The following is a 72,089-nucleotide window of genomic DNA, read 5'->3' as shown; positions in this document are numbered from 1 at the left end:
TAGCTTTGCCATACACCAAGTATGCACTCTATGTTTGTCTATGATCCTTACTTTGTGAAATAAACCAATTGAACATAATTTCAATGATTCTAATTTCACACTCCCAAATCCTTATCGAAAAATGTGAGAATTTCAAATTCCTATCATTTATCGAAATCTGTTTAGATTTTAAACTTATATGCACTGACCCTCCTGTAATGAATATGTACAAAGTCACAAAGACTTGTCAACAGTCATTATAAGGTATTCCAATGGAGATCAACTCCATGGAAACTATGTCTCATATTCAAAGTACATTGCTTTGGACATGCTTCTTGCATTAAGTTTTCTAATCTTACACATATAACTTCCACCTATGGAGACAACTCCATATTCTCATTTTGACTATCACTTCTGAATAAGAGATGCCTCTTTTCAGAATATGTCAATATGGTCCTTCCAAAATTAGCACTATACTTCCAACTGTCCCTGAGCAACCAATCTTTGGTAAACCTCAGATTGTCCTCGACAATTGCTTAATCATTTTAGTCATATCCAATTCTAGACCTTTTCCCTTCTTAATGCCTCTGGGCATTTGGAAAAATTTAGAAATGACAAATATTATAGCACATGCAATCGATCCTGTACCCAAAGCAAATGGTACACGATTCATGATGTCTCATATAAAGATATGATTCTAGACCAGTCTTTTGCTACAATATTTTTATTTGCCATGTTTTCAAAATTTGACTATGAAGAGGGATGCCGTAATCATAATCGAATTTTGAGAACGCAATATATAGAATTTCCTTAAGTTGAACCAATCCAACATGAAATTCATATATAGATTCTTGACTAAAGATGATTAAGGTCTCAATCTAAGCCTTTAGAATTGAAATGAAGTATATCCTCTCCCTTAATTATAGCAAAACAACTTTTTCAATCCCTGCAGCCTCACGAATTGAAACTTTTGTTTTCTATAATTAACATTGCTAACTTGCAACACTAACAATAATTATCATGCTCCCACTTACATGATGATTATTAGCATAACACTTATGCTCCCACTAGCTTTGACATGTACTCAGAAATCAGCTGGACTTCTAGAAATCAATACTTTATTGACTTTCTTAACAAAGTTCAGATTTCTGATACGAGATGCTTTGATAAAACTTTAACAAAATCATACACCTTTCCTTAGATAGCATGCATGTGTGTCTAAACAATTTCAAAACTATGAAAAGGGATGCCGTAATCATAGTCTCAATTGTTTAGACCTTTTGCCATCTGCTTCAAATCTACTTGGTGGAAGTGTTTCCTCACCATCATTTTCATGAATCGGAGAGAAACCTTATGACCCTTAGATTTTATGGTGTATGTGTTCTTATCCATGTGAATCGTCAAAACCATAGTCATAAGACAAGGATAATGACAAATCCAAACTCATATGGACTGAACTTATGCAATCTTAACTTCTTGCCACCTGGCAGTACAGGGCCTGCCATTGCTTCCAAGTTGTTATGCAACCAATTGAGAACTTTCAGAACTCCAATGCAAAGCCAACTTTAACTGGAATGGGCACAGAATATGTCAACACGATAGGTTATAAACCTCAAGTCGTGTGCTAGTGAAGAACCTCAGGTTTTATTCTTGATTAGTTCTTGAAATTCTTTTTAGGATCTTTAAGACTCCCACTATCCTCTTGACATATAAGACTATCTTGCCAAATATTCAAGAGATAGTGCAGATTCTTTATCAAGACAAACACTTCACACAATTGGCCTTAGTTGGTCTTTGTTTTATCCAAAACATCACAACTTACCAATTTCAAATGTACAAGAGTAGGACACTTTTACTCTTACATTTGACAAGTGTTTTAAACCTTTCTTTAAGATATGTCACTCAAGTTACAATCTTGGAGTATGACTCTAAGAATTGTTTTGGAACGATGTATGACTCATCTTCCTGATCTAACCATTTCAACAATTCATGACTCCTCTTCTTAGTCATAAGAATGCACTAAGAAGACCTTTAGAGGACTAATTGTGATATGATTTCTAAATCATTAAGATGCTCACAAACATGATACTAAAGTACTCTCCCATCTTTTCAGATTTGAGAAACTTTTATCTTTCTGCCTAATTTGATTCTTCCCATTCGTTATGCCATACATTGAGACTTTTCCAATGTTTCAGAATTATACTTAAACTTGTAAGTATAACCATATTTACTAAACTTTAGTAAATCAAATAGTCTTAACGAGCTTTGTGGTGGACATGACCAGTGCACAAGAATGTGTACTCGATCCCTTTAGTCCTTCACTTGACTCACACATCCATGTGAACAAGTAATTAGTCTTGATTTTCCAATGCTTGAAAGTTCTCATTCATCATACTATTCAACTTGCATGATTCCAAGTTTCGGTCCAATTGAAACTTGGGTGATGAGGAACTTTCCTGATTTGGTAAATTTAGACACTACCACAAATGAAAGAATCAAATCCATTTTCCAATATTGCTGTCAGTGGAATCATATAAGCAACAATTTTCCACAAATGCCATTGTAAGGATACTTCAAATAAATAAAATTAAACAATTTTCTTTTATTTTAAAACTTTGCGGAAAAACTTATCCTTACAATCCACATGGAAAATTGTTGTTATCTATTCCTTAGCAATAGATCATAACTTCTTAAGCAACTGCTCAAAATTCTGATGCGATCGAAATCCACCTTCGCGATCAGAATCAGCATATACTTCCTTTAAGATTTCTCTCTATTCTTTGATTCTTAAAACATCAACATGTGACCCAGTCACATCATGTAATGAGGATCTCAGAATAGAACTTAACAGAGTTAGATAATGGGCTCTACCTGATGTAGAGTCAAACTTATTGACTTTAATATCCTTAGGTAAATTTGGCAGCTTTGCAATCAACGCCCCTTCCTTTGGCAAAATAAACATATGGACCCTTTGGTAATGGGACTATCTCAGACTTAGCCTTTCTCTTTTCCATTTGGTCAAACGGGTTGACTATGGCCAATCCCTTTCCATTAGGAAGAGAATGTTTTTTTCTGGATTTCCAGTGTCACCATTGTCACTATCCATAAAGTTTTTGGGAAGTTGATCTTCTAATCAAATTTGCTTTACTATCGTTCCAAATCATTGCTGATTCAGCAGCACCAAGCAAATAGATATGATTATTAAGGTTCATGTCATAGTCTGTTTCATAATAGTCCGAAAGGAACTCACTATGTGACTTAGAAAGTGATTAAACATCCAACTTTCTCAAGACTTTGACACCCAACTCTCCCGGCTTGTCAATATGTGACTTCATCTCTAAGATGTGATCACACATAGACCTTTCTTGCCATTAGGGCTTGAGTGACCTTGAACTTGTGGGTTAGGGAGAATAATTGGAGGAGGTGGAGGAAGAGAAGTATGACTTCCATGAGCCAAACTCGGGAAGTCATATTCATTAGGAAAGCTTGGTTTGGGAAGATCATTGTTGTCTAAACCAGACATCAACAATGGGAGAAATTCACGTAAAGTTGATTTAAGTCCTTAATATAACACCCAATATGATATATTAAGGCTAGGACCCAACAAACTATTTTATAACTTGGAAGAGGGATGCCGTAATCCAAGCTATAAAATATTTGAAGGTAGGTGAATGACGATTCACCAATTTCCACCAAGATAAACGAAATGTATTATTAGGTTTTAATTGGTTTTGAAACTCCTAGATTCTTTTGAGATTCATTGATCTTTTCAATGGCATGTTTCAATCTCGAGTGTGCCCTTCAGGTTTTGTGACTGTGATGCCGAGGATCACAAAACAAGGTGTGAAGTAACCATGCAAATATACTTGGTACCCTTAATATTTACCCCTCAATCGATGTGCCGGTTAACCACACACGCTCCAACGATACTATGATAAACATTAAGTTACCCTTTGCCTACCTTGTTAAGTCCAGGTTAGTGTGCCGGTTAACCACACACGCTCCACTAACAGCTTAAACAAAGTACAAAGTGTAATTTCATGGATTAGCACCTTATTCACATTTTCCTAAGTAACTAAGATTGGGAATTTATAAGTGTTTAGTTACTTAGTATTTATCATTATACTTATAATGAAGGGAGAATTATAGTCCTTGTCCTACCTGTTCGGCTAACGACCCTCCACCAGTCAAGGAAGCGGTGGGTGAGAGTGGACACCCATTAAACTGCCATTTTATAGGCAGTAACCTTATACCCCCCTTATAGACCGGCTTCGTGAATGAGGCCTACTAATGGTAAGACGACTTGCTCTTATACATATAATATATTAAACTTTTAATATTATAATAGTATAAGGGTGTATTTTAGACATTTAAAATACTTGGTGGTTTAATCTATTAATTAAACTATACTCTTAATTTAATTAAATTTAAACCATGTCATTATGGAATTATTAATTCTCTTTTAATTAAACACTTTAATTATCTATTAATAAAGTCCATAAGAGTTAATTGAATTATTCAATAAAAACATCATAATTCCAATTATTAAAAAGATGTAGATCGATCACCCTAGATAGACAACTACATAGAGGGTCTCTACAAGTCAGTCTATATATTCTTTGATTTCGTTCCCCCCGTAAGATCAATATCACAACCAATGAGGTCCGCAAGTTTCACATCTAAGTAATACTCGATCCGATAGTTTACGATATAGATAGATATATATTTAACAACAACATTCTAAGAAAAGATATTAATAGATATCGGTAGTTGTCCGGTCGTACCCAAACAATAAGATTCCTGAGGAAAATGCACCTAAGATCAAATATTTCGAGCCGGCTTCCGTGGAAAATTCAGACTTTCTTTTTGATGCTGCGATCACATAAAAACATAAACTTTGAGGCTCAATAGCTAAATACATGGCAATTGAATCATAAGCCGAGATCATAAAGAGCATACTGCGAGTAGGAAGTGGAATTAATACAATGGATTCAGAAGCATCAAACCTCTCTTGTTCGGAAGAATCGAAACACATCGAAATGGTACCAGCCGTACTTAATAATAGAAGGATTTGGCAGAAATATGTAAAATTGTCCCTCCTAAAAAGATTATTCCAGAATAAATGGGCAATAGTTAGGAGAGGTGCGCCAGCGGCGAGCAGAAGCAAGGTTATTAGATACCTCAGGAAAGCCCGGCCAGAACCACACGTGCAAGTTTCCCTGCATGTGGCTTTGTTCTTCGACTTCACTTTGTCTTCGTTTAGTCCAGTTCAAAGTTTAGTGCAGCCATAGGACAATGGCATTTTCTTAGCTAAAGGTAGATCAGAAAATGAAAACTTTTACAAAAGCCCGTATTTCGCGACTGTAACAAATGCTTATCCGGTGCAAATCATTTATCCTACGCACGACGTCAACAAAACGAGGCATGAGAACCAAAGCGCAGGCAGGGAGAGCCGGGCCAACTACTAATTATTAACCGTCCTTTCAGTTGGGACTTTCAAGCAAGCCTTGCGAAGGCAGCCTTCTCGCGCATCAAAGACTTCATTTCCCGCAAGTGACCAACCGAAGCCATGCAATTTCTTATATTATAAAAGGAGTGCTAGAATAAATTCAAAATTAAAACCATTTAATTAATTGTTTAAGTTATGAACCCAAGAGTTTTAGAATTCAATTCTTTTTTTTTTATCATAAAAAAAACTTTTTCCAAATTCCAAAACTTGAGGGCAAGTTTTGTAACTCTTGAAAACTTTTGGATTCCATAACTTATGGAGTTAAATACTTGTTTTATGATGAAACTTTTCATGTTCCATAACTTAAGAACAAGTTATGGAATTCTTTAAAACATTAAGACTAAGTTTTGTAACTCCATAAAAAACTTTGAATCAATTTTTTTTAAAAACCTTTTCATATCCATAACTTATGGAGGTTTCAAAAAACTCTTTAGATCAAACTTTTAAAACTAATAAAATAATCATATCATTTTATCTTTTACTAAATTTGACCTAATTCAACTCATATAGCAAATGATTCAAATTTTACAAATAATTAGTTTTTCACAAAAACAAGTAATTATCTTAAAATTTGACAAACGTCTTGTTTTTTTCCCTTTTTTTTCAACTTGAAAATAAAACATTTGCATCAATATAATAGAAAACAACCCATGGCTCTGATACCACTGTTGGGTTTTGAGCATTCTAACACTCCTATGGTGTACATGCAACCCTATAAACCTTGGATCTATGTTTTCTCTATTATAAATGCAAATATTAACTATTCGAAGGTTTCATCCTAACTAGCATATTATGAAGCACATATACTACAAAGTTCTAGTTTGATGACATACCTTTTGATGTAGCTTGATGTCTTCAAGCTTTAAGAGCTTAGCCCCAATAGTGTGGAAGCCTCAAATGGAATCACAAATCACCAAAACACCTTGGAAGAACTTGAGAGAATATGTATGCACACTAAAATCGGCCCACTCTTATTTTCACACACTTGTCCAATTTTGTGAGCCAAGGACCCCTTTATATATTATGGAGGATTAGGGTTACATCCATGTAAACCCTAATACCCATGACCTTTCATTTACATAGGATCCATGGGTTAAAAGCTCCATGGACCATCCATGAAAGCTTAGCCCAACCTAAATGAACTTGGCCCATTCCATATATATAAGAGTCCATATTTAATTACTTCTTTTTGATCACTTAATTAATTCTAAATTAATTCTTGATCAATACTAATTAAATAATATGATTCCATATTAATATATTAGAACTTATAATATATTAATATAAATCATAAATATACTATTCTCAAAAGACTATCCATATAAATTGTGTCGGTGAAGTGCAACCCAAATGGACCATGCCGGGTCGGGTCAAGTACATACCAAATATAGTTATGGACTTAGACATTAATCCAACAGGATTCACCATCCTTCATCTTGGTTGTTATCATGGAAGAGATGATTTCATACCTCTCTTGACGAGCACTCTGATGGTATCTTTCCATCAGGTCCTGATGCATCTCAAAAGGGTAGAAGTCCTCATAGGACTTTTGGAGTTCAGCTGTCATGGTGGCCAACATGATACAAGACACCTTGGTGGCATCCTTCTCATGAGTCCTAAACTCATCGATCTCCTTAGGAGTAGCAGAAGACTCATCGGTTTCCTTAAGCTCCTTGTCTAGGACATATTCCTTGTCCTCATAGCGACTGACCATCCTGATGTTCCTGATCCAATCATTAAAGTTGGAACCATCAAAGATGACTCTCCCACAAAGTTTCATGGGAGAGAAGGAGCCAGTAGGGTTTGATCCAGAAGCAGGGTTGGAAGACATCTGAAAGGAAGGAAAGACAAAGTTTAGATTAGATAAATAGTCCTTAATATAACACCCAAATGAAATATTAAGGCTAGGACCCAACACAATATTTTACAAATTGGAAGAGGGATGCCGTAATCCAACTTGCAAAATATTTGTAGGTAGGTAAATGACGATTTACCAATTTCCACCATGAAAAACGAAATTGTTATTAAGTTTTAATTGGATTGAAACTCCTAGATAATTTGAGATTCATTGAACAATTCAACGGCATGTTTAAATCTCGATTATGCCCTTCAGGTTTGTGACTGGAATACCGAGGATCACAAACAAGGTGTGAATAACCATGCAAAATATGCTTGTTACTCTCGACTTTATCACTCAATCAATGTGCCGGTTAACCACACACGCTCCATTGATCTTATGATAAACATCGAGCCACCCTTTACCACCCTTACTAGTATAAGTTAATGTGCCGGTTAACCACACATGCTCCATCAACGACTTGGTAAGGTGCAAAGTTCAATTTTCATGGATTAGCATCAATTTCACATTTTCCTAAAGTAACTAAGATTGGAAATTTAATAAAACATTTAGTTACTTTATTATCATTATACTTAATGAGAATTATAGTCCTATCCTACCCGTTCGGCTAACGACCCTCCACCAGTCAAGGAAGCGGTGGGTGACAGTGGACACCCATTAAACTGCCATTTTATAGGCAGTAACCTTATACCCCCCTTATAGACCAACTTCATGAATGAGGCCTACTAACAGTAAGACTGACTTAATCTTATACATATATATATATATATATATATATATATATATATATATATATTATTAACTTATAATAATTGAATTTTTTACTTTTAAAATTCTACGGTTTGGAATTAAAGTATTCTAAAGTGACTTTACAAATTCCAAAACTTGAGGGAAAGTTTTGAAACTATTCAAAACCTTTCATTTCTATAACTTATGAGTTTTAATGACTTTTAAAGAAAAGACTTTTGGAATTCCATAACTTGAGGACAAGTTATGGAGTCCATTAAAAGACATTTAGATCAACAATTAAACTAACAGGAAATGTCAAATAATATGATCTAGTAACAACTCATAAGCAAAGATAATTCACATCAACAATTTTCAAAAAATCATATAAACTAATATAAAACTTGAAACTTTGACAATTATATTCTAATTGGACAAGCATGATCATTACCATATCAAAAAACAGGTTTCATAGTTCCAAAAACAGTTTATAGTAATGATCCTAATCCAATTGTTAGCCAAAACTCGAAATTCTGCAACCAGGTGCATCACCACGTCGTGGTAATAGCTGCCATGTCGTGGTGAGCAGTCAGATGCGAAAATGGCAGAATTTCAACTTTGGAAAAACAAGTAGCATCAAGTATAATGGAAAGCAAACCTAGGCTTTGATACCACTGAAGGGTTTTTGAGCATTCTAACACTCCTAAGGTGTGCATGCAACCCTAGAAAGCTTGGATCTATGTTTTCTCTATTATACATGCAAACTTTCATTTTTCCAAGGTTTCATCCTAACTAGCATACTATAAAGTATATGTAATACAAAAAACTAGTAGAATGACATACCTTTCTTGTTGCTTGATTCCTTAAGCCTTTAAGAGCCTAACACCCCAAGTGTGATGCCTAAAATGCTTCACACAACACCACCAACAATTGGAAGAACTTGAGAGAAGTATACTTTGCACAAAAAATCGGCTAGCCCTCTTTCCTTTCATTTAAGTGTCGATTTCGGTAGCTATAGGGTCCTTTATATAGTGTGACACAACTAGGGTTACACCATGTAAACCCTAATGTGCATGATTTTCCACATTCCTCATGCTCCATGGGTTTTAACCTCCATGGAGCACCCATGGGTCACCACATGGGTTTAGCCCAACATAAAGGATTATGGATCATAAGCCCACTATATAAGAATGAATGATTTACACAATCAATCCCCATTTATTTAATTAGTCTCTTTTGATCACAAAATTAATTCCAAACTAATTCTTGATCAATACTAATTAAATAATATGATTTCATATTAATATATTAGAACTTATAATATATTAATAAATCATAAATATCCTCTTCTCAAAAGTCCATCCTTCAGATTGTTCCGGTGCTATGCAACCCAAATGGACCATGCTACTCTCGGGTCAAGTACATACCAATTATAGTTATGAGCTTAGACACTAAATCCAACAGAAACATGATAATATGTTGTGGGGGTGCGGGGGGAGTAATCTGCAAATTTTCTATTAGGTACGAACTATTTTTATATAGTTTTTTAAACACATTGGTAGTGTTTGTAAAAAAATGCACATGGACATTTGTTTTGTAAATTAATGTATACAATGTTTATAACTTAATTTCTAAACATAGTCAAACCTACCAACTAACGAAAATCTTAAACATATGGACTATTTCCATAAAAAAAAGCCTCTTAGAGACCTTTTATGTAAACTAAAAAGTTATAAGGATTAAATGTATCAATATCCAAAAGATTTATGAAAAAAAAATTATAATCGAAAGTCAGAAGTCAAAATTGTATTGTTCATAAGCTAGTTCTAAATAAAATATAGTATAATGTTGTCAATGTTGGATTAAGGTGTCTAAGATCATAACTAAATTGGTATATTCTTGTAATTAAAATCAAAATCCTTTTTAGGTTGCCCTCATAGCTAGAAATGGTGTAGAATGTCATTTAGAGAAAGAGGAAATAATTTATTAATTTTTTATGTGAATAATAAATTAATTAGAAATTATAATAATTAATTAAGAGTTAATTAGGAAATAATTTTGGGTTAATTGGAATTGATTAAAGGCACAAGCACTGAGTTGTAATTGTTTAATGATTGAACAAAAGGAAGGATTCCAGAAGCTTGCAGGGTTGGATGGTTTTGGGGATCCATAAGAGGGTTTCCATGCAGCTATGTAAATGGTTTTAAACGTTGTATTTTCAACCATATCTTTCTCTTGTGAAGCCTTAGCAAAAATTTCTATCTTATCTCATTTCTCCTCAATTGTCTTCTAGTTTCTAGGGTTTGGGTGTGAGCCATTAGAGACATCATACTTTTGGTGCTAAGCTTTTTGAAGTTCTACAAGGAAAATCAAGGAACTTTTAATTTTTGATTATAGCATAGGGTTGTTGCAGTTTCATACTATGTTGGTATTAGTTGTAAAGACATAGATCCTTTAGGTTGTATGTACCTTAAGTGTTTAAGTGAATTTTTCCGCATGTACACTGAATTTGTAGCCTATAAATTCCATCAGTGGTATTAGTGTCATGTCTTGCAATTAAGAGTTCATAATAGATGAAACCTAAAAAAATTCTGAAGGTCGCGTCGCGTTCTGAAAAATACTGTTTTTTGGTGTTTGGGTTGCCTAATTCGATTATAGGGTTTAATTTGGTCATTATTTAATATTTTAATTATTAAAATCCAATTTCAATAATGTTTGGTAAAATTAAAACCCTAATCCTAGTTTTAAGGCATTTAAATAAGGAAACCTAATTTTAATTATAAGATAATTGAATACAATTATCCGTTATGGATTTTAATATTAAATTAGTTAATAGTTAATCAAAAGATAAATATTAAATCCATAATTGGATTATATTATTTAATTAATTTAATTAACTTGTTAATTAAAAGATAAAGATAAATCATATAAGAAGTTAAAAGATTAATTAACTAATAGTTAATTTAGATAATTAAAATGTAAACTTGAAATTTTAAAATGTTTAAAATACACCATATACATATATTTAAGATTTTATTACTATATTTATCATTAAAAGTCAGTCAAATATCTAGTACATCTTATTCACAAAGCATGCTATAAGAGAGGTATAAGGAAACGACCTATAAAATAACCGTTGAATCAGTGTCATTTTCACCCACCGCTTCATTGTGTGGTGGAGGGTCGTTAGTCGAATGAATTTGATAGGACATAAAAAAGATTGAAAGCATAATATATAAAGTAATAGAACCTTTTAAAAAATCTCACTCTGGTTACTTTAGAAGAATTGAGAAATGTATGCTAATCATTGAAAACGCACATCATTTATGTGTTATTCGTTAATGGAGCATGTGTGGTTAACGGACACACTAATTTGGGACTATAAAGATGAAATGATGGAGTACTCAAATTTACGATTGTTAGTGGAGCGTGTGTGGGTAACCAACACACTAACTTGGGACTATAAAGATGAAATGATGAAGTACTCGAATTTACGATTGTTAGTGGAGTGTGTGTGGTTAATCAGCACATCAATGTGAGATCATAAACGACCTCGAGTATGTCATGCGGGTTTGAATGGTTATTTACATCTTGTTTGTGATCCTCGGTATCCCAGTCGCAAATAGAAGAGCATAATCGAAGATTAAACATGCCATTGATAAGATTTAATGAATCTCAAAAGATCTAGGAATTTCATATTAGATTGAAATTGGTAATATGTCTTACCTACGTTAATAAATTCATACACGACATCCCTCTTCTCATTTCAAATTGTATTTAGGATCCTAGCCTTAAATATTAATTTGGGTTAAATATTAAGGATTAATCAACTAAGTAAAATGTTTCTCTTACTATAGATGACTGGAAATGGTGATGCTCCTGCTACTCAAAACTCTACTCCAAATTCAAACTTAACTCTCCTATCAATTATATCAAAGGAAAGCTCTCTGGTCCAAACTATATGGACTGGATGTGTAACATGAAAATAAATCTATGTTATAAGAATAACGAACATGTTTTCGATAACACTATTCCTGAGATTGTGAATTGATCACTGCTCCTGAAGAACTTGCTCTTCATAAACAACTTGTTGACGATGCCAAAAAGTTAGCTTGCATTATGATTGAAACTATGGTACCCGACCTACAAAAGTCCTATGACGACTACTGGCCGTACGAGACGAACTTCACTCTTGTTGAATTGTTTCATAAAAAGGGAAGACAATAACGATATGAGATCGTCAAGTCCCTAATGGCATGTAAGCTTGAGGAAGGAGAATCCATGTGTTCTCACGTATAAATGATATAGAGACATGTGGAAATACTAGAGAAGTTTGATGTGAAATTTGATAAGGAATTGGCCATTGACATGGTATTAAACTCTTTGCTGGCCGGTTACGATCCGTTCATCTTGACATATCACCTGAACAACACTGAAATGAAATTGACTCAACTCCACAACTTGTTGCAAACTAATGAAGTATGAAGGAAAAAGTCTCATGTCCCTAGTGCAAAAACTACTCTTATCTTAGACGTCAATCATGGCAAAGGAAAGGAAAAGAAGGCAAACGACTAACCCAATTGGAAAGGGAAGCCCACGCTGGAACGTCTAATAGCGAGTCAAAGGAAAAAGCCAAATTTGATGTTCTAGTTGTCCGTGATCCTAAAGAGGCCAGTTGCTTTCACTGTGGCGAAAAGGGGCATTAGAAAAGAAGTTGCCCGAAATACCTACAAGAGTTGAAAGGAAGGAAAAAATCAAGCCATTTGGTTCTTCATCATGTATATACACTATTCAAATCAATAGCACACAACTTGATAATTCTTGGGTCCTTGATACGGGATGTGGTTTTCACATTTGCAGTGACATGAAGGGTTTAAGGAGTGAGGATGTTGATCATGGAAGATTGAACCTGATCATGGGGAATATGTTGAGACAATAAATAATAGATCGACAGATTCTAAATAGTAATATGAATCAAAACAACAAAAGCAACGATCGAAGTTGTGCTGAATGATTATAAATCAATGCCTTAGAAGAGCTCGAGGAGAACTTCTCTGTAAAGGCAATGTAGGGAAAATACAACCGATAACCCTAATATGGTGTATGCATGCACTATTAATAGTCTAACCCTAGAATCATAAATAACCGGGTGGACAGGCCCAACCCATTACAAAATGGACTATTATAGCATACAAAACAATTGACACAACATAAAATATCCCAACAATCTCCCCCTTTGTGTCAATTAAGGAAGGAAATTCTTCAGTTCTGTTGGTGCTTCTGAACCTTGAATAGTTTCGGCATTAGACCAAGCAAGGTGTTGTGAACCTGAATATACCATTTGATCATGTCTGCGACGCATTTCTTGGCGGCAACATCGTTCGCTTTGCACTGTTCAGTTATTCCCAATACATAGTTCAGACAGGATGTGGAATAAAGATGCTTGTCTGGTAAGTAGAATAAACACCTCTGAATGTTCGTACCATCTATAGAACTTTGTTGAAACGCCACACTCCAATTATCTTTCTCAAATTTTCCCAGCCTCATCTTGCTGATATCATTCAGAGCTTCTTTTGGTAGCACAGTGGGGTTCTTTCGGAGCACAGCCGCGATCTCTGCATCCATTTTCCCAACTTCTTGAATGTAAGAGACCAACATCCTTTTCAGATGTGCCACGATGGGTTCAAATTTTTATTTATCCTTTAACAATAGATGGAAAAAGGAAATCCAATCATATGGGTTAAAGCACGGCAAGTCTGCTAGAGTGAATTCAAAAACTAAACTATTTGCTCCACGGATAACTTTGAATCGAGCATTAATAAAGCTTTTTGTTTCAATCGACCCGATGACTTTCACAACTGTAATTTTCATTGAACTCCAAGTTTGATACCGAGGCTTCCCGTGATTGAGGTAGAAAGAGAAAAGCGAATGGTTGACATTGTAGTCTGTAATGGGAGCTTTCTCAATCTTGTCAAAGCTGCAAAACAGGAAAGCCTTCGGAGTAATTGGAAAGTCAAGTTGCGAATCCAAAGAATTGTTCAAATCAAATGATACAACAAGCTCCAACCAATAAACACTTGGATTGTCAACAGCTTCATGTAGAATCCGCTCCAAGTTCCAAGGAGGGAAAATGGCTTTCTGAGTCTCGAGAGTAACCTATCCTTCACCAGCCTCCTTTTCAGCTGCTTCAACTTCTTTTGCAATTTGCAGATTCTCATCAAGCTCTTGGTCATGTTTCTTTCTTTTAAGCTTCAACTCTTCATCCTCTTCTTCATCATCATCATCATCATCCACCAATTTTCCTTTTTCTTTCGATCCAGAAGCTTCATTACCCTTCTGATCGTATTTTGCTTTCGGCTGTGATTTTTGTTCATGTGCACTTGAATCACCAGCAGCTGTTTTCTTGACTTCTCCCTTTGTTTCGGAAGAGAGCCAGACTCTGAAACACCCTCTATCCGATTTAGCATTCAAAAGACGGGTTTGAGTTTGTCGGCCAGATGTTGTCGTACTGATACCATGAGCAAAGAATCACGAGTTTCAACAAGATTTAGAAAATATTGATTAACCTCGCCAACACAACTTTTTAACACGACCTTTTTAGACTTAAGCTCATCAATCTGCTATTTCGCATGCGACAGTTGCACGGAAAGATCTTTAGTTTTCTCTGTTTTGACAGTCAGCTGATCCATAATCTTGTTTTCGATGGCTAAGTCCTCCTGGAGCTTCTTACTTTTGGAAGAGATGGATGATTGCAACTCAACATTATCAGCCCGAATCTCAGTGCGAACCTTTGAAAGAGCTACTTTCTTGGTTTGAAGAGTGTCGCCAAGACTCGTAATCACCTTATTTGCATTGATTGTGTTTTGCTCCGAAGAGGTTCGGAGTTCTACCATAAATTGTCTTACATCCGAAAATAGTTTATCGACTTTTTCAGTCGTTTCACGAACAGTTTTATCGGAGTTTTCAATGGATTTTTTGGAAGCATCGAGGCTTTTGGCATGCTTCTTGGTGAAAGTCTCGATTAATGTGACAACCCGAACCTTTTTCAGTCAACGAAAGTCAAATCCTGTTAAATAATAAAATTCGAATTTTATTTATTTTGTCAGTTTTGTCAAGCTCGTAAGGGTTGAGAACAACTTAGATTGTATAAATTAAATTTATATAAGTGTCAGGACTAAAATCGTGCGAAAAATCAAGTTTTTCATCGAAAATCAGCCAAGTCTCTTGTATTCCGGTGTTTACGGCTGTAAACCGTTCACGGCCTGAGGACCCCACCTCCGACCGTGAACCCAGTCTATATATATATATATATATATATATATATATATATATATATATATATATATATATATATATATATATATATATATATTTGACTCTCATTTCTTCAAGTCTGGCCGGAAACACTACTTTCTCTCTCTAAACCCACCAACCGAAAACTCAATCTATCCTCCGAAAATCATCTAATCCATATTTAGATGTTGTTGTGAAGTCTCAAAAGTTCACCTTTTCATCAATCAAAAAACCTTCGTTGAAGGGTTTACGGCCGTGAACCCTTCAAATCTTCATATTTCACCAAGAACACCAAGAACAGGCCACAAACCATTCGAAGGGCGCAAACCATTCAAGGGACGAACTCAGTTCAAGGCTGAGAACAGTTCACGAACGAAAACCTTTCACGGCCGCAATCAGCCCCAATTGAAATCTTGGATGTAAACCCACTTTTTCCTCTTCAATCGAGTCTCGGTAACATTCCCTAACCAAAAGCAAGTGTTTTCTAACACTTTAACTAATGGATTCGCTAATTTAAATACAAATATGTGTTTAATTATTATTAGGATTCCGTTAATTGCCGCGTACATCAACTCGAGGGTCCTCATTTCTAGTCTCGTTGTCCGACACATACACGCAATCAACTGTGAGTTCATACCCCTACATTTTTACTACTTTTAATGTTTTCAAGGGGAGAATACAAGTAAAATACTAGAATTTTGTGCTTTTATACAAAATGATTTCAAACGAATTTAAAAACCTTTGCAATCGATACAAACCGAGAAATCACTACATTTTATAAAAATATTTAGATATTTAAATCCCTTATGTAGCATGTTGAGCATGAGGGTAGTTTATAATATACAAATTGCAAGGTTTACAGTACCATACATGTTATACATCACTGAACTTTTACTGAATTTAAGACATACGAGTAAACATATATACAAAACTATAATAGGTATAGTTTGGAGTTCAATACACTGTTTTACAAATTCAAGAACCGTACATCATAACAAACATATAAACTATGGTGAAACTAGTTTATGGTATACAATACTATTTTTCGAACACAAGAGTACTTTACAAAATAATTATTTAATTATAATTATTTTTACTCTACAAGACATACGTATAGATTCAAGTACAAGAGAACATTACATTACACGTAAACTAGTCAATACATGGTTGTGAGACATCACTTCAATTGTACCCTTCGGGGTGCGGGCTAAATCCTATCATAGTATAATCAGAGTCTCCTGGAGGGAGAGCTTGAGATTTATGAATAGATATATTCGGGACTGACTATCCCACACCTGAACTGCTAGCTACAGTTAGGCAGGCATGCCTGGGGTGACAAATGTCATAACGTCTGACGCCTGAAGAACGTTGTAGAGGTCACTAGGTCATATCAAGTATGGTTATACGAACTCACAACAGTATAAACTAACTTTTTGGTTACGGGATTTCATTCTTCAATAGTTTTATTTTAAGTAATAAAACTACTATACATACTCGTGTTAGTCAGGGTTTTTATACAGAACATACTATACATACTGGTGTTAGCCAGGGTTTTCATACGATTCATTACTTACATTACTGGTGGTAGCCAGGGATTTCATACAATTACTTTCATACACAAAAACAGAATTCAATAACGAGCTTACAATTGGTCTTAGGGTTTAAGACTACCTTTTTACTAGAGAAAATATAGGATTTTCTTGGAAACATACAAACATTTTTCACAAATTCATCAACAGGTTTTCATTACAAAAACATGCTTATGAACTCACCAACTTTAATGCTGATATTCTTTTCAAAACCACTTGTATTCTCAGGGGATCAGTAGACAAGTACTTCCGCAGGTTTTTGAGAAGACGGAGCGTATAGAGTCACGTCTTTTATATTTTGCTATAATTTTGATGTATACAAATTATGTATCAAACTGATGTAAATATCTTATATATATATATATATATATATATATATATATATATATATATATATATTCAATGTAATGGTTGTGTTTACCTTGATTACTATGATGCAATTGTTTTGATATTATACATGACGTCCTCTACCCCTGAACGTTTCTGCCGTTTCGGTTTGGGGTGTGACAATTAAGGCTTTGACAGACTCATAGGAGTATTCGTTGCTTGACGATGTTTTGGAAGACTCAAGTAGAGTGTCCAACTTTTCATTAAGGGCCTTGAACTTCCCTTTCGTCATCAGTGCATTATTATGAATTTCCTCGTGAAAAGTGAATGGGCTGTAGTGGAAGTCTTGGAAATCATCCCGATCATCACCAAAAACCGTATCAGGATCATCATTGCATAAAGGTGAGATTGGGGTAGGGCTAGGACCGATCATAACACTAGAAGCACATGCCCCCGTATCAAATAGGTTGACAGTTACTGGTGGTGAACTCGTGGTTGTGGTGGTTGTTGCGGTGGATTCGGTGTAAAGGGGAGTTGTTTGAGCAACTAAAATTTGTGGTTGCGAAACACCAACAAATACATTAGGACAAGGAGTGATTGTGATTGGTGTGGAAATAGGCACAAAAGTAGCAGTAAGAGATGGTGGAGGAGAAGGAACAAAAGTAGGAATCGGAGATGATACCATCGGAATAGAGTGAGTAGAAGAGGGTTCCGAGACCATTGGTTACGAAGTCACAGTTGTATGTTCAGTTTCGTGCTAGACTTGCTCAGTCCTCCGAACTTCGGAAATAGTGTGAGACTCTGAATCCTCCTCGACAACTAAAGAAGGTGATCTCAGCTTGCGAGCGGCCTTCTTAACTTTCTTCATCGGAGTTTGAGCTGGTTCGGAAGGACTGGCGTTCGCCTTTCGCTTACCTCCCCTTTTAGGCTTGTTCGCTTCCTCCAAATCCTTTCGCATCGCAAGTGTTAAAGGGCGAGGACCTGATGTAGGTTTCTTCCAATACTCGTTGATTACCTCGTTGTCTGTTGGAACATAGTTAAGCATAGCCTCCAGAATAGATCCAATAAAGGCAAACTTCGTAGGATCAGATACGATGAAGTTTGAAGTAAGAAAGATTGGGATAGCTGCTATTATACATCCCTCAGTCACCAGAATGTTGAATCGAGTGATGGCTCTCTGGACGATGACGAACCAGAACCGAGCACACGAAATTTTTGGGTGTCGTGTTGTGGAAAGAGTACTCTGAACCAGTTGTGCCCAAAGAATGGAAGCATAATCCAGGTTGATTCCATGGTATAATCCATAGATAATAGTGCAGAAAAGCCTACTTGCACTGTCTGAGCCCGTGGCCTACTCTAAGAAGATTTTGAAAAGAAGAGTGAAGAGACCATTCCACATAGGAGGAAGGTTGGGCTTCTTGAACTTGGAGAGAATGGTAAGGTTGTCCAAATACCCCATCTGGAAAAACATCTCCAGAATTGCAGAGGAAGATATTGTATCCAGATCAACAAGACCCCTGGTGTAACACCGGATTCCTGGTACGATTTTATTTAAGTATTTTCTTAAATTTTTGCCATGAACTCGGCGAGTCTGCGTCCCGACTCGCCGAGTAGCAGCGAGGTGGACACGGGATTTAAGCTGGGAACTCGGCGAGTCGACATATGGACTCAGCGAGTCCACCTGTCTGGATGAAACTCTATTTTCAGACATTGCACCCTATTTTACCCATTCTAAAACACCCATTTCGTCCCATTTTCCTCCCAGAGAGCAGTAGAGAACAACCCTAGCTCCTTTAATGTTCTTGAGTGATTTTGATCTTCCAAAGAAGGTTTTGGAGCTTAGAAGAAGAAGGATGAAGTTGGAGTGTTCCAGAAGTGAAGGTAGATCCGAAATCTACTCTGGGGAAGGCATCAAATCAGGTAATAAAACCCTCACTTTGCTCATTAGCTCTTAGGTTCCTTTTTGTCCCCAATGGTTGATCTTCAAGCCTTAAAACCCCCAGATTTCGTGTGTATATGTGATAACCAGACCCTAGGAACTGAGACCCATGAGTTGGATCAGTTGCATGTCTCAGATTTGGCCAGATTGGGTGAAGAGTCGAAGGGAACTCGGCGAGTGCCAAAGTGCACTCGGCGAGTTCCATGAAGATGGCCTTAGACTCGACGAGTTGGATGAACAACTCGGCGAGTCCTATGAAGATTGCCTGGTACTCGGCGAGTCGTTCTTCAAACTCGGCGAGTCCCTTGAATATAGCCTTGAACTCGGCGAGTTGTTCTTCAAACTCGGCGAGTCATATGAACTGTCACTAGGATAAGAAGGGTTTAAGTATAGGAGGTCCAACCCTTCGTAGTCACACGTGGAATTAGCAATTTAACGTGTAGCTATAGTCCCAGAATCTCCAAATCTCCAAGGTTGATGTTCTGATGGAAGATTGGAGCGAATTGTGAGATCTGTTCGTCGGACTCGGCGAGTCCGCCCTTGGACTCGGCGAGTCCAGTCGCGGGTTTGTTAGTTGTCCCCGTTTAGCGAGTCAGGCTGACTCAGTGAGTGGGAACAGGGACCCGATGAGTCAGAGTCGGGCTAGACGTAGAAGGACTCGGCGAGTCGCTATATGGACTCGGCGAGTCCAGTCAATCAGAGAGTTGACTTTGACCAAGAAGTTGACTTTGACCAGTCATTTGACCTAAGGGGTATTTATGAGTACCTAATCCATGATTACAGATTTATAGCCGGAGGGTTACCGGTGCGGCAGCCAGGCGTAGGTTGAGCGGGTTTTCAGCAGCTACCCTCGAGGTGAGTTACCTTCCAGTAAAAGTGGGTCTAAGGCCACAATGCCGGCCCACTAGTAGGAGTCGTATGATAGATGACTGTCTGTGTGATAATCACCTAGGTTTGTTACTACCTGATATGCTTTATGTGCTAGCAGATTATGATGTATGGGTTATGTGATATGTTATTATGTGGTAGTAGTAGTAGGGGGTGAAACAGTCCCCGATCCGGTCGACAGGACCGAAGGGGTAGGCCAGCACCCAGATATGCTAGGCAGTATCCGGTCGACAGGACCGAAGGGGAAGGTCGGGCACCCAGAAATGCCCGGCAGACATGTATGCTATGTGATTGTATGGTATGAGGTTCGTTGGGGGAACTCACTAAGCTTCGTGCTTACGTTTTATAGTTTTGTTTTCAGGTACCTCTTCAGCTAGGGGAAAGGAGCCGGCGCGGTAGCGGCATATCACACACACACTCTTGTTTCCGCACTATGGATTTTCTGGGATGTACTCTGAATATTTTACTATGATGTTACTGGTTTTCAGACATGAATTAATATTATGAATGTTTTGTAACGATGTTTTTATGTATTAACCTAATTTAAAAATGAAATTTTTAGCTGGTATTTTTGGGATGTTACACCTGGCTTGAGAAAAACCTAGCAATCGGCTGAACCGGGACTTGGTGATGAAGGTTTTGTGGGAATCGCTTTCAAAATTAAGCACAGACTCACCTTCCTGATAACTTGCAGTGGAGTATGACTTGGAGAGATGAACCAAGGGGACATTCTCTGCCATGGTAAGGGTCGGAGCCAAAGGAGAGTGACGAAGGCACTCAATCATCGGCGGGAGAGAGACAACGTATTTTGATGAGTCGAGATCCAAGATGAGGTTTTGGTTGGCTTTGATGTTCATTAGCGTCGATGAAACAGTCTATTCAGCCACAGATGGAGTTTCAGAAGAATCGGTCATGGAGGCAGATGGAGAAGATGAACAGTGTTTGAGAGAAGAGGGTTTTTCTTGCCGGAGAATTTGAAAGATTTGAAAGTGGTAAATGATAATCAAGCTTTAATTTCCCTTTTACACGGTGTGACTGGTGAGATAAATCCGGTATTTGGCGCTTCCAAATCCCGTAAAAGTAGCCTGAAAAGACATGACAACTAGGGTGTGTCAGACGGCGTAACTGACAGACGTGATGTCAGGAACAGTTTGAAAATTTCACACGCCCAAATCAGATTCTTATCCCTTGAAAACTGCCGTTTCAATTCTGCACATTCGTAATAGCTTGCCAATACCTGTTCTCCGAAGCTGAAAGTAACTATTCAGAATAATTGAAACCGGACTTTTAGAAAATCACAAGGATTTTCGTGCAAGAGTATGCCAAAGATAAAGAAATAAAACAAATATATATAGGGTTCTATGATGTCAATATAAAATTAACATAAAAGCAGATGGATCCCGGGCAACGTTCTCTTCCTTCGGAATCAAAAGAGACTCGAAAGTGCTTGAATGGCTGCCCGTTGAATTACGATCATCTGTTTGTTGAGAAAAAGTGAAAGGTTTCTTTTCGTTTAGGCTTAAGGGTGGTTTCATCATCAACCAAATTCCGAAACTCAAAATAAGTCCGAAAGAATGGAAGAAGTACTTGTCTGACCAGTGTAGCCATAATAACAAGTATGCTTGGGATTCATTTAGGTGGCTAGACAAAATCGAAATCTCAAAAAAATAAAAACTAGATCTATTGGGAAGGAATGTCTAAGGTCGACAGCATTCCATTAAGATCTCGCACAAATATAAATAATGAGATTTCAAGGTACAAACCACGAGGTTTGAATGTCGTCAATTCCATAGTGAAAAATCTAGAACTTATTAAATGTTCACCGTCAATACATAAATAGTATTCAGATTATGGGTTTCGCTCAAATCGTGGTGAAAACAATTTGAAGATCATTAACACAGAATTTGTGTAACCATAAACCTCAATGGTAATTGCTGAGAGTCTTAAGCGTTACAAATGTGAAAGTGAAGGTGATGGAGAAAAGATTAGGTGGTTCTGAAGATAAAAATGTACCTCTGCTATATTGTGAATGACTAAGCAGTCAACTCTTAACTCAATATGAGAAGAGTAAGGTAGCTCAACGACTTATGTAAATATTAGCCTGATTGGGAAGAAACATTCGGAGTGAAAGTTTCATTAAGGCTTCAACATAGAGTCTCTAAGGCTTCAACATAGAGTCTCAGAGGCTTTAGTCAACATGTACCAGCATGCTTCTAGGGACACTTAGCTAGCACATAGAATCGGAGTTATATACCAGCCCCATTATTTTGAATTATGGTGACGGATAGTACCTAAGATAAAACGAATTTTGAAAATAACACAAAAATATTTTTGGAGTTTTTGATTTTCTGAAAAGATAAAATATAAACAAGAAAGAAAATATTTTTGGATTTTTGATTTTCTTGAAAAAGAAATAAAAACAGAAAAGAAAAATATTTTTTATTTTGAAATTTTTTTGAAAAAGAAATAAAAACAGAAAAGAAAATATTTTTGTATTTTGAAATTTTTCAGAAAAAGAAATAAAAATAGAAAATAAAATACCGAAAATACATAATATACAGAGGATACATGATGTTCCAAGTCCTAGATGAACAGTAGACTCTGAGGCGTTGTGAGATCAGACCCGTTCGGAGTGTGAACAGTGAGTTACGAGTACCTCCGAGGGTTCGGACCGGTTCAGAACTTAAGAGATGCATTCGGATTACGAAGATGGTTTTGGAACATATTCTGCTTCTATCATTCCTAAGCCTTGTAGAAATCTATTGAAAGTTGTTTCAGGTAAGGCTTTTGTGAAGATATCAGCAAGTTGATCAGAGGATCTTACGAAATATACTTCAACGTTCCCATCTTCTACGTGATCCTTTATAAAATGATACCTCAGTGCTATATGTTTCATCTTGGAATGTTGCATTGGGTTGTGACAAATCCGAATAGCACTTTCTGAATCACAATAGAGTGGAATCCTCTTCATGTTTATGCTATAGTATCGAAGTTGGTTTTTTATCCAGACGACTTGCGAAGTGCATGATGTAGCTGCGATGTATTCAGCTTCTACAGTTGATATGAATACACAAGTTTGTTTCTTTGATGGCCTACTGACTAGTTTGCCATCTAGAAACTGACATCCCCCAGAAGTAATTTTACGATCGAGACCACATCCACCTAGATCAACATCCGAAAATGCTTGCACAAAGAATCCGGAGTTTGAAGGATACCATATTCCGAGAGAAGATGATATTTTAAGATACCTCAGAATATTCTTCACAACAGTCATGTGTGGCTCACGGGGATTCGCCTGAAACCTAGCACAATAACAAACAAAAAACATTATGTCTGGTCGACTGGATGTTCAATACATTAAAGATCCAATCATTTGCCGATAGAGAGTAATATCCGCTGCAGGCTGGTCCAAGTACGGTGTTAGCCTCGTTCTGAATGCCATTGGTACATTGACTCGTGAATCTCCTACCATTCCGAATTTCGCAAGTAATGACTTGGTGTAGGCTTCCTGGTTGATAAAAATCCCCTCTGAATTCTGTCTAATATTTAGACCAAGGAAAAAATTAATAGGACCCATTGAGCTCATCTCAAATTTAGTCTCCATCAACTTTCAGAATTCAGCAGTCAATCTAGGATTGGTTGATCCGAAAATGATATCATCAACATAGATTTGGACAATTATCAGATGGTCACCATCTTTCTTACGAAATAAGGTTGGGTCGACCAAGCCTTGTTTAAACTTTGATTGTTTTAAGAATCGAGTAAGGGTTTCATACCATGCTCGAGGATTTTGTTTTAAACTGTACACAGCCTTATCCAAAATGTAGCAATGGTTTGGATATTTCTCGTTCAGGAAACCTGGTGGTTGATCTACGTAGACCATTTCTTCTAACTCACCATTCAGAAAAGCACATTTTACATCCATCTGATAGACTTCAAAATTTTTGTGAGATACATAAGCGAGGAAAATGCAAACAGATTCAAGCCTTGCAACCAGTGCGAATGTCTCTTCGTATTCTATGCCTTCTTCCTGGCTGTATCCTTTCACAACTAACCTAGCTTTGTTCCGGATAACATTCCTTTCCTTGTCAAGCTTGTTCTGAAACACCCATTTTAAACCGACCACAGAAGCATCCTTTGGAGTTGGAATCAATCTCCATACCTTGTTACGTTCGAATTCATTAAGCTCTTCCTGCATAGCTTGCACCCAATCTGAGTGATCAAGAGCAACCTTTACAATCTTGGGCTCAATTTTGGAGATAAACGAATTAAACATGCAAAATTCCATTTTTTGAAAATAATGTAGTTTGATTCGCCTTTTGCTGAGCTCTTGGGAGAACTCCTGAAGACGCCGCCCTGATTACTTGAGTTTTGGATGATCCTTGCTCCATTTAGCTAGTGGAGGGTAGTCCAGATCATAGGATGGATCCAGTTCTGCATTTACATATTCGAATTCCGACTGAGCATCTGAATCATTATTTTCGTTCTCATTCTCCCCCTGGAATGGTGCATGAGGCTCTTCATTCGGAATTGGATTCTACCCCTGGATCAGACTTTCGTGGTTGACTTGAGGAGTTGAATACTCTCCCTGAATAGGTGTACTAGATGTGGAGGTAGATGTGGAACACTCCCCCTGAACTGTAGCAATCATATCTAGTGGTGGAGATGGAATGTCAGAGGCCTTCGAACTGGGTGGCTTGTTTCCAAGATCTTTCGCAGTGTCATCAATAATCTTCTTTAGTTCAACTTCCTTATTATCTGCTGCTTTTGATTCTGAAGAGATCGCCTTTTCTGACTCGTCAAACAGGTTCGTGAATTCCTCGTAGAGATTTGATAGAGGAATCATCATTGGATTTGTCACAGGAAAGATCTACTCAGATTGATGATCTGACGTCTGATACTTCTTTAGATAATTATCATCGAACGTGACATAATAGGTTTCTCCAATCCTTTTAGATTTCTTGTTGAGAACCCTATATGCCTTGGAAGTCAGAGAATAGTCTAGAAAAATTCCCTCGTTAGCGTTTACATTAAATTTGTTCCGTTGTTCTTTAGAATTGTGCATGAAACACCTGGAACCAAAGACATGAAAGAACTTGACATTAGGTTTTCGTTTATTCAGAATCTCATAGGGAGTTATTGAAAATCGTTTATTGATGAGAGATCGATTCTGAGTGAAACATGCAGTTTCGATGGCTTCTGCCCAGAAGTAGAGTGGCAAGTTCGTAAAAGATAACATGGTCCTTGCAGCTTCACACAAAGACTGGTTTCGTCTTTCAACGACTCCGTTCTGCTGAGGAGTGTAAGGGGCAGAGAAGTTATGAGCAACTCCCTTTTCAGTCAGGAATTCTTCAAACACTTGGTTATTGAACTCCGAACCATTATCACTGCGAACGTTCCGAACTAGCTTTAGCAGTTGAAGCTCAATTTGCTTGATAAAGTGCTTAATCTTGGAAGAGGCTTCTGATTTCTGTTTAAGAAAATAAACCCAGGTAAATCTGGAAAAGTCATCAACAATAACTAGAATATATTTGTTACCGCCAATACTCTCGATGGTTGATGGACCACAAAGATCTATATGTAATAGTTCAAGTGGCTCAATCACTTTGGTGTTGATGATTGTCGAATGACTCTTCCTACTCTGCTTCCCCAGCTCGCAAGCAGCACAGAGATGTTCCTTCTCAAACTTCAGAAGAGGCAGTCCTCGCACATGATCGCCAAGTACGAGTTTGTTGATATCCTTGAATTTGAGATGCGAGAGCCTTCTATGCCAAAGCCAACTATCATCCGAAGATGCTTTCGTAAGAAGGCAAATACTTGGCTTCCCTTTATAGGATTCAGATTCAACGGATACATCTCGCCTTTTCTCTTGGACTTCAGAAGCACTTCCTTTGTTTTCTTATCTACGATTCTAGATCCCCCGTCATCGAATGAAACTTTCAGACCAGTACCTATAACCAATTGAGATACACTAATTAGGTTATGTTGCAGTCGTTCCACAAAGGCTACCTTCCGAATGGAGAATTCCCCATTCGTAATCATGCCATATCCTTTGATTTCCCTGATTGAATTATTTCCGAACTTGACTCGTCCTCCATCCTTTAGCGATTTGAATTCCCTCAATTCTTCTCTCCTTCCAGTCATGTGACGCAAACAGCCACTGTCAATATACCATACGGAGTTGAACTGTTCGTCATGAATCACCTACAAAATTCAGAGAGATTTAGGAACCCAAAGTTGCTTGGGTCTACGTGAGGCTTTCTTAGAAACAGGAAAAGTTATAGCTTCATCAATCAAATAAGATCGCTTAATCAAAGTAGAATTATCTCCTTTTGTGATTTTGAAAACAACAATCCTATTATCTTTAGGGTTCTTTTCTTTACAAGAGATTTTTCTTTGCTTAGCTTCAATCTGTTGCTTAGTGACCTTTTTCATAAACTTCTTTTCCTCCTTCTTTAAATTCGCTTTAGAATTCTTGATGGAAATTTTAGGTTCCGAAATCACTTTTCCTTTGCCTATAACATCTTTCGATGTATTGACAGATTTTGAAATAGTTTTTTTTTGAGGAAAAATTAGGTGTAGTCTTTTCCAAAAGGTTTCTTTTGTTTTGAAAAGGATTGTTTCGGAAAAACTTTTGGTTTTGAAACTTGTGGAGATGAAGATTGTGGTTTTGAAAACCTTTTAGAATTCGGATTTGAAGAGACTTTCACAATCTGATTTGCAGATCTTTCTTGATTAACAAAATTAGAATTTTTGGACTTCCAGAAATGCTTTCTTTCTTTTAAGTTTTTCTGATATCTAGCATTTTGTTGATGTTTCTTAGCAATGAAGTCCTCAGTTGACTTATGAATGTTAGTCCTGGGTTTTGTTTTTCTAACAGGAGTGTCAGTTGGTTCGGATGACGTTTCAGTTGGAACATTTTTAGTTAAACTCGGACAACCGTTTTCGTAACTAGAGTTAACCTTATTTAAAGGTTCAGCTACGTATCTCCCCTTTGTTCTCCAAGAGGTCATCTCAGAGAGACCTTTGGTTTCATCTGCATTATCAATGGGAGTGGACCAAAAGTATTCATCACACCCGTCTGCATTAGCTTCATCTACAATGGACGTTAGTTCTGGCGTTTGATTTTTGTTTAGTCCTGTTGTTGCGAAAACCTGATTCGGAACAATTCTTACTTTCTGAAAAACTATTGCTTTTTCTTTTAAAACTTTTGAGCCTTTATTTTCAGAAATGCGAACATATTCAATGGAATTTTCGGAAATGAGATTTTTCTTAGTTACAGGCTCATTTTGCACAAAAGCGGAGCAATCTATCTCATGCTCCACAGAAATTTCACTCATATCGTTCTCATCAAATTCGGAAACATTTTTAGTATCAAATGTATTTTTCGAACTCAATTTCGTGCATAATGAGTCAAATTTTTGCACAATGTCATATTTAATCTGCTCTTTATCTTTCTCATCCAACATTTGTTTTAGCATGTCCTTATGAGCTTTTGACTGAATGTATGCTTCAATTTTGTCAAGTCCTACTTTGTAAGATTCAGAAACATCATCCGAGGACACTATGGATTCACATTTGTAGTAGTCTGCATCGATTTCATCCACTTTTAATTCGAGAAAGGGCAAAATCATTTTTTGTATATTCTTGCCTATTTCACAGTCAAGATGTAGTTGAGTGATATTAAAATAAAGACGCTTAGCAATTAAACAGAAAATATTTCTTTGTTTTAAAAGCCCTAAATTGTCTCGTTGCAAATAAATAACATCATCCATAGACCTAGTAAGCTCTAACCCCAACTTCGCTATCCATATTCGTCTCTTTTCACTCTTGTTCGTAACCCTGTTGATTTGATCATTTAGGTTATAATTACTTAAACGAGTTCTTTTTAAGCTATCACTGAAATTAGAGACAATAAATTTGAAGTCATCTAATTCAGATTCATAACGAGTGACTGGAATATTAAGAGACTGGAGAATAGATTGTACCTTACTGACGACTCTCTCGCATTCACTGACCTGTTCCAAAACAAGTCTTGCAGCAAAACAGTTGTCGGAGGTTTGACCGCCATCAGTAGCGTATCCTCGCTGCTCAGAGACATCACCACGAACCATCAAGCATCTTCCCTCGTACTCAGGGACTTCAGGCTTCACAATGAAACATTCACCATGAGTGGGTTTCCGAACTTCTTCATCCTCCGAATCGGTCGACCAGACTTCAACTCTTCCAAACTCATCATCATCTTCCTGCACAATTAAGGTGGGCTTAGCACCCTCAACACTCTTTTATTAGTTTATTATGTGAATAATAAATTAATTAGAAATTGTAGTAATTAATTAAGAATTAATCATAATTAATTTGGAATTAGTTTTAGGTTAATTTGAATTAATTAAATGTATAAGAACTGAACTGTAATTGTTTAATAGTTTAACAAAATGAAGGATTCCAGAACTTTCCAGGGTTGGACGGTTTTGGGGATTCCTAAGAGGGAATCTAGAAGCCTCCAATTGATATAAGGAAACTGAATATTCACTGATTTGAAATTATATTATTTTATGTTCAGGGTTTCTAGAGTTTCCATGTGGCTATATAAAGGGTTCTAACTCTTGTATTTTCGTCCATATCTCTCACTCTTGTGAAGCCTTAGCCGAAATTTCTACCATCTCTCCTCTTTCCTCAATTGTCTTCTAGTTTCTAGGGTTTGGATATGAGTCATTAAAGGCATCATACTTTTGGTGCTAAGCTTTCTAAAGTTCTACAAGGAAATTAAGGGTATTGTTTTCTATAACAATATCAAATGTATGTAACCCTTACTTGTAATTTTCGATTATAGCATAGGATTTTCGTGGTTTCATAGTATGTTGCTATTCGTTGTAAAGACATACCTTTTAGGCTGCATGTACCTTTAAGATTTTAAGTGAATTTTTCTGCATGTACATATCCATCGGTTAATACGTGTGTGATGCAACTCCTAATTTAAATATGACAATAACATCGATCCATTCCATTTTATATAAGACTTTGTCAGTTTATTTAATTGAATAGATTTTAGATAAATATGTGACCCCCTACTAATAAACTAATTGGGTTCCAATTGCCATTTTTATTAAAATTAAGCAAAAATAATATACGAATATAAACATTTATAGTTTTTAGTTAAGTATATAATAAAAAAAGTAATACAAAAGTTTTGACTAAATCAATAAATGGAATCATGATCGGGAAAACGAACATATGGTATTCCATCGATATCTTGTTTTGTAGACTTAATTAAATTGTGTGTTTAATATTCAACCATATTAGGTGCAAGTCTCATCATGGACATAAACTTTCTTATAAAAAGTGTAATATTTTCTCTTAACCATAAATTCTATCGATTTAAGTTTATTATAATTTTTTTTATCAAATTAATATATTCAAATACTATATATAAAAGTGTGTAATATCAGTATTTAATTTGTCCAAAAAAGAAGGTTGCGAATGTTATAATTACCAAGTTGGGCCCGTTTTTCACTACTTGATATCAACTCTTTGGATCCCTCAAATCTGTGGGATTCATGCAGATTGCAAAATATATGTTTCATATGTATGTGATAAACTTTCTTTGACATTAAAATATTCGATTTTTTTTTTTGACAAATTCTATCATATTCTATTTTATATTTTAATTTTTTATAATATCTGTTCTTTCCAAAAACAAAAACATTATGTGAAACAAGTTCTCCTTAAATACTTACTAGATATAGATAAGTAACACGTGTCCACTTGTCCAAACAATGACATATCTCTTCGCTATATAAACACACTATAACCCCATCAAATTGAACATCTCCTCTCCAAAATTCAGTGACAAGGGAAACATGGTGTCATTGAAAGAGCAAAACCCCATTTACGATATCAAAATCTCTAGCGTCGTTCCTGGGATTATATCTGGGAACAATGAGTTTCAGGAGCTAACTCCCATGGACCTAACCATGAAGCTGCACTACCTTCGATTCGTCTACTATTTCACAGCTCCTGCGTTTGATGGCATGACAACTAGGAACATTAAGGAAACAATGTTCATTTGGTTAAGCTATGCCTATATCCCATGTGGTCGATTTAGAAGGACAAACTCAGGTCGTCTATTCATAAAATGCAATGATAGCGGGTTGCGAATCATCGAAGCCAGGTGTCATCTAAACCTCGATGAATGGCTCAAATCTAAAGATGATTCAAGAGACAAACTTCTTGTTCCTAACAACGTTATTGGCCCCGATCTAGAGTTTTCTCCATTGGTTATGATACAGGTTTGCTTGCTAATCTTGCTTTTGGTTTTTGATATATAATGTTTTTTTATTTTGTTTTTGTTTCTACAAGAAAATAGTGTATATCTTTTTATTTATTTTTTTCAAGTTAAAGATTTTATAACGTCAGACTTTTTACTTATATTTTTTCACGTTTAAACGAACAATTTTTTACAATACAAACGACAAGTGAAAAAGTTAAAAACATTCATAAGTTATAAAAAGCTATACAAAAAAATTTCTAAGTTGTAAAAAAAAGTTACAGATTCGGATTATCGTGTTTTTTAAAAGCAGTTTCATATAAAAAAACAAAATATTAAAAAGTTATGATTAAATAATATAAAATTTGCATTAAATAATGTAACCGGAAAAAGTTAGGATTACACCAAGTCAAATTTATTCCAACTAAAGAATAATGACTGTTTTAATAAAAAGTAGGAAACATAATAAAAATAATAAAAAAATCCTATTAAAGAATTATTTGTAAAAATCTTTAAAAAAAGAAAAAAGAAAATTTTGAAAAATAAAAGATTTAATTAGAAAAATAATCTAAGCAATAATCTTTTTTAATAATAAGATATATTTAAATAAAAACAATCTAAATATGTAATTTAATAAACAAATAATAAAAATTAATAGTTAAAAAATGATTATATCTAAATAGTAATCTTTTTTAATAATAAGTTATATTTAAATAAAAATAATCTAAATAATTAATTTAATAAACGAATAATAAAAAATAATAATCAAAAGATGATTAAAGTTTGTCAGGAAATTGTTTTTTTCTTTTGAAAAGTTGACGTCTTTTTTCAAGAACCATTATATATATATATATATATATATATATATATATATATATATATATATATATATATATATATATATATATATATATATATATATATATATATATATATATATATATATATATATATATATATATATATATATAGGCTTAGGTTATTTTGTTTCTAGTAACTATTGTGTGCCAGAATGTACAGATATGAACCATCGGATGGAATAGAATCAAAGGTCATGATCTGAGGGTCTATGATAGTACAATAGGGTAACATGTATCATATAATCACACAAATTTCAGTATAATGGCATTTTAGTTAATTGAGACAAAATTAAAAAAAGGAAAAATCGAGATTTATGGGATGATTAATGATTTTGATTTAAAAAATTTGATTTTTTTTCAAATTAATTCAATTTCAAACGTAATTTGTAAACATAAACTGATTTTATTCTATCAGAATGTTATTTTGTTAGAATGATATTCTGTAATTCTGTCAGAATGGTATACAACTATGAACATAATATTATAAACACATATTATCAGGACCAATAATTTTTAATGAATACAACTTTTATATAAGACAAATTTTAATAGTTTAAAATAAGTAATTACATTCATTCTTAAAAGAATACAACTATGAACATAAACTACATTCATTCTTGAAATCTCTTGCAAAAAAAATATCGGCATTCTTGAAAGAATCCTCATTCACTTTCTTGTTTCGTTTCTAGATGTCTTGTGTATGTTAAACCTCTAAGCCACTTCAAAAATATGTTAGCATTCTAGGAGATTGACATTTTGTGAGATTGACATTCTGTCAGAATTGTATTGCATGAGAATGATTTTATACAAGGAGTCTTTCCCATCAGGTCTTCAAGCCATTCTTCAAGTCATTTCTATCACAAATTCGTTTCCAAATATTTTGTAGTGATACACTTGTAACAACTGCACATTAAACATATATCTAATTAACTACAATTTTATCAAAATACAACAATAATATTCTTACAGAGTAAACCATTCTTGTATAATGGTTTTGAATATTCTTAAAGAATTTGAACTTAATAGCAGCTTACAGATTCTTTCATTCTTTCATTTTCCTGTCAAGAAGAAGTAGCCTCATCACATTTCGTTTTCCCTTGTTCATTTCCTGTCAAAAATCATACCCAAAACCCACCAAAACTCCATTGATTTCAGTAAAAAAAAAGTAAACAGAAGCAACAGGGAGGCTGCCGGAGCAGCCCCCATTCCACTTACCTATTTGCCACCTTGAACACCTCATCCACCGTAGCCGGTCGCTGCTATTTTTGTCCCTTCGTTTTCCCACCGCCAACAACGAGAAAGAAACTCAAGATGGTTCACAGGAGATAGGCTGCTCCATTTACCCTGTCAAACACCAAAGCCCAAACAACCACTTAGGTATATCGATTCTGTCAAGAATCACAAAAAAATGAAGGAAGAAGGTTACCTGTTGCTGATCCCGTTCATATTTTATGTGGAAGAGGAGCCACCCAAACGACTGCCATGGTCGATGACTGTCCTGCTGCCTTCGTTCTTTCTACTTTGGCTCAGATGTTTTCCCTCTTCAATCAATCAAGAACCCGGGATAACCATCCTTTCTCCCATTCGATCGAGCAACGAAAACGCCCCATGTGAGTTGCTACTGCCGTCAGTTCCTCCCACCGAACCACCACTTTCCTACTCCCTGTTTGCAGTGGGCATCCATCATCGATCCAACCCTATTATTTCATTTCGTTCGTTTTCCCTTATATTGATCGAGTTCTTTTTCGTTTTCTTTTCTTCCAGTCGAACTCAATAAACAAAACACTAACCTGAAGTCGCTAATCTCCTCCGATTTGCACCTCACGGCTGGAGTAGAAGAGGAACAGATTTCGCATATCCCTTCCGAGGAAGACGAAGCGTAGAGCTGCCTGAGTAGCCTTGTTGCCTTCGTTCATCTTCTCCTTCTTGATCAGACGATGATCGAAGTCCTTTTCCCCCAATTCACATCGTCGACAACGTCAATAAGAAAATGAGAGGAGACAGAAATAGAATACGTATATATGAGAGGCTAGGGTTAAATAATTGGTTAAACAGATTTTTATGGTAATTTCCATTAATTAAGAGATTTATTTATTTCCGAATGCAATTTATTTATTTCCGAATGCAATTTTCATTATAAACCGACGAATTTATATTAAGTTCACAATTATCAGACTTTATAATGGACTGACAACGGATTTATGACGAATTTTCACTAAATTTATATTTGATTGGAAAATTTAAAGGGTAACTCATACTACTCAGTGCTACATACCAAACCCATCTATGTGGTTGACATGCATTTTTCAGTAGAGAAATAAACACATTTTGTCTATTATAGAATAAATTAAAAATAATAATCAGAAAAATTAAACAAAAAAAAAAACAAAAAAAACTATAACCCTATCCCACCCAGATGTCTCTATTATAGAAAAAAAAACGCCCCATGTGGTACTTAGGGCTGCGAATGCGATTTAGCTTATCTTCGGTGATTTACTCATGTGGCAACAAAATTAGCCCGTACTAGTTAAAATCTAAAAGGACAAAATTGCAAATTTGGTTGATGTGGTTTGTCTCTCAAACAATAGATTTTATTTAGTGTAACTTTGGTACGATTTGTTTTAAGCTTTTTCAAAATGACCAGTTTGTCCTTCTAAATGTCTTTTTCTGTTTCTCTTATATTTTCATAACTTTTATGATTTAAAATTAAGCAAATGCAGTCCAACTCCTAATAACCCTATCCCACCCAGATGTCTCTAGTAACACACACATACATCATCTTTCTTTCTCACTCTCTATTCAATGTTGTCGGAGCACCACCGTCGTCGGACTAACACCTTTCGTTGGAGAAGACGACGACACCGTAGATATTCAACGTCCAGCCGCATCTGCAAAATTTGTCGACGACGACATAGATCTGAACGACAAAGTTGGAGTCCCTGTGTCGATCTGAACTCCGTCGCCTCTGTAAATGTGTTTGCTGAACTCCACCGGAATAATATGAACAACCACCAGCGCCTACCAAAATGTCGATCTTAAAACCCTAGCTCCACCATAGATAACTACTGATAACACCACTCTTTTCGTTCGTATGATCAGCTGGTCCACCCTCCTTCGGATCTGCAAACCTTGGCTATAACGACATAGATCTACAAAAATACATATGCAAACCTTTTCATTCGACCACCCTCCGTCTGTCTCTATTTCTTCTCAGATTCTAGCGCCGTCGCTCCTAACCTTACACCAACATGGTTTTTATAACCGTTTAAAGAGGGGTAATAAGGTTTTAATTGTGTCCACATTAGGTCCCTGTTTTTAATATTTTTATCATTTCATCTAACTCTTTTACAATTTATATTAGTATCTAATTAGATAGCTTCATTATTTCATCTTCTCATTTTAGTCGCATATTCACCACAACTACAGTTTCAATTGAAAGGTTACATAACAATTTTTTTGTCATTTTTACAAAAAAAATAAAATAATAATAATAATAATAATAATAATAATAATAATAATAATAATAGTAATAATCAAACTCTTAGTGGTTAAGGCTATGTTTGGTGTGCCACAACTAGCTGATAAGCTAGTTTATTTTCCGATCTTTTTAAAGTTGTCATGTTTGGCAAACCAAAAAATAGCTTATAAGATAGCGTTTTAAAAAACTACTTAGAATAGTTTTTTAAAAGATTTTTTTTTAATTTTCAAATATACCCCTTAATTAAGCTACTTTTAGCTTGTCAAACATGACAACTTAAAAAAGATTGAAAAATAAACTAGCTTACAAGTTGTGGCGCACCAAATATAACCTTAATCACTAAGACTTCGATTATTATTAGTTTTTTTTTTTTTTTTTTTTTTTTTTTTTTTTTTTTTAAATAACAAAAAATTGTTATGTAACCTTTCAATTGAAACCATGGTTGTGGTGAATGTACGACTAAAATGAGAAGATGAAATAATGAAGCCATCTAACTAAATACTAATATAAATTGTAAAAGAGTTAGATGAAATGATAAAAATATTAAAAATAAGGACCTAAAATGGACAAAATTAAAACCTTATTGTCTCTCTTTAAACGGTTATAAAAACCATGTTGGTGTAATATGTACAAAAAAGACCTTATGAACCTAATGTGTACAAAATTAAAACGTTATTACATTTTTTAAACGGTTATATACAATCATATTGATGGAATATGTGCAAATAAAACCTTAAAGATTTATGTGAACAAAGTTAAAACCTTATTATCCACCTAGTCCATTAACCCTACAATCACATGTAAACCACACCCATATAAGAATAGAGTCTTGATTTTTTGACTTCCTACCATAACAAATTTTATTAAGCAATTTTTGAATTTTGGTTTTCTTTAAAATTGGTGATACTTTTTTTTTTGGTAAAACAAACATAATTAGGGCTGTAAATGAACCGAACGAACATGAACGGAACTTGTTCATGTTCGTTTGTTTAAGTTAACCGAACAAATGAACGAACACGAACGGTTAAACGAACGAGTTTTCTTATTCATGTTCGTTCGTTTAACAAATTACATTGTTCATGTTCGTTCGTTTATGTTCGTAAACATGTTAAACTAACATAAACAAACGAACATAAACGAACAAAGATAAACAAACATATATGAACATAAATGAATATATAATATAGTAATGTAATCAAACACAATTAAACATATATGAAGATAAAAGGAACTTATATGAACGAAAATAAGCAAACGTAAACGAACAATATAAACGAACGTTCACGAACATAATTGAACGAACGAGACTATTGTTCATGTTCGTTCGTTTAACTAAACGAACGAGAATTTGTGTTCATGCTCGTTCATTTATTAAATAAACGAACATAAACGAACTTTCCGCCGAACGGTTCACGAACAGTTCGTTGAACGTTCAGTTCGTTTACAGCCCTAAACATAATCATCTAAAGGAGAAGTTTTTAATGAATATAATGTTTTGAATGTATAGAAAGTGTTCGATCAAATATTTCTTTAACACACCATTGACACTTTAGTTTCCAAATACATAAGTTGTAGACTTATAGTCCTTACGAATATAAAAGTGTGTAGTTTGGAATACATTAATGCATTATTATACATTTTTCCTATCAGTGTTATAATAATTTCAACAAGGACCATCTATCACAACTAATTAAAATATATATATATATATATATATATATATATATATATATATATATATATATATATATATATATATATATGGTTAGGTTCATGTGAGACGGTCTAATTTTATAAGACCGTGAGACGTAATCCTAACCACTTATTTAGTAGATAAAAAAAATATTTTTAAAATGCAAAATAATTAAAAATTTACGAAATTTTTTTTTTCAAATATTATTTTCGGAATTTATATTTTCCAAAAAAAAAATAAAAAAAATACCATAAATAAATAAAAAATAAATAAATAAAAAATATATTTTTTTACATATTCTAGTAGAATATTAGAATATTTTACATATCTGACAAATCTATTGCAATATTCTAACATTCTAAAAATCAAATTAGAATATTTACAGTGTAATATTCTATTACATTATTTCACGTATTTTTTTCAAAAAAAAAAAACGGTAACTTTTTTTTTATTTTTGTTAGGTAATTAAAGTTCCGAAAATAATAATTAAAAAAAGAATTTTTGAATTTTTCCTTTTATTTTGTATTTTAAAATTATTTTTAGATTTGGTCTTACGGTCTCACAAAATTAGCATTGTCTCAAATGAACCTGAACCTATATATATATATGGAAAATAAAAAACCCTAAAAATCATAAAAATACATAAAAAAATACTTAGAGATCACAAATTTTTTTTTTTGAGTTTTTTTATAAATAATCGCAGCTTTTTCTTAAAATTCGCTGAAAAAAAAATCAACTTTTTTTTTATAAAAAAAAAATTCAAAATTTTTTTAGCGAATTTATATAGAAAGCTGCGACTTTTTCAAAAAAAAAAATTCAAAAAAAAGTTTTGTGATCTCAAAGAAGTTTTTTTATGCATTTTTATGATTTTTAGGGTTTTTTCGTTTTCCAAATAAACCTTCCCTATATATATATATATATATATATATATATATATATATATATATATATATATATATATATATATATATATATATATATATATATATATATAGGCAAAAGTTCAACAAAGAACCATTTTAAACCTTAGAACCAAAAACCATTATTTTTTCAAGTTTTAGATCTTATTATTTATTAAAAAAAATTCTAAAAATATAGAAATTCATAACTTTTTATCTTTTTCCATTGATATCAAATTTGATAAAAAAATATTTTTTTTATCTGTTTTGAGAATGTGAACTATAAATCATTAATTTTATATGAATTTACTATATGAATTTGCACAAATTCATAGTGTGAATCTGCACAGAATCATAGTGTGAATTTACACAAATTTCATAGGGTGAATCTGTACAGATTCACAGTGTGAATCTGAACATATCATTTTTTAATAAAATTTGATATCAATGGATGGAGGATAAAAAGTTATAAATATCTATATTATTAGTTTTTTTTTATCAAAATTTTGCTCTAAAAGTTGTGAAAAAGATTGGTTCCTCGGTTCTAAGGTTTAAAATGGTTACTTGTTGAACCTAACCCTATATATATATATATATATATATATATATATATATATATATATATATATATATATATATATATATATACATTGGGTTCAACAATGAACCATTTTAAACCTTAGAACCAATGAACTAATTTTTTCTCAACTTTTATAGCAAGTTTTTCATAAAAAAAAAAACTAAAAATATAGATATCCATAACTTTTTATCTTCCATCCATTCATATAAAAAAATTATCTGTTCAGATTTATACTGTAAATTTGTTCAGATTCACATTGTGAATCTGTAATATTCACCCTGTGTAATCTGTGCAGATTCACACTGTGAATTTGTGCAGATTCATACAATGAATTTATACAAAGTTAATGAGTTATAGTGCAGATTCACAATGTGCACTATAACTCTTCTAAGGAGTCATAATTCTTCTAAGGAGTAATACTTTGTGTATATCCTCTTATTAACCATTTTTTTGTTTTAATATCATATGATCATCTAAAAAAATTTAAATAACTAGCATTTAGCTTCTTTCTTTCTATACAGTTAACTAAGTTTAAATGTGGGGCCATATCAGTTGGGATGAGTTGGTCCCATGTACTTGGTGATGTTTTTTCCGCTGTGACATTCATGAGACTATGGGCTGAAGCCATTGCACATCATTACCCTACCCAACCACTTACCATGGCTCAACAACAAACACAAGCATATAATATCCAAGGCCTAAACTCGAGCAAAGATCTATTTTCTATAAAACAAATTGGCCCAGTTGGAGATCATTGGTCTACTTTAAGTAATACTAAAATGGAAACCTTTTCCTTTCATATTTCAATGTCTGAATTGATTCGATTGCAAGCGAAGATATGTCAAGAGAAATCTGATCCACAAGTTCCATTATTCGAATGTATTTCCGTTGTAATTTGGAATTGCTTGGGAAAAATTAGACAAGGGTTAGGAGCACAAGCCGTAACTATATGCAAAAGTGACTTCGCATACCGTACCAAAGGAATTATTACAAATAAAAGTCAAACAATTGGTGTTGTCAAAGCAGATATTCCAATAGATGAATGTAACCTTATGCAACTAGCGTTGTTGATGATGAATCATGTAGTCGATGAGCGAATGAAAATTGAAGAAGTAATGAAGATGGATGACAAGCTTCCCGATCTTCTCATTTATGGAGTGAATTTGACTTTTGTTGATCTAAGTGACATCTCGTTTTATGAATTTGAAGTGAAAGGACAAAAACCCTTTTATGTAAACTGTTTTATTGATAACATTGATGATAAAGGTGTTGTTTTGGTCCTTCCAACGCGAAAAGGATGCTCTGATGGAAGGATAGTGAGCATAACCTTGCCGGAGAATAAGGTGGTCGAGCTTAAAACGGTACTTAAGGAAGATTGGCAAATTGAATAAACATCTAATGCTAGATATATTTTTATGAATTTGGTTTTTAATATTTATTTATCTTGTACCACATATAGCAAAATTTATCTATTTTAATAAGTAAATCTTTCAATATGTGATATCATCCGTTGTCCAATAAAATATTTGGAGTTCATAAAGAAAGTTGAAACAATATTATTGATGCAAGTAATCACAAGTACTTTTAACTTGTCATTTCTATCTATTTTGATGATTGACAAATGTGTTTTGTTATCAAACAAAATATTTTGTAATTAGTAAGCAAATATTTTAATAAATGAAGTTGAAAGCATCATTATTTCCAACAATTAGTGGGCGTGAGCATTGTTAAATATTTTATTCTTTTTGTTGTTTATACACCTTTGTATAGTATGGAGGGCCTTTTATGTAACTTGTATCTTTTATATATATATATATATATATATATATATATATATATATATATATATATATATATATATATATATATATTGATATACACATAGCCCTAATTAACGGGCTTTCATATTAATCAACATGGTACAATGCTTAGATACCGGTTGCACAAACTAAGCATCAGACACGATTTTTTCTCGGCGTTGCTTCCTGTCGTTGCTCTCATCCGCCACCGATCTCAGCCACTGCGTCGTTGTCTACCCTTGCCCGTGATCATCTACTTCTACCTTCGATCACAACAGCCCTACCATGTTGTGGTGATCGTTGCCGTATACTTGGTTTAAGGTCTGATCATTGTTGCCTCCTTGTGTCTTACCCTCTTGTTCATTGAGTTAAGCTTTTGGTACAATTAATTCTCTCTACCTATGGTTAAGCTTTCTGTTTACTATTTTCTACCTTTGTTAAATTTATTGTTTCGATTTCATCCGACCTCCATGTCCACATTTCCATTATCGAGCTCCACCACCTTTCCATTGCAAGTCAACTCGTCTTTGCACTTACAAATGTCTACAACCAATTTAGCTTCAAATTATATGTTGATGGTTCTAAATACAAGTTGTGGAAATGTATTTTCTTAGATATGTAAAAAGGGGCTAAGGTTCATAGTCACATTAATGGAAAATCCCTCGCTCAAGGAAATAATGATGAGGATTGGGAAGTCATTGACTCTCGAATCAAGTCATGGTTTTATACTACTTGTGATGCTAATCTTTTACATATTATCTCTAGTGACAATTGTACAAATAAAGACCTTTGGAGAAAACTAGTTGAATTATTCCTCAACAAAAAGATGTCCCGGATGCTCTAACTTCAAGAGCAATTTCACAAAACCAAAAAGGTCTTCCTTTATCACTAAATTTTGTCACACAATAAAGAGCTTGGTTGAAGCACTCGCAGACCGTGATTCCAACATTCATGAAATTTAGCTAGTAATACAGATTCTTCGCCAACTCCCACCATATTATCATAGCATCGTTGACGTAATTAATAATACCAAGCCTTTCCCTCTCATTTCTTGAGGCCAAGAACATGCTCCTACTTCATGATTCTCATGAAGAATCGATTGATCCAAATGGTGATTCCATATTTACATCTTCCGCTGCTCTGTACGCATCCGCACCGACCAATGGAAAATTGAAAAATAAGTTTAATAGGGGTAAAAATAATGGGTGTTTAGCTTCTAGAGGTAATTATAATGTTTTCACTAGCTCTAAATCTTTTTCCGGTACACAAGAAGTGTAAGGTCAAAATCAAACTTATGTTTGTACTCAAACACATACCAGAGCTCATTCCTTTCAGCTGTCGAGCCTTCTTGGAGCTCCCCCAGCAACCCTCGGTTCGGCCCCACTATGACAACCCCTATTATCGCTTAACAACAACATTCTACTGCCTTTGCTTCCAATGCTACTCGCTACGGTGCTGTATTTTACGATCCTCCTCAATTGTTGCCATATGGCCCTCTTGACTTCCCTTAATAGCCCCCACAACAAAAATTTTCCGAACATCAACCACAACTTCACTCGGGCCAGTTTTCACATGCATATAGTTCACATCAACAACAACAATTTCCGTCTGTAATAGTAGTTCCAGGTATATATGTATTTCTTTTGTGTTATGACAATTAAAGACTTCAAATGAGGATTTTGTGGTGACTACGACGTGGTGGAGGAAACACCACGATGTGGTGTTGGCTGAGATGGAACACACATCTTTTTGGACGCCACGATGTGGTGTTGGATGATATGGAACACACATCTTTTTGGACGCCACGACTTGGTGGCGACCAACATGAAAACCCTAATTTTTCGGGTTTTAAGCCATATCTAAGGGATGTGATGGCTAGGGTTTTCTCACCCTCAACCTTCATCACATTCCTTTCGACCTAAAGGAACCCTAGCCTCTATTGCTGTAATCTTGAAGCTTTTTGGTGGTTTTTGGTAGTATTTGTAATGCCTGCAAAATCGGGCAAGACATTTAAGATATAGTATAAGTTTCTTATTAAGAAAAATAGGAAAAAACAACTGAATCGTCCGGAAATTGTAAAAGTAAGTGCGCCACAACATATATATATATATATATATATATATATATATATATATATATATATATAATGATATATTTTGAAAGTATACGTCGACACGCTCCCGAAAATATAAATTTCGTAGAAATCCGAGTTCATATAAACGAGATATGAATTTTATAAAATATAAAAATCAACCGTATAATTAAAAATTATTAACATCAAAAGGTACGAAGAGCATGGTTGACTTTTGGGTAAAGTCACCAAAATGAAAGTCGTAGTACTCCTTATGATAATAATTTTGGTAAAAGAACACCAAAATCGGAGTCCGTACACGAGAGTTATGATTATTGCAATATCATTAAATCATATAAAAATAAGGGTTAAAAATATAGTTAGAATTAGCCGATGGATGCTAAAGTAAAGTTGCAGTACTCGTTGAGAGTTACACGTTGAAAAAACAAAACGTCGAAAACGGAGTCCGTATGAAGAAGTTATGGAATTTACAAAATCTGCGTTTTGCGTTGCGCGTGCGCGCTAGATGCGAGGTGTGCATCAGGTGTGCTTCTAGAAGGTGAAAACATGGACCACGGATGGCCTGACACATGGGATAAAGTGGTTGGGGAGACGTCACCTTAAAATGCACGACGTGCGCCCCAAATTAGGCTATAAATACCTCATTTGTGCTCCTCCCATTCCCCACATGTCCCCTACAACTCTCTCGATTTCCTTCGGTTCTAGCCCATTTTCTCTTAGTTTTAGCCTTCGGCGAAGCCCTGTGATCCATGAAGTAGTAATAGCTACCATGTAGAAGCTCTGCTAGTGCAATATCCAGACTTTTGTCCAAGAAATCTCTGTAAGTTAAGCTACACTCTCATTCTTTTTGTGTAGCTTATATTTATTGTCATAATCATTATTATAAACCTATAAATAAGATTTATCAGTAATTCCATGTCATTATACTGATTGATCTACTTACAGAAGAGGTTTCTAGAATGGTCACGTTTGCCTGGTTGTTGGATTTTAGAAAAGCTATTATGCCGAAATGATCCTGCCTCCCAACTGTCATGACCGATCCTTACTTGATAGATCTTGAAGTAAACATTTGGATTAGTGAGAAATCTAGACTATAACTATTATAGTCGCCGGGATTATGAATCTAGACTAAGACTTATTCTTATAAATTTAGGTCATTGAAAGTACTAAGGAGAGGTTCTGCCCAAATTCTGCGGCATCCACTTTTATCAATTGAGTGCATAGTCCCTTTCATGAACATGATTTTAATACAAGTATTAATTAAAGTATTAAATATATGTTAGAAAGTTTATGTGCAAGTTATATGCTTATTTCTTGGTTTATGTGTTAGAAATGTATTTAAGAATGTATGACATTCGAACCAGGTATGGTTCTATATATGATAAAAAGGTACATGTATATTTTCTCATGATAACAATAATAAAAATATCATTAGGGAAATAGAAAAAAGTATATTAATACTTAAAATACTCTACACTAAATATATACACACTAAGATAGGTTACTATCATCTAGACAAAGTTGGTATTATAGGTTAGGTAGTTATGCCCGTTAATAATATTAGACTAATTAAATTCAATTAAGTTTGATATCGAGTATCTCATTTAGGACGGGTATCTCATTTAGGACGTGTGTGCATAAGTTTGATATCGGGTATCTCATTTAGGTCCTGATCAAACAATTGTAATGATATTTCTTCATATTTCTAAAAAGTTCATCAGACAAGATAATCCCTCTTGATAATCGTAGACTAGGATCTATAAGGATCGATTAGGTGCGGGTAGGATTAGGTATGAGGGTATGTAGATATCCAAATCGGATGCACATCTATATTGTTTGGTAATAATTGGTTTTACTGTTGGGTTTTAGTTCAAAAATAGTTTCAAAAACTTTAAAAATATGGCAATGGAAGACTTAAATTTTTGAAATAACATAAACATTTTATACCAACCAAGGATCTTCTTGCAAGTTATAGAAAGATTAAAACACCAACCAAAGAAGAGACGAAGAAATAACAACCTTTGTAGTTCTTAGGGTCCTCTTGGGAGGCTTGGAAGTTGATGAAGAATGTTGAACCTTTGAGACACCAACAATGACTCAACTTGATGTGGATGCTAGTCCAAAACTCTTAAACCCTCAAGCTTGAAGTTCATAACCAATATAAAGTTCAAGAGAGCAAAAAATATGGAAGTAATCTTCAATAACGCAAAGCAAAGAAGAGAGGGAGAGTCTGCAAGAGAGCTCTCGGCCATGGAGAAGAGAAAAAGGAATGAGCACTCTTTCAAGAATGCAAGCCTCATATTTATATGCAAAAAGTGAAGGTATTAACCATTAGTCCTTAGAACTTTAAGCAAACATGCCCCCGTTGTCATAAGCATGTCTCCCATACCTTTAAAACATGATTAGACAAGTCATACACTTCTTCTTTTTATGCATATCTCGAAAATTGCATAAAGAAGAAGAAAGAAAGTCAATCTTATAAAACTCTTTTATAAAATATAAACATTGTCTTTTAGGAAAAAGACAAAAGGATTCAACTAGTCCAAAAGTTTGTACATGACTTATAAATCATACCATATGATATATATTAAGTTACTTGCTAATGGAATTTATTATTTCCATGAAATAAATAATTTCCAATTTAATTATAAGAGTTTTATTGAATATTTATTAAAATCAATTTCTAATAAATAATCAACTGTGTCAAGTTGTTGTTAGTGTGACCCATTAGTATCATATGTTATTTAGCAATATCACTTTAATATGAATCTTGAGCATACTAGATCTTTCAATCTCCCACTTGCGTAAGACTCATATTAGACTGATATATACAGTGGTGAAGGTCTAACATCATTTTACTGCCCCTAAGATCATACGACTGTTTGTGTCATTCTATCAACGCCCAATTCCCAAAAAATCTCAAAGCTAAATTTGGTGTATAAGGTAAGTTTATCAGTTATCCCTTTGCTACAGAAATCATGTTGAACATGAGATTTGGATCACGATCAATCTCATTAGTTGTTCAACTTTTGGTAAGGCGCCTTTTATGTCTAACTCTCAAAACATAAGAGGAACAAACCCCATCTTGACTACATAAGCCTCTTGTATAGTTCACACCATACCTGAAAATGGCTTTTATAACTGTCCGATTAAGGAACAACATTTGACCATTATCAAAACATAGTACTCCCTATATTTAAGTCCCACTATGTATCTCAGGTGTTAAGGATACAAAGATAGTACCTTTTAATCAAGTATCATTCACGATAGCGATCCATGAGATGATCTTGATGCGGGTCAGTTTCAATACTAGTTCTCTGACAAGTACCTATGAAACTTGGTTACAACCACTTCCTACTTTCATCTAGTGAGATTCAACCAATCCAATTCATATTAGTCTTACTTCATAATTTCTCCCACAATTATAATCGACTATGAACTTTTAGAATAATAACATTATTCATGGATTCAACATTTTAAAATAGAACACAACAAGTATTAATGTGATGACTATATCCCAACATATCATAACATTATATAATAGCTGTTGTTATAATGTTCCAATATCCAAATACTAAATCCAAATCAAAAACCTATTTTTAGAATAATAAAGTCTTACAGCTGAAGTTTGACTAATCATACTTAGCTCAAAAGAATGACTTTATCAATGGATCTGTCAATATTTAATTTGTGTGAATTCAACTTCTAAAGTAGTGTATTCTTATTTTGTATTATATTATGTCATTATGTTTTGTTTGGACCTCATTCCAACAAAAGTTACCCTTCATTCCATAATGAAGTCAAAATCCAATTATAATTCATAATTATTTATATATGTTTAGAAATTAACACCTTGTGTAGCTCTTCCATAAAGATCATTTCTAAACTGATTGTCTCATATACATTCTCTTAGTTCTTCTAAAGTACTCTTAGAATGCTCTTTTAGTCATCTAGTGACTTAACCATGTATTCAATTAGTATCCTATGACATGCTTACAACATGATCAAATACTATGTCTTATGCATAATATGGCGTAAATGATGAATTCATTTGCCAAGCAAATAGAATATAAATCATTTCATTTAGTGCAAGCCTATGAGCTATTTACTTTTGACGCTAGCTCAAAATGGTGCAATATGACAATGCCAATAATTCTCTAAAAGAATCTTGTGTCTTGATCCCTTTCAAGATATTGTCAATATATGTATAAGGACATGAAACTTTTAACATTCAATTTATCTATCCTTTATATATTTTACATTCCAAGAATGTATCTTCTCCTTCCTAAGTCTTTCATTTTAGAAACACTTTCCGAGTCAAGGTGAAAACGACCCTACTTAGTAAGAATGTGATTTCAAATGATTAAGTATGACTCATTCATACAAGATTAGGAATTTCACTATGCTCCCACTAGTTCTTAGTAAACACACATGTTCTATTCATTTTGACATAAAAACACACCTTGTGGTTTTACATAAAATGATTATTATAACATTTAGATGTTTGCTTTATATCTACAAGTGGATCTTAAGCTCTACACATTTTGTTAGGATAACTTGGATTAAGAAAACCTCCAGGCTAATCTATATAGATATCTTCCAGTAGATGTCTATAAAGAAAAATGGTCTTTCTTGAAATCTATTTACTATATCTCATATTAAGAATATGAATTTATAGCAAATAATATCCTTGTTGATCTAATCATAGGTACTTGTGAAAAAAAAGGTTTGATCACAGTCAATGTCATGAGTGTGATGAGGACCATAGTCAATGACATGAGTGTAAGAGAATCCTTTTACTACAAGTCTTGCTTTAAATGTGTATGGTTATCCCTGTAATTTATTCTTTCTAGAAAAATCATTTACTCATTCTAGCCTTGCTATAGGGATAAATTTTAATCAAGCCCATACTTAATTCTCATACATGGATTTCATCTCATGTTCACGACTCTAAGTCATTTATCAGATTCGAGATCTGACATAGTATCTTGGTATTTGATGGATTTTCCAGAAACCATCAATAAAATCTCATCAATGAGAGATTCCACATTTCTCAAGTCATAGACGAATTCTACCATTAATGCGAACAATTTGTGTCTGTGAATAGCTATTATTCAATTTTAACAACCCTTGTTAAAACTAGTGCCAACTATTACTACATAAGGTTATGTTCCTAGAGCCGCTTCAAGTTCTATGTTCCTCCCACTTGCTTTGTCATTAGAAGCTTGCTTTCTACTAACTTAGCTTTCACAAGCATAAAATAACTTATTCATGGTGGGTTTGCATAAAATAATCTAAGCCACATTTAGAGTATTATACAAATATGTACTTAGTAGATTTTGGGTTTAGAAGCTTTAGTCCAAGATCGGCTTCAAATCCATAAAACATTAAGTAAGATGAGGATGGAGCCTCTCCATACTTCATCTTATAAAATGTTTAATCTACTTATTAGTTGGTATTAGTATTTAAGATACAATTAATAGTGATTGAAGTATTATCCCAAAAATATTAAAGGAGGATATTTCTACCGATTAGAAAGTAAATCATACCAAGTAAGATTTAATTCATCGTTTATTATCATTAAAGTCTTAGATGGTTCCTACTGGTTTGTATCTCAAAATTTTGAAATCTTCAACAAAGATTTCACAATTATGCTTTACCATGTAAAATATAATTAAAATTACTATAGTTGTTAATAAAGTTGATTTGGTATCTTATGCTTAATCTCATACATTCATTAGAAAGGAAGTCATACACCAAGGTGTATAGTTCCTTAATTATTTTCTTTACACCTTAGTGAAAATATCATTAGGAATCCATTTCATATAAATAAAGTTCACATATGTCAAATAAACTACATTATTTTCCTTCAAAGATCCCTTTCTTGAAGTTGGAATATGTGAATGTCAATTATATAATAAAGATAACAACGTCAAAGATGAGTTTGACTTAAAACAAGTTTAAGTCAAAAGTGTGTGCATGTATAACTTTAATTTTATTCACGAAATGTTGATATTTACTTCACAATTCTATTAAGAGATCTAGTCTCATAAACAGAAGTTAATCATTTCAGAATATGAATATTATCGTTATGAAAAACGATTGAGTAAATGATCAAACATTTGAATGAAATAATTGAGACATAAATTTAGACATGCTAAATTAAGACATTTATTATTCCAAAACAAATATTGTTTTACACTACATGTAATTTATGTTCTAAGCATAAATAATAAACTAAACTCCTAGAGTGTAGTTCCTACTTGATTGTGCTCAGTTTGGTTACTCTTCAGTGATCATTTGCAAGCCGGTTACAAATACTAGATTAACATTTAAGGACCAAGTACCTAAGGGTTACATGAAAAGTATGAGTTCTATCTAGTAGATACAAGAAGTACTAGTCTCTTCTAGACTTTCTTTCCAAATGAGAGGAGTAAATCCTCTTCTAGTATCCAGTTTCTTCATAAAAGAAACAAGATCCATCTATGTGGACTATAGTAGATTTCTTGGGCTTAAAGGTGTTCAGTCCATAAAACATGGGCCTCCTAGATCATACAAGGTGATTCTTTTAGCCTTGCATTATTCCAATGTTTAAACTAGCTTTAAATAAAATATCATTGTATTTATTGGAATATTGCTTGACCTGTTATATCATCAGATATATGTTTAAATTTTCCAAGACTTCCTAGAAGTCATGAATAACTATTCCTAGCTTGATGTTAGAAACATCTTAAGCATCACGGTGATGCCTTTACTAGGTATCATGTTCAGGTTCATTGCTCAAATCAAATAGTGTAGGACTAGTACCTTTAAGTGTATACAATTTCATATCTCTTACGAGATTGTTTCTTAAGACATGAACCCATTCATTGAAGTTGTATCTATTGAATGTTATTGTTTCATTAAGTCATTAAAGAAAAATACAATACATGATAATGAGAATGGATTACTTAACTACAAATTTTTTAACAAAATTCATTTAGTATTTTCAATATTTAATCTTCAATAATTAATACCCTTTTAGTTTCCAAAAACATTAATTATCAAAGTCTAGGATCCAAGTTGCAAAACAAATAAATGGTTAGGTATCCTTTATCCCATCCATTTGAATTCAACCCGGTAGATTTCGATTATCAATTATATCTTTCTATATAATTCCTAGATTTATGGGATCTCTAATAACAAATTTAATTAGACATGTTTGATCCCATCTATGCCTCAGAACTCTCTTGCTTAGGTATCCTTTATCACAAAAGATTTTCAATCAAATCATCCAATTTGAAAAAACTTGTGTAATCGGCCTATAAATTGGTTATAGAAATCGCAAATACACCCCGGCCATCAAAAGATAACACTAAGCGGTTAGGTATCATTTATCTCACTAGTGCATACAAGAGATGTGCGAGTGTTCTTCAAAATGATTGCATAGATTTGAGGTTTGTAAAAAAGGTCTTTATATGTTTTAGAATTCTAGTTTAAAAACATATGATATCATGGATATTACATGCATATAATAAACCATGGTATCAATTTTCAAAAGAAAATCACTTTTAAAGGTTCTATATAAAAAACTAGTATTTATATAATTAGACGCAATTCAATCTTAATAACCGGTATTAAGTTTGAATGCATTTGAACCTTTTATATGTTTACTAAAACTTCCTTTTATTACTTATATATTTGGAGTTTGTGTAAGTTGTAAAAATCATCATTTTAAAACTTATAATGGAGTATTTCAAAATTTGCCGTTATTAACGATTTTATAAAACCGGGTTTTATTTTAAAAGAATAACTTGTTACATCTTATGTCCAATTTTGAAAACCCAAACTCCATGTGATGTTTATTTTGTCCAAAATTATTTAGGTATGTGAAAAACTAATTTATCAACTACACAAAATAAGGCATAAAATAAACAATACAAACATGTATAAAAAGATATGTGCATAAACATAACCAACTAATGACATTTTTGTGAGCCAACACAAAAATGCCAAGTCCATTCCTAAAGGGACATTTAAGGGACCAAAAACTTCTTGTAATGTTGTTGAAGAAGCTCCCACTTGAGTAATCACTTATTGCTTGCAAAAGATTGGAAAAACTTCTTGAAGGCTAAAATTCAGCAACTGTTGTTAAAAGCCAACAACCCTTTGTGAACAGCATTAACGACACTTTTCAGAAAATGTCACTGAAAATCCTCACACCTTTTAGACTTGAAAATTGCTCTTTTGTCTTCCAAGAATGATTCCAACTTGAATTCTTGTTACATTTTTGTACAAATAAATTAATTCTAAAAACTAATCTATTACTTTACAAAAATAACCAAGAAAAGCTAATCTATTTAATTATTACATACCTTATGAATAAATAAATTATTACAACCATTTTATAACAAAAATAACCAACACAACAACATAACAACACATTGGTCCTTGGCTAGTTTATGCACATCATATACATCAATTTACACATCAAACAACCTTTGTTTCTCTAAGACAACTTTAAATGACAAAAGATGCATGAAACTTTTGTCACATAAAATAACAAAAAGCTGTCATAGGAAATATGTATGACCCTAATTTTATACAAAAACAATTATCCATATTTTCTAAAAACTAAGATTTCCAAAAATAAAAAATCTAACCAAACTTGCAAGATGGCTTTGATACCAATTGTTGGGTTTTAGTTCAAAAATAGTTTCAAAAATTTTAAAAATATGGCAACAGAAGACTTTAATTGTTGAAATAACATAAACATTTTATACCCACCAAAGATCTTCTTGCAAGTTATAGAAAGATTAAAACACCAACCAAAGAAGAGGTGAAGAAATAACAACCTTTGTAGTTCTTTGGGACCTCTTGGGAGGCTTGGAAGTTGATGAAGGATGTTGAACCTTTGAGACACCAACAATGACTCAACTTGATGTAGATGCTAGTCCAAAATTCTTAAACCCTCAAGCTTGAAGTTGATAACCAATATAAACTTCAAGAGAGCAAAAGATATGCAAGTAATCTTCAATAACTCAAAGCAAAGAAAAGAGGGAGAGTCTCCTAGAGAGCTCTCGGCCATGGAGAAGAGAAGAAGGAATGAGCACTCTTTCAAGAATGCAAGCCTCATATTTATATGCAAAAAGTGAAGGTATTAACCATTAGTCCTTAGCACTTTAAGCAAACTTGTCCCAATTGTCATAAGCATGTCTCCAATGCCTTTAAAGCATTATTAGACAAGTCATGCACTTCTTCTTTTTATGTATATCTCGAAAATTACATAAAGAAGAAGAAAGAAAGTCAAACTTTTATAAACTCTTTTATAAAATATAAACCTTGTCTTTTAGGAAAAAGACAAAAGGATTTAACTAGTCCAAAAGTTTGTACATGACTTATAAATCATACCATATGATATATATTAAGTTACTTGCTAATGGAATTTATTATTTCCATGAAATAAATAATTTCCAATTTAATTATAAGAGTTTTATTGAATATTTATTAAAATCAATTTCTAATAAATAATCAATTGTATCAAGTTGTTGTTAGTGTGACCCATTAGTATCATATGTTATTTAGCAATATCACTTTGATATGACTCTTGGGCATACTACATCTTTCATTTACAATATTATTGAAATATATATTATGATATTGTAGGATTTAAATCCCTATCTACTCAGCATGTTTGCCAACCTGAACCACTCAGTTTCTTTGTATCACAGGAAGCAGTACAAAGATATTGATGTTCGGACTTGATGAGGGATTTGATGAGATATAGACTTTAGAATAAAAGATGATCTAAGGCCTATGTTTATGCTTATGTTTTGTATCAGTTATGACATCCCAAGTTTTGAAAAGATATCAATATCGAGCGTTTCTTCGAAAATGTTTAATGTTAATGTTATCTCACATTAAAATAATATTTTTTGGACCGATTCCGCAACAAAAGAAATATTCAGTTTTAAAATAAGCATAAATAAAAAGTTTTAAAAGCACCGTAAATTTATAGAAGAAGAGGAAGACGTTCTTGGTACATAGATCCAACAAGCATACCACCTCATCACATTCTTTCATACATTATGGACTTTTGTAGCTCCTCAAGTTTTTACCTTTATGAGCTATCCTTCTAGATCTAGGCTTTTATGCACTTGTCTTCATGTTTAAGGTTGTTTGAGTGGATGGATTCCATAAAGTTGGCAACTTTATGGATCCTTGAGGTCCCTTTGTGGTTCCATATTCCAGATTGAGGTCTTATAGAGTTTTGGTTCCATGCATGAGGTTTTGACCTCAATTTCACCATCTCTGAGTTAACTAGAGTTCAATACATGCATTGGACATGCATGTCCACAAAACAAGGATTTTTATGAGATTTTCGGGTGTAAGGAAGCCTTCTAGAAGAGGTGACAGTGTGGATTAATGGATTAAGGGCTTAATCCATTGAGCTATCCAGAATAGTTCCCACGACGCGGCGACATGCTCACCACGTGTCACACCCCGAAACCGGAACGGCGGAAACGTTCGGGGGTGGAGGATGTCATGTACAGTATCACAAAAATTATATAATAGTAATCAAAGCAAACACAACCATTACATTGATAAATTATAGTATTTACATCTATTCATAACATAGTTTGTATGACATCAAAAAGTATAGCAAAAGTATAAAAGACGCGACTCTAAAAGGCTCCGTCTTCTCAAAATCCTGCGGGTGTACCTATCTACTGATTCCCTGAGAATACAAGTGATTTTGAAAGTGTATCAACATTTAAGTTAGTGAGTTCATAAGTATGTTTTAGTGATGGAAAACTTGTCTTTGAACTTTGAAAATGCTAGTGTGTTACTCAAGAAAACCAATATTTTCTATAGTGAATATAATGTATTCATGTGGGGCTTGTCTTTGTATACTGTATTAGTGTATATGTTTGAAAAAAGTGTATTGTATCTGTATTTGTATGAAAGTCTTTGTATGTATATCTGGATACAACCAATTGTAGTGAAAATAGTGTACTGTATTAGTATTTGCATGAAAACGATGTATGAATGCCTGATTATTACCAACTGTAGTGTAAAGTAGTGTACCATAGTTTTATAAATGAAAATAAAACCATTAAAGTCGTGTTCATCCCGTAAACAAATGTTTTAGTTATACTGTTGCGAGTTTCATATAACCATGCTAATATGACCTAGTGGCCTCTACGACGTTCTTTTGGCGTCGGTAATATGACATTTGTCACCCCAGGCATGCCTACCTAACTGTAGCTAGCAATTTTGGTATGTGATTATCAGTCCCGTATAGATCTATACACAAACCTCACGCTCTCCATCCGGGAGACTCTGGTTATAATTTATAGGACTTGAATCTGTACCCTGGTGGGTACCCGAAGTAGTGCCTCACAACCCTGTATTAACTAGTTTACGTGTAGTATTGTAGTGTTCTCTTGTACTTTGTAAATGTATGTATAGCCTTGTAGTAATGAACTTTGAAATGTAAAATAATTATACTTAAATAATTATTTAGTAATGCATCCCTAATACTCTGGAAAAGTAGTATTGTGTTCCATAAACTAAATTTATCATAGTTTATATGTTCGTTTTTTTATAAAGCTCTTGAGTTAGTGGAATCGTATAATGTATCTCAAACTATACCTATTATAGTTTGTATGTATATTATGTATTGTACTGAAAACTTTGCAATTATAGTTGTATGTTATAAACTACCGCTATGATCAACATGTTACAAAAGGTATAAAAATATCTAAATGTTTTTATAAAATGTAGTGATTTCCTGATTTGTATTAATTGCAAAAGTTTTAAATCTATATAAAATCATTTGTATAAAGACACAAAAATCCTTGTGTTTTACTTGTATTCCCCCTGAAAACATTAAAAATAGTAAAGATGTAGGGGTATGAACTCACTGTTAGTGTGTGCTTGCGGCTGGATAGCGGACTAAAAAGATGACTCTCGAGGTGACGTACACTGAATTAACGGTATCCTAATAATAATTAAACACATATTTGTATTTAAATTAGCGAAACCATTAATTAAAGTGTTAAAGAACACTTGTTTTTGTGTTAGGAATAGTTACCGAAAATGGTTTGAAGTGGAAGGAAGGGTTTTCGGTCAAGCTCCACCCGAGAACAAGGTTTTCGGTCGGAAACTGTTTTCGGCCGAGAACTGGTTTTCGGACGAAATCATATGTTCAGTTCTGCTGGTGTTTTCGGCCCTTGAAGATATGAATGATGTTCTTGGTGTTCTTGAGAAAAATATGAAGATTTGAAGGTTCCTTCTTGAAGATGAGAGTGTTATTGTATGATCCTTGGGAGAAAAATGAAGGAGTTTTCGGGTGAAAAGAGTGAAAAATGATCAAGTTTCGGAGGGAAAACCTTTATATCGGTTGGGTTTTCGGCCGGAGATGGGTTCTCGGCCGAAATCCGTTTTTGGCCCGAGGGTTTTCGGCCGAAAACGCATAGTTGAACGAGATTTGCTGTTTTTCGAGGAAAGCTTGATTATTCGAGTGTTTTTGGTTCCGCAAACATGAATAAATATTAACTATGTAATAATTTATTTTCTAACCCTTACGAACTTAACGGAAATGAAATAAAACTTGAAATTTTATTTATTGGGTTTGACTTTTGTTGACTCGAAAGTATCGGGTTGTCACACCACGTCGTGGTTAAACAAATTTCTCATGATTGTTTTTTCGTGAGACTGCCATGAAATCTAGATGCTTAGCCACGACGTGGTGGCCAGTTGAGTTCGGTTTTGACCGTTGACCGTTGACTTTTTGACCAAGTTGGCATTTGGTCAAGCCGAGGGTTTTTAGGATATGGATTGAGCATGTACCTCTGATTGTTGTATAGGTGACTTGTAGCACAAGTCTTTGTTTTGTGAGAGCTGTATTGCTTGTTTGATAGCCTGCAAGGTGAGTTTTCTCACAATACTTTGTACTGAACTATGTATCCTTTGTGTATAAGATGTTGATATGCCGTAGTGATTAGTTAGATTGGTATGTCTGTTATGATTACCTATGTTCGTTGGTTATTGTTTGTTTTTTGCATCTGTCAACATATTGTGGTTCGGTAGAGGCGGTCCTGCTTTGTGTTATTCGCCAAGATACCCGGGCAGTCCAGTTGATAATGTAGGCCCAACGAGAGCGGTCCAACCCCATGCTGTAGGTTCATGAGTATGGTCTAGAAATATGTTGAAGGCTCAGGAGAGTGGTCCAGGTGTATTATAGGCCTTGCGAGTCGGTCCAGTCAGACTGTAGGCTCATGTGTGCATGCATTGTATATGCATTGTTGTGTGGGGTATTTTGGGGAACTCACTAACCTTTGTATTACAATTGTGGATTTAAACGTTTCAAGTACTTCACATGATCGGGGGAAGAAGAAGGCTTAACTGTACACTTTATCCAGTGGTCAATATGTTTTTGGGAGACATTATGTTTTATACTATGAATTTATAATATGGTTGTGAAACAATATTTTGTTGACGTATGTTTTATGGAAAAATAGTTTTTTCTTATTAAAAATGTAAAATTTTAATGCAATTTTTTAGACGTTACAAGTTGGTATCAGAGTGCCGTTTTGAGGGATCTGGATGAACACTCATGTGATTCCAAACTCAAACTATGGATATGTAAAAGTTTTTTCACAATGTTTTCTAAAAATAAATTTAAAAAGGAAGGATGCGATGTGTACAGTCAACCAAAGCTCAGGAAAAAGTAATTCCCCAAAATATCCACACTTGTTTTATGTATTTGGGTTATATACTAAGTGTTAGAACTGCATGCTAGTACACAAGCTAGGGATCTTCAGGAATTACAAGATAGAATTGTTTGATTTGTGATGCTTGATAGCCTAGTGGATTTCTTGTTTATGCTATATAAAACTGACATTATTGATTTATTTTCTAAGCGTATTCATCATGATTATATGTAACGAGGATTTGATAGCCTTAGATTCTTGAATTATCCTTACTTCATCTTCTTTGTTTCGTTGTGGGCTTAGGGTAGAATTAATTATTCGACTGTCTATCGAATCCGACGTTATGTATAATCAACATACGCGATGCGAACGTAGTGTTACTAAAGATTTCATGAGTTGGGAGCATGGCTGTTAGAGCCCTAGCAATGTGGGGTGTTAGTAGTTACTCTTGAGAGAAAGTATGTGTAGGGTGTATGCATACCCTAATTGTTTTGGGCCTATTGGCCCATGAATTTCATAGTGATTCCTTGAGATAAATATGAGTAGGTGTGAAAGGTAGCATGGGCCCGTACTACTGGAAGCACAAGACCCCTACGCATGTCAAGGAAGTCATGAGTTTCAGGAGGTGAGTAGTTGAGTAGTGGTGTGTTATGGTTAGAATATATAATATGCTCAAGAGTCATATTAGAATGATATTGCTAATTAACATATGATACTAAGGGTCACACTAACAACATCTTGATACAATTGATTATTTTTTAGAAATTGATTTTAATAAATATTCATAAACTCTTATAATAAATTGGGAAAATATTTATTTCATGGAAATAATTATTTTACAATAACAAGTAACATATTATTTCATAAGGAATTAGTTAATAAATCATGAACAACGTTTTGGACTAGTTTAATCCTTTTTGTCTTTTACCTAAGGACAAAGTTTATATTTTATAAACTTTGAGTTTATAAATTTAAACTTTTTGTTTTCTTTTTGTGTCCATCGCCGAAACTAGTTTACTAGTGAATGTAACAGCCCAAAAACCTTGATAAATTTTTTATTGAAAGACTACCAATTCATTCATTAATTGTTTCAAAATGCAATACCAAATCATAATATCCAAAACAATCAGAGTATAATTATTCAAAATGCAGAAATCATGAGGGGAGCATAAGGCTTAGTGAGTTCCATAAAGTACCACATACCAAAACATACAATTGGGCTTAACCCTGGGGTATAACCAACCCGATATAAATATATGGGCCCCACCTTGGGGCCTCACTTTGGGATGATTTCAACCCGATCAACACATATGGGCCCTACCGTAGGGTATATTTTAACCCGATGATACAATATTGGGCCCCGCCCTAGGGTCTATCTCAACCCAAACATATGATAGTGGGCCCCGCCCTGGGGTATATTTTAACCCAACATACAAACACATATAACTCACATAGCAACTATCACTCAAGATACACAATAATGGGCCGATATTGATGCCTTGAACCCATGGATACAATGAGAAAACTCACCTCACAGAAAATGAGAAAATTGAATAGCACGCTGCTCCGAAATTAACTCTACCAATCACCTTTATAAATTCAGTGACACAATCTTAGAATAAATATCAAAATACCCAAAATAACTGTAGGTTTGTATCGATCGAATACACTTCAATTATAAAGAACGGATGTAAACTAATTAAAGAGAAAAACAAAGCGCAAAAAGTAAATAACACATAGATTTCTCCAAATTGTTCTTTCACCAAGAAAGGGTTTTGTTTTCACCAAGAAGACAGGTTGTCACAAAGAAGATTGACATAAATACGAACTAACTCTCTACATTGGGGTTTACCCTAATGTAAATTATATACTAATATATACATATCAGTTCCATGATTTAAGGGTTGTATCTTATATATACTAAGAATCAATCTTCATAACAAAGATAGCGGATATTCTATCTATAATATATTTGAAGGTTTGTATCGATCAGATACACTTCAAGTATGAATAACAAATATAAAACTAATCTAAGCAAAGCAATAAACAGAAAGTAAATAACACATAAGTTCTCCAAAATTTTCTTTCACCAAGAAAGAGTTTTATCTTCACCAAGAAGACGGGTTTATCACAAAGACGATTGACACAAATCCATGATCATAACATTAGGGTTTTCCCTAATGTTGGATATATACCAATCTATACATGTATATCCCTTGATTGATGGGATTGCTTCTAATCTATACTAAGAACTAATCTTATCACAAAGATACCAGATTTGTGATCTATTTTATACTTATCTATATCATTACCTAATATATAAAACTATCTTCCTAATATACAAATGATTACAATCAGATAACTGAACTGTAAGCTGACGCTGATAAGCTTGATACACTGGCACTGTAGATGTATTAGGTGCTACCATTGATCTATATGCGTCTCGTGTGTTTGGCTCATCAGATCATAAGGTGTGACCTTACAATCTCCTCTTATCTGATGATGTTAAAACTAAACTTATTTTGTATATAAGTGGAGTGATTTTGGCTCGTGCTCCCCCAGAGAGTAAGAATGAAATCTTGACTCTTGTAGTTTTAACAAATGCTCCCCATGAGAAGATGAATGACTTATCAAACATTTATGAAGCAGCAGATAGCAGACGACGGACAAATAGATCATGAGCTTGAGCTGAGCTGAGAACGTTGACATCAGCTTGACTTGACTCCCCCTTAGAATGTGCTTTTCAGTAGTTCTAGCAGATTTACCAAGATTTTCTCCCCCTTTTTGACATCAAAAACTAACGTCGAACATAATAGAGTTTCAACTTAGTAAGATTGTGATGTCTCATGATAGCATGGGCTTAAACTACCATTCACTGACATAGTATTACGAGATCTCATCAGTGTATGGTTTCATACGCTGAATAATTTATCACTTTTCTTAGAAGAAAAAGGGCATGAGTCGTATGTTGCGTGTAATATATTTCGGAGTGAAATGTACCCATTCACAAATATTTTTCAAACCCTCATCAGTGTATGGAACATTACACTAAATCATAAAGTTTTATAGAAGAATACCAGGGCATGAATGGATTGGTGTGTGTGTGATAGTCTACGGTACATAGCCTAACCACCGGCACATACTTTCAAACTTTTATCAGTGTGTGGTTTTACATAGCGAATCATCAAGTTCTGTATTAGAAGACTTGTGGAGAGAATGGATTATTTTAGTCACGCTGAGTGACACCAACAAGAATCCTTACCAATTTAACACATCAACAAGAAGTGGTTTAAACTTCCGTATCATGGAGGACACTGAAATCTAGAATGAAAGATTTATCGCTAAATCATAATGGTACCATGTCATACCTCAAACTAGGAGGTCAGGGACATGAACAACCATTTGTCATTAAAGGACCAGATAAGTAACTCTTATGCTGATAACTTTGCAATCATGGTAAGCCATTGGGTTTTTGCTCAATGTTTCAGCAGAACATGAGACTTGATGAATATGACAAGCATGCTTCTGGGGACAGGGTCAGGTAAAGATGATTAAATTAAAAAATAAACACCTTATCCTCTTTATCAATTTTTTGTTTGGACCAGGCAATCTCACTTAGAAAGTTTAGACAATGCTAGACAGTCAGCGTGAGGGAGTGACTCAATGTTCTCAGTAGATGGTCTTGCTGATGAGAAACTTAGAGAGATTTTGTCATATACAACAACATGCTTCTAGGGACAATGATGTGTCAAGAGTTGCGTAGTAGGCTCAAAATTGCCACCGTCTGATTCCTTTACAAAAAGAATAAACAACATAAGAATACAAAAAAAAGAATTAGTCAAACTAAAAATAGTTTAAACAGGGAAATATGTGCAGCTTTTTTAGAAAAGTGATAAAGACTCGTTCCATTAAATCTTTGGAATTGAATGGTCATTAATGCATTTCCATTTTCCAAGATATCTACCACTTGAATTTTTATTTATAAAAGAGAACAAACAAGATCAACCACATCACACAAAAACAACACAATATATCACAAATGTTGTAGCCTTTTATTATTGAAGCGTTACAGAAGGATTCCAAGCTTCATGTTCATCAGGAGCAAGAGAATAAGTGTAGATCAGTCTTTGTAAACAAACGAGTTAACTGGCTCGAATCCGTAAAACGATCATGTCTTTAAGATTAACATGAGGGTATTCGAGTTTTTACAGGATCATGAGTCAGTAGATGAAAACAAGACTTACTGCATTGATCTTTTCTCTTTGCATCCATAACAGTGAGTGGAGGAGAATGAAGGTATCCTCAAGCAGAAGAGGACATGATTCCACTCATTTTGTTAACACTAAGGGTCTGTTTGGTACAACGTAATTGAATGACAATGGAAAGGAATATACAAGGTAATTGAATGGACAAAGTAATGGAATAGATCATTATCATTCTCTTGTCATGTTTGGTTACTCTACTAGAATGGATTGGATCACTAGGACATGTTGTTTGGTACGCATGAATAGACAAATGAATGGAATAAAATTCATTAACATTGACAAAAATACCCTGAACATAAAATATACATAATTTTCGTTGAAATTTGCAACATTATCCAATCAAACGGATTTTCCATTATACTAAACATTAAAAAATATATATAAAAATTACATTGATCATATTATATAAAAAATAATATTTTTTTGTTAAATACTTTGAATATGTTTCATGAAATATAGATATAACAACTTCGTCTATTTACTTTTTCATCTATGCCTTTTTGCTTTACAAATGTAATTAGTCCATGGGTTTTGGCTACTTATTTCCAAATTGATTGATGTAATCTTTCAAGTTGTACATAAATCTGCAAGTTTCTTCTTTCATAAAAAATATTGATATTTATATTTTTGAGTTTAACCTTGATGAAAAACCTCTTTACCACTTTTCTTTTATTTGTTCTTAGTCTGTAAACACATCAAGATACCAACCCAAATTCTTTACAAATTTGTTACATGAGGCGTGAAGAAATTTAAAAAAGTGGAACACTGAAAAAAACACATAATTAGTTAATTTTTGCTTCAGTTTTGATTTCTTAGTGGGTAAAAGAGTTGAATTACAGAACTATGAAGGCTTTGGGGAGGTGATGTCACGGGTAAGACAAGGTATCTCAAAGGATGAAAATAAAAAGCCCAAGTCACCATATATATTATCACTTTCCAAGAATCATCGAATTCCAGATTTTACCATTAGTAACCCTATAGCTATTAAGGAATCAAAAATCCATTAAGAAGACATATAAAAGGGTATAATGGTCATTGTCTCTTCCATTCATGGAAGGAATGAAAAAATAATTGGGGTAGTGGGTTGAATCAAAAAGGTGTGTTTCGTTGGAATGCCATTCAAGGAGTAATAAGACATTCAATTTCTTAAGTCAAACCAAACAACATTTTCTAGAGGGAATGGAATAATCCATTCCATTACTATCTCCTTTCATGCCTACCAAACAGACACTAAGAGCATTGAGATTTTCAAGATAACTCTAGTCCTTACAAAATTTGAAGCAATAAGATGCAGATAAATATTAGATAGGCTTGAAAGAAAATACATGTAAATACTAAATGTAAGATTTTGCATTCATAATAAAATAAGCATTGTTTTTTTTTTGAGATTTTCATAAGACAAAAAAAACAGTTTGAAAACGATTAAGACAATGAAAGCATGCCAAGATCTGCAATTAATTTGTTCAAACTCTTTTTGTCCAATGCCTTGGTGAAGATGTTAACCAGCTAATCAGTGGATGGAATATAGAACAATTTCACTTTTCCCTTTTGAACTATCTCCCTAATGAAATGATAACGGATGTTGATGTGCTTGGTCTTGGAATGCTACACTGGATTTTGTATCATCTGAATGGCACTGGTGTTGTCACAACAGATGGGTGTCTTTGAGAAGTTTAGACCATAATCCAAGAGTTGATTCTGAATCCATAGAATATGAGCACAACACCTTCCAGCAACAACATATTCAGCCTCCGTGGCAGAACAATCCACTGATGTCTGCTTTTTGTTGGACCAGCTTACCAATCTATTTCCAAGCATTTGAGCTCCTCCTGAAGTGCTTTTATGATCAATGCCACACCTACCATGATCGGAGTCAGTGTATCCCACCATCTTGAACTTAAAGTCATGAGGATACCATAACCCAATATTGGGTGTATGTTTTAAGTACCGAAAAGTCCTTTTGATAGCGGGAAGATGAGATTCCTTAGGACTGTCTTGATAGCGAGCACACAATATGGCGGTGAATATAATGTCAAGGCGACTGGCTGTAAGATAGAGTAGAGAGCCTATCATTCCTCAAAACAGAGTTGCATTCACATCAGTGCCACTTAGATCAGTGCCAATAGACGTCGATGAAGACATCAGAGTCTTTGTCGATTTGCAATCATAGAAACCATAATTCTTCAACATATCTGCAATATATTTAGCTTGAAAAACAAAAATACCATGAATAAGTTTTTTGACCTACAAGCCCAAAAAGAAAGTTAGTTCACACATCAAGCTCATCTCGAATTTCTTGGCCATGACCTCCACGAATTCTGAACTAGGCTTTTCATCAGTGGATCCGGTGATGATATCGTCCACATACACTTGAGCAAGAATGATATGGGATCCTGATTGCTTTATGAATAGAGTGTTATCGATCTTTCCTCGTTTGTATCCATTTGAGAGAAGATAGCTTGCCAATGTTTCATACCATGCCCTAGGAGATGATACACATGTTCTGAAAACTCTTCATTTCCAAACCCTAGAGGTTGTTTTAGAAAGACCTCTTCTTGATGATCTCCATGTAAAAAGGCAGTCTTGACGTCCATTTGGTAGACTTTGAAGTTTTTGAAAGAGGCCCAAGCTAGAAACATACGAATTGCTTTAAGTTTAGTAGCTGGAGCAAATGTTTCATCATAGTCTAACCCTTCAAGTTGACATAATCCTTGAGCAATAAGCCTAGCTTTGTTTCTTATAGCGATTCCATCTTCATCCTTTTTGTTTCTGACAACCAAGTGAGTGCTAATGATAGTATTTCCTTGAGGTTTGGGAATGAAGAGTCCACACACGATGACGTTCGAATTCAATTAGCTCATACTGCATCGCCTTAATCTAAATATCTTCTTTCAAGGCATCAACAATATTCTTTGGTTCGATCATTGAGACAAAGTTTACAAACATGCAGAAGTTGTTGCTAACTCTGCTGTGAGTGAGAATCCCAGAATTTACATCTCTAATGATTTAAGATTCAGGATGATCTCGAAGGATTTTGGGATTAGAACTTTCATTTGTATTGCTATGGGCAGAGACTTCATGATTTGATGATTCAGCTTCTTCAGGGACAACATGTTGATTTTCAGAGATGGGTTGAGAACTGATTAATTGATCAACATTAGGAATAATGGGATCAACGTCATTTAACAAGAGCTCAGGAACAAGGTTTGAAGGACTGTAAGTGATTTCATTCCGAATTAATGAGGGGTGATCAAATCGATCATGAATGAACGAGTCCTCATCAAAGGTGAAATGAATTTTTCCTTCAATAATTTGCCTTAAAAGATTAAATACTTTGAAAGCATGGGATACGCTGGAGTATCCTAGGAATACTCCTTCATCATCTTTAGCCTCAAACTTCGAACGCTGATCTCTTCGATTCAAGATGTAACAAACACATCCAAGCACATGAAAATAAGAGATGTCTTGATTCCTTCCTTTTAGTAACTCATAAGCAGTTTTCCCATGACGTTTAGCAATAACAGACCAGTTTTGGGTATAAGACGTTGTGACAACCCGAACATTTTTTAAATTTTTGCCTGCTAAAGCCAGCCAGTCAACTCAACTGAGTGTCAGACTCATTTTTGCTATCATTTAGCCTCGTTTAGAGTCCGTTTAAAGGTTTAAAGCTCAGTACATTCAAGCATTGAGCATAGGAATGGTTTGTGTACACTTCTAGCACCAAAATCGAGCCTTACACTCCAACATCAGGAGTGTACAACCGCACACTGGGTGTGCGGCTGCACACCCCTCTCCTGGCAGCATAGTCATGTGTATAAGGTTGGGACTTAGCCTTCATTCATCCCTTTTCACACTCCTAAGCCTAGAACTCGATTTCTCTCTCAACTACCATCCGATTTTCAGCCTAGATCTTCAAGTTTGTAAGTGTTCTTCCTTAGATTTGTTGTTAATCTTCATAAACTAGAAACATCCTTTAATTTCATCCATTTGAAATCATGTTTTGGCTAGATCTTCAAATCTTCATCCATTTCACCAAGAACACCAAGAACACACACTTGTTCTTGGCGATTTTGGACCTTCTCGAGCCTCCGGATGGTAAGTACTCTTTCCTTACGCTTAGATCTTGTAAAGAACACTAGTTTAACACCTTAGAAATGCCCAGCACTCAAGAACACAAGGTGTGTGCGGCCGCACACACAGGTGTGTCCGTACACCCCTCAAAACACCCCTAAAGGCTTCCATATTGTAAGTACCATCCCCTAAGCTTGTTACTTACTAGATATAATACTTAGAAAAAGTCCAAACCATGATAATCAAGGAGTGTGTGGCCGAACACACTCCATGTGGCCGTACACCCCTTTGTTTAGTGCTTAAGGGCCTCCAAAGTGCCTTTCTAGCTTCAACACTTGATGACCATTAGTCCTACAAGCCTCCCTACCTTTGGAAAACGTTTTTGTGCACTCATTACCATGAGTGTGCGGCCGCACACTCCCTGGCCGCACACCCATGGCCGCACACTCCTTCAGGTGGCCGTACACTCCCCATAATTGAATCACATGTGATTCCAACACTTAGACAAAGTGTTTCCTAGTCCCGTAAGGTCTTTCCTTGCATTTGGTTGCTTTTAAACACTATATTTATGTCAATATATGCCATTATATGTCATTAGGACTCGTTAAGTCTCAGGACTTCATTCGTGGAACTTCTCATCCTTACGCGTATATTCGTTTGAATCACCCACATAAGGTGAGTTCATACCCCTGTAATCAATCTTTTAAACTGTTTTAAATGCTTTTAAGGGGGGGGGGAATACAAGTTGAACAGAATGATAAGTGTGTAATTGTTTGTTATAAACATTTTTAAAAGATTACTTATGTCGTTTATAAGTAGTCAAAACATTTCAAAAACTCTTTAAAGTTATGTTACTTTATAGTTTAACAAAACTCCGTTTTTAAAGTACAAGCATAACTTAGTAGAAAAATGAGTCTTTTCAACAACAGTTCAAGTAAATTACTAGTAAAATATAAGGGGTATAGTTTAGGGGTTCAATGCATACTACAACTAGAAGATACTAAGATGCTAGATACTAGAGAATACTAAGATACTATCACGAGAAGATACTAAGATACTATAACGAGAACATACTAAGATACTATAACTGAACGAACATAATAAGGTGTTGCAGCATGGGACAACTACAGGATCTAAAAATACCAATGAATCACTAACTCATTGTTCTAGGCAATTAGTGATAGTTATATTGGGTATGCATGATCATATAATTTTAATATGAGACTACTTCACGGCTTAGCAACTAGTTTGCTGAAGATGCGTTTTGTAACCAGAATCTCTTGTAGAGAGAGCGTATAGTATGGGTACAACCACATCACATTATGACCTTAATAAAACAAACATGTTTTAAGGTAACCAGTACTGCAGAATGTCAGTTCATAAGACAGCTGAGTACTTATATTTTCCTATTACTTTCATATTGTGACAGTTCCACTTGAAAGTTAATACAAACTATTTTCGAGTCAAGATAGTTATAAACTAGGGAAAACTTACATTTTACAACCGACACACAGAACAGTCGAGTCTAGTACATTCAGTAGAAGGGGGCCTATAATGCTAACTTTATGATTCCTTAGTGTATGCATTCAGGGATATATATTAATCGAATCCGACAGGTAGTAGGATGTGTGCTTTCCGCTTCATTTCCTGTTCCTTGTTTGGTTGTGGGCTTAGAGCAGATACACCCAGCCTACTATCTATCCGATCTTAGATATATATATGTGTCCGTATACACCAAGTAATCATAAGGGGTACCAGGTATGGGCCAGGTCATAGGACACTAATTTAATGTACCGTTTTCTAGTACACAAACATACTTTTCAAACAAGAACTTTTGGTATACAAAACTAGAAACTTACCAGTAAAGGGTTTAATCCATTTTATTAAACGAATATAACTTAAAGGACCTTAGGTGGTTAATTCTATAATATCTTAGTTTATACATCAGAGTTATATATAATTAATATCCGATAGATAGTTGGATGTGTGCTTTCCGCTTTATTCCCTGTTCCTTGTTTGGTTGTGGGCTTAGGGCAGATTCATACAATTAACTATCTATTCGATATTGGATTATATATAACTAGTATAAACTAAGTGATTATAGAAGGAACTACTGTGGTTATCATTTTATTATAAGAAATAAGGGTTTCTTAAAGAATCTTTTCATCAAATATAAAGGAACTATTACAGTTAACTCCGTGAGTACCAAGTGAATACGCCAGGGTTATATGAGACGATGATCTAACAAACCATGGGATGTGTGTCTTCCGCCTCATTTCTTGTTCCTTGTTTGGTTGTGGGCTTAGGGCAGATACACACAACCGATCGTTTGTTTACTCTGAGTTTTATATAACTTGTATACATTTAATACTCATAGAAAGGACTGTTGAGTTATTTTTACTTATCTTTCATCAAAGCAGGAAATATAGGATTTTTTGGAGGAACAGGAAAACTTTTCTAAGCGGAACTTACTACAACTTACTACAACTTTCTACAAATTTCTTACTACTTACTACATCACTTAAATCTTATGAACTCACCAGCTTAAATGCTGATCTACGCTTTCAAAATAACTTGTATTCTCAGGAGACCAGTAGACAGGTACGCCCACTGGGATTCAGTAGATGGAGCAGTATAGCTTCATGTCTTTTGTTATTTTGCTATGTATTCTATATTATGTGAACACATACTTTGTAAACACTTCCTTTCTAATGAAATGGTTGTTTATTTCTTTGCTTACTATGATGCATGTCTTGTGATACTAAACATGACGTCCTCCACCCCAGAACGTTTCCGCCGTTCCGGTTTTGGGGTGTGACAGATTGGTATCAGAGCATTGTTTATAGTGAACTAAGTATATCAACCGATAAAAGATATACAACTATAAATACAATGGGGCCGAAGTGCTCTGGATAAGAATATATTTTAAATATATAAGTATACCTTATAAAAGTATACATACTGACTTATACATATATGCATACTAGAGCAAGTATCACAAGGAGAAGAGAACGGAAGAAGTTAAAGGTTTAACACTATGGTCAAACCTGGACAGTTATGTAATCATAGCTAGAATCAATATAGCCTGATCAACTATATTCATTCGAGATGTGACCGACATGTGTTTGGGAGTGATGTGGTGTTGCAACGGTCTTAAAACTTACCTAATACTAGTCAAGAGAATACTAGATCAAGTACATAGAGTTAGAATACTATAGGAGTATTCTATGATACTATAACACGATAACAAGTTTAAAACATACCAAGTTCATTACATTAAAATACTATAGGAGTACTTTAGGCACTATACAAATAACTTATGTGATAACTTAAAAGACCCTTATGGATAGGTCTATAATCTTGCAATGTATACTCCCAAGGTTATATATAATTGAGATTTTATAGACTTCGAATTTGTGATCTACGCTTCACTACCTGTTCCTTGTGTGGTTTTGGAGTAGGATCACTTATTAGAAGGTCTATTTAATCTTAAATTATATACAACTTGTATACATTGTACAATTATAGGAGGACTCTGTAAGGATCACCCCATAATGTTTCACTTAAATCTCATAGATTCTTTAGACACTTCCATTCTCGCACGAAAAACCCAGATAGATGTAACCACTTCCTCATAGTAGTCAACAGAAGAGTTCAGGAGGAAACAAGAGCAAGTTCATGAGAAGCTTTCAAAGAAGGATCAACGGAAGTAACCAAAACGTCTTATGCATCACACTAATAAATAATAATCTTGTTAACTTAGTGAGCGACTGGAAACACTGCTCACATTATGTGTTAGGATTATTTTCTTACATGCAACTGGTAATAGTTATTCAGGTAACAAATATTCATTCGAGGATAGCCATTCCAAATTCATAAAGTTTATTTGGTATAGACTCTTTTATGAATTATTTACAGAACCCTGTAGAAGTCAGGACCCGATACACTCAGAACTAGGATAACCTTGTCTTTTCAGCTTTTGGCTTATGCCCACTGCTTTAGACTTATTCCATCTCATCTTTGTATTCTTTTAGAAAAGATGCCTCCTCGTAGATCAAACAGACGCACTACTCCGATAACTCCAACTCCACTGCCACAATTCGATCCCGCTGCTCTTCAAGCAGCGATATCCTCCGCAGTGGCAACTGCTCTAGTTCACTTCGGCGAAGGTGGTACCCTCAAATCTGGTAGCGGTACCCACTTAACCAACCCCGGAGTTACTCACGGACACCCAAGGGAGTGTTCGTATAAAGACTTCATGAACTGCAAACTCAATTCCTTCGATGGAAATGGCGGAGTCATCGCTCTGATGTGATGGTTCGAGAAAACAGATTCGGTCTTCGAAATCTGTTCGTGCCCAGAAGGGAGCAAAGTGAAGTTTGCTGCCTGCACCTTCTCTGACAGAGCCCTGACATGGTGGAACAGCCATGTTAAGTCACTGACCCTATCAGTGGCTAACTCAATAGGTTGGGAGAACCTAAAAGAGTTAATGATGGAAGAATACTGCCCCTTGGGCGAAGTTCAAAAGCTGGAACAAGAACTATGGGAGCTCACGATGGTCGGCTCAGACATAGTGGCCTACACTGACTGGTTCAGTGACCTAGAAGCTCTATGCCCCGGGATGGTTACCCCGGAGAGCAAGAATATAGAAAGGTACATCTGGGGTCTAACTGCCCCGATCCAAGGAGATGTGCTGTCTTCTAACCCAGCCACATTCGATAGTGCTAAACGCTTGGCCCAGAGACTCATCGACCACGAAGTCCGTCATGGCGTGGAAGTCCCCGTTCCCGAGTCATCGAGGGAAGAGGACTATGGGCAGAAGTCGGGGAACAAGAGGAAGAAGAAGCGAACAACACAGGAACCCCCACAGGAGGAACAAACGAGTACTCTGTACGCCGCTACAAAACCTGCTACTCCAGCACATGCCAGTCGATATGCTGGAACTCTCCCAAGGTGTGGAAAGTGAAACTATCACCACACTGGCGTATGTCGGGAAATGCAGTGCCTGAACTACCACAAAAAGGGACACACAGTCCGTTTCTGCAGGGCACCGGCTCAACCGATCTCCCAAGTCCCCGGAGTTGAAGAAAACCAAGCCTGCTATGGTTGTGGTGAGAATGGACACTACCAGGAGGACTGTACGATAACAAAGAACTCAGGAGCAGATGGACAAATTCTGATGATCACCGCAGGAGAATCGACCTCGGAGTCGCCAGCGAGCAGCGGTACGTTTTCGAAATAGTAATTACTTTGAAAAAAATTAATTTATACTTATATAAGATTAAAACTTGGGGATAACACTTAAAAGTAATTATAATAACTCACTTATTGAAATAAGTCACAATATTCAAAGAGCTAAGAGGTCCGTTCTGAGAAGCTATGATGGCTTAGTATGTACATTAGGGTTGTGCATAGCTAAGATTTTGCAGACATAGAGTGAGTGATTCCGCCTTAATTCCTGTTCCTTGTTTGGTTGTGGATTTGAGGCAGAGTTACTCAGTCGACCGTCCAATCCATCTTAATTATTCATGACTTGTATATACCAGGCGATCATAGTGGTACCAAGGAGGATCGTAGTTTAAAGTATCGATACTAGCTATCAAAACACTTTCGTGGTATGTACGCGCACATAGCGGTACGATACGTAGAAGTGTTAACAACAAGAGGAAAACAGAAAGCACTAGAACATTTACAAAGAGTACATTTTCGAGCACACTAGGGAAGTACATCATCGTGTAACAAACGTTTCTTTCAACTCGGCCAAAACTTTGTTCAGTAAAGAGTCCGTTACTATCATCCGTCATGAGTTGGCGTGGTCCTCACCACACTAAGTTTATATGTTCCTATCGCCTCGACCGTCAAGTTCACGAAACCTTCGTCATTCGTATCGACAGTCTGACCTAAACCTTAGTTTTGTCTTTCGTATTCTAAGCCCCGAGGTACTCATGCAAAGGGTACTTTGTCCTTCGAAGCCTTATCGTCGTATGTTCCACAAACCTTTCCGAAATACCACTCGTCCAGCAGACCAAGTACGAGCACAGAGGCTAAGGACGAATACAGCCCACCTATCACTATTTAGTGTATACGCGAGGGTGGTATATGATTATGATTACGCACATCTAGTATGTGTGTTTCCGCCCTATCTCTTGTTCCTTGTTTGGTTGTGGACCTGGGGCAGAGTCGCACCTCCGACCGTCTAACTAATCCTGATTATATACGACTAGTATACATGAGATTATGATAGATGGACCGAGTATGAATCCTATCATGAACAGTACGGGCAAAGTTGCCAGGTCTACGAGTGGGTATTCCGCCAATCATAGGAGCGCAACCCCTGTAGTACGGCTAAGAAAGCTAAATTTCGGAATGAAATTCCATCTAACGGGGGGATAATGTGACAACCCGAAAAAATTTTAAAATTTTGCCTGGTAAAGCCAGCCAGTCAACTCAACTGAGTGTCAGACTCATTTCTGCTATCATTTAGCCTCGTTTAGAGTCTGTTTAAAGGTTCAAAGCTCAGTACATTCAAGCATTGAGCATAGGAATGGATCGCGTACACTTCTAGCACCAAAATCGAGCCTTACACTCCAACATCAGGAGTGTACGGCTGCACACTGGGTGTGCGGCCGCACACCCCTCTCCTGGCAGCACACTCATGTGTACAAGGTTGGGACTTAGCCTTCATTCATCCCTTTTCACACTCCTAAGCCTAGAACTCGATTTCTCTTTCAACTACCATCCGATTTTCAGCCTAGATCTTCGAGTTTGTAAGTGTTCTTCCTTAGATTTGTTGTTAATCTTCATAAACTAGGAACATCCTTTAATTTCATCCATTTGAAATCATGTTTTGGCTAGATCTTCAAATCTTCATCCATTTCACCAAGAACACCAAGAACACACACTTGTTCTTGGCGATTTTGGACCTTCTCGAGCCTCCGGATCGTAAGTACTATTTCCTTATGCTTAGATCTTGTAAAGAACACTAGTTTAACACCTTAGAAATGCCCAGAACTCAAGAACATAAGGTGTGTGTGGCCGCACACACAGTTGTGGCCGTACACCCCTCAAAACACCCCTAAAGGCTTCCATATTGTAAGTACCATCCCCTAAGCATGTTACTTACTAGATACGATCCTTAGAAAACGTCCAAACCATGATCATCAAGGAGTGTGCGGCCGCACAAACTCCATGTGGCCGTACACCCCTTTGTTTAGTGCTTAAGGGCCTCCAAAGTGCCTTTCTAGCTTCAACACTTGATGACCATTAGTCCTACAAGCCCCCCTACCTTTGGAAAACGTTTTTGTGCACTGATTACCATGAGTGTGCGGCCGCACACCCATGGCCGCACACTCCTTCATGTGGTCGTACACTCCCCATAATTGAATCACATATGATTCCAACACTTGGAAAAAGTGTTTCCTAGTCCCGTAAGGTGTTTCCTTGCATTTGGTTTCTTCTAAACACTATATTTATGTCAATATATGCCATTATATGTCATTAGGACTCGTTAAGTCTCAGGACTTCATTTGTGGAACTTCTCATCCTTATGCGCATATTCGTTTGAATCACCCACATAAGGTGAGTTCATACCCCTGTAATCAATCTTTTAAACTGTTTTAAATGCTTTTAAGGGGGGGAATACAAGTTGAACACAATGATAATTGTGTAATTGTGTGTTATAAACATTTTTAAAAGATTACTTATGTCGTTTATAAGTAGTCAAAACATTTCAAAAACTCTTTTAAAGTTATGTTACTTTATAGTTTAACAAAACTCCGTTTTTAAAGTACAAGCATAACTTAGTAGAAAAATGAGTCTTTTCAACAACAATTCAAGTAAATTACTAGTAAACTATAAGGGGTATAGTTTAGGGGTTCAGTTCATACTACAACTAGAAGATACTAAGATGCTAGATACTAGAGAATACTAAGATACTATCACGAGAAGATACTAAGATACTATAACGAGAACATACTAAGATACTATAACTGAACGAACATAATAAGGTGTTGCAGCATGGGACAACTACAGGATCTAAAAATACCAATGAATCACTAACTCATTGTTCTAGGGAATTAGTGATAGTTATATTGGGTATGCATGATCATATAATTTTAATATGAGACTACTTCACGGCTTAGCAACTGGTTTGCTGAAGATGCGTTTTGTAACCAGAATCTCTTGTAGAGAGAGCGTATAGTATGGGTACAACCACATCACATTATGACCTTAATAAAACAAACATGTTTTAAGGTAACCAGTACTGCAGAATGTCAGTTC

General features: G+C 34.8%; 1 protein-coding gene across 1 annotated transcript; it reads left to right on the top strand.

The window, feature by feature from the left end:
• Nucleotides 1–29,921: 29,921 nt before the first annotated feature.
• On the top strand, nucleotides 29,922–39,381 carry LOC145158426 (protein ECERIFERUM 26-like). The gene is made up of 2 exons (XM_079077328.1): nucleotides 29,922–30,397; nucleotides 38,407–39,381. The coding sequence occupies exons 1-2, from the start codon at nucleotides 29,969–29,971 to the stop codon at nucleotides 39,274–39,276; spliced, it is 1,299 nt and encodes a 432-aa protein (XP_078933454.1). The 5' UTR covers nucleotides 29,922–29,968; the 3' UTR covers nucleotides 39,277–39,381.
• Nucleotides 39,382–72,089: the final 32,708 nt, after the last annotated feature.

This window comes from Lactuca virosa, chromosome 1 (assembly GCF_052849685.1).
Source record: "Lactuca virosa cultivar CGN04683 chromosome 1, Lactuca_virosa_CGN04683_v6, whole genome shotgun sequence".
Lineage (NCBI taxonomy): Eukaryota > Viridiplantae > Streptophyta > Magnoliopsida > Asterales > Asteraceae > Lactuca > Lactuca virosa.
The sequence above is the reverse complement of the archived record's forward strand: the minus strand, read 5'-3'. Positions and strand labels throughout refer to the sequence as shown.

Coding starts and splice junctions, on each gene's coding strand:
- LOC145158426 (XM_079077328.1), top strand. CDS start 29,969: ATGGTGTCATTGAAAGAGCAAAACCCCATTTACGATATCAAAATCTCT. Junction 30,398..38,406: donor CTCCATTGGTTATGATACAG/GTTTGCTTGCTA, acceptor CTTTCTATACAG/TTAACTAAGTTTAAATGTGG.